This window comes from Brienomyrus brachyistius, chromosome 1 (genome assembly GCF_023856365.1).
Source record: "Brienomyrus brachyistius isolate T26 chromosome 1, BBRACH_0.4, whole genome shotgun sequence".
Classification (NCBI taxonomy): domain Eukaryota; kingdom Metazoa; phylum Chordata; class Actinopteri; order Osteoglossiformes; family Mormyridae; genus Brienomyrus; species Brienomyrus brachyistius.
The window spans coordinates 44,668,361-44,740,449 of NC_064533.1; the positions used below are offsets into that span (position 1 = coordinate 44,668,361).

A 72,089-nucleotide genomic window follows, 5' to 3' on the forward strand; every position below is an offset into this window, starting at 1 on the left:
CAATTTACTATTATATATCTATCATCTGTCAGGCGTCCAACCATTTTCCCACTACAGGATTACGGTGTAATTGCTATTTTAACTATTGAAATTAACACATTTTTTCAAGTTTAAGTGAACCGCAATAACAGGAGACAGAGTAAAGATTTAGGCATGAAATGAAATCCCTACCACTTCTTCTGAAAGGATTCCTCCAAATTCCCAGAGCTGAACTTTTCAGCGGCGCCGGTCGTTGACGGTTCGGAAGCGTTTCCGATGCCTCGCCACGCGCGCAGCTCCAGATCAATCGCAGCCGATACCCACAGCTCTTTACTGTAGCCCCGCGATCTGACACGTCCTCATTATACTACACTACTGTAGCTGCCACTAAAGGTCACCCTCCTCGAACACAATCACCCACAATCAAAACCACAAACTTCATACATCAAAGAGACAGTAAATAGCTTGAAGGTCTATTTCCTCCTGCCAGATAAGGGTGCCTGGTATGTGCTGAATCTTGGGATATGGCCACGTTATTTATAGCCATTATTTAAGATCTGAGTTGGTGTACCAGCCTCTCGATAAATTAATTTTGTAAGGATAGAAGAATGGATTGATATGTACTCATATTCATATGTACTGTATGTGCATTAACTGCACCTTCATACAGCATTCATAGAAAATTCATGTGAGTACTTTAATAACCTTGTTTGATTATAATGTTTGTTATTATCATATAATGTTTATTATTAATGTATAGTAAACCTGTTAAGGTGCCTTAGGTTAAGGTACACTTACATGCTGTTTATGAATGTCATGTGAATGCATTAAGTTCTGATCATAAAGTGTTACCACATGTCCATCCATCATCCATCCATCCATCCATCCATCCATTATCCATCCATCCATGTGTGTGTGGGTGGATGGATTAAGTTTATAAGTTTATATTACATTGTGATAAAAATGTCATTTGGACATTCTGGGGACCATTTTCAGGTCCCCACAAACAACTAAAAACGCAAAAGTGTCATTTTTTTTTTTGGTTACTTATGGTTAAGGTTGTCATAGTTGGGATTAAGCCCATAGAAATGAATGGTGAGTCCCCACAAAGACAGAAATACAGCGACTATGTACACGAATGGAAAAGCCTTTAAATGTAACCATAGTATTTGTATTAAAATTGTTAAATACTGTCTGTCCCCCCCGCCCCCCCCCCGCCATATTTAAAGAAAGAACCCATTTTTTTTATAACTTGATGGCAGGTTGACATGACGGGAGTATTAAAAGAAAGAAAAGTGCAAAACGTGTCTTTCTCCGGCATATTAACATAATGAGCAAAACACGCTTAGCGGGCCGCGACCCCGTGTCATGTGATTATCCTCATGATTGATGATATCCCTTAACCGTAACATGCCGATAGCACCCTATGCTTCCAACCATGTTCTTAAAAAAAATATCATTTATAAATATTTTTTATTTATTTAACATTTTCCTTCTGATGCCCAGTACTTGCGCTGTTTCCTCGGCTTGTGAAAAATTCAAACCACAGGTGGAAATGAAACATCAATGTTGTGGATGTTTTTTTTTTTGCATTATTTAGTTGACGGAAGGATATCGCATCTGTCTGCATCCGTGTTTTCCATCATTCTAATGGAGCAGCCGTTTCCAGGATGGTACCTCGTCATTAACGTCTTCTGGAGGAGAGACGGCTCAGAGTCTCCCGTCACCCGGGCCACTAAGAGACAGACCTAGATATGGAGATGGCTGACGATTGACCTTTAGTGGTTCCAGAATGATTTCAGTCCCAGGGTGAGTAATATCCACCTTTCCTGTTTAGATGCAAAGCTCAACGACAGCCTGAGCCATATGTGGGAAAATCAGTTGGAGAATCAGCTGTTACATCTTCGTCACTTGGCTATAAAGGCAACAGCACAAAACGTGCTATTCTCGACTTCAGAAAATGTACCACTCCAAATTACATCTGTTTAAACAATGAAACATGGGTTGCACCCTGAAGTTCCTAACAGCAGCACAGCGAAGCTTCTTGGGTCTCTGAGCAATGCGCTGTGTTCTGGCTTGTGCTTTACCTGAACCTTAAATAATCGACTTATTTAACACATCATCTCCATACTGAGGTCGGTCAGTAAAATGAAAAAATAAAGCATGTGGATGTTGTGGGACATCATGACTTCAGATTTCAGATCTCAAAACCAATCCTTTGACAAACATTTTTCGATTCTTTTCCCCCTCAGTCGTTCTTTCCGGCATTTTTCAGTAGTGATTTTCCTCGGCATTCGTCTGACGGTTCGAGTCCTGTGCCGTCAGCCAAGGTGACCTGAAAACAATGCTGAACCCAGTGACTCAGCTCAAAATACTTTCCCTCCTGCCACCACTGTCTCGCAGGCGCCCCTTGGCCCACAAAAGGCCTTAGTGTGGCCATGATATAGGACACAAAGGCCGCCTCTGTCGCCAGTTAGCAAGTGGGATGAGCAATAAAAATACAAGAGCAATCCTTCACTGCAGCATTTGTTATTTTTTTTGCAGGCCTGCAATTCATATTTATATTTGAGGGACAGTATTTTGGGCTCCTTAAAGGGACGGCGGGCAAAGACAGCCTGCATTCCTCCTCCTTCCCACAACATATTTATCTTTTGTCTTGGGTCATCTCTCTGTCTGGGCGCCCGGCTCAGTGCCTTCGTAAGCATGGCAGCGAGGCTGGGTGACCCGCTCTGTGAACTTCGGGATCCTGCATGCGAGGGAGCTCGTAAACACAGAGCAGAGAGATGCATGGGTGTTCCGACCGCATCCTCAGTCGTGTAAAATAGCCAAACACATTACAACTGGATTTATGTTTGCAGGACAGATGTGAAAACATGTGACTGAATGCGCCACAGAGGCATACAGTGAAATGTTTAGGTTTGTAGGTTTTTTGGTTTACTAGAAAATCAAGAATTATTCATAGGCAGCTTTTGCTCTGTGACATTTTTTTTTACACACACACAGACATGTATTCATATCTTTGTGGGGACCGTCCATTCATTTCTGTGGACACAACCCTAACCCCAACAACGACACCTTAATCCCTATCCAGCCCTAACCTTAACCATAAATAACCAAACAAAATACGAGTCTTTTGGCATTTTTAGTTTTTCGATTGCAGTCACAGATGTTAATAAAGCTGAATTTCCCCTTGTGGGGACTGCAAAAATGATCCCCATAACAGGGAGGACATTTGGTCCCCACAATGTGATGTATATCTAACACACACACACCTTGGCTGACCTCATTAGCCCTCTGTCATAACGCAGTAAAGAGATATGCATCACACTTGGGATCTATGTTCCTTATGGTCCTAAATCCAATGGCTTAGGTGGGCTCAGGACCACAGCCCTGTCGGTCACAGAGGCGGGGCTGTCTGTTGTCTGCCTGCCATACGATGAACTGTGATGAGGCTTTTAGACAAGTGTGGGGGAAGGAGGGGTCATTTTGTACCCTCGTTTGACCTTACCATGTAGCACCACGGCATGTGATAAATGGTTACCTTGAAAATCAGAAATGTCATGTGATTGGTGCCAAAGCACCATGCTAAAATGGACATTCATCTCCTGTATTATAGTATCATGTATTTCAGAAGTGAGAATATTAAGTTTTAGGCCTCCATTTTTGCCTTGTTAAGATCTGACCTGAGAATACAGAGAAGGAAAACGATTTATTGGACCATTCTAAAGAGAACCGTCGCACGTTCTGAAACTACATTCTCATTCACTAGTCTAATACTTGATATATCAGCAGAAAATTTTAATTTTTTTCATTAAAAAAAGGATATGTTTTATTCATAATCATGTAACTTGTTATTGGGGAGGTACCATGAAGCTCATGTTCACAGTGTTAAGTTTGCTCTGTGCATGAAAAGAATAGCATTGTTCAATTAAAGGGAATGTGAGCAGGGCCCTCCGGGAATTGTGCTCGGAATTCGCCGGAAAGGTTTCCTGTGCACCGTACATGTCCCCCCTCAAATTCACCGTGAATCTGCGTATTGGGCTGTCAAAAAATTAAATGGAAAAATCCTTCTAATGGGTGACCCTTGACGTGCCTCATATTTCCTGTCAATTATGAAGGTGTAAAGTAATGCATAATTATGAGGCTCAGCAGCTCATATTAAAATGCACAAATAATTTGTGTTTATATAGAGGTAACCATGGATCCCCTCACTTCTGTCATTGGGAGCCTTACATAATTACTGGTTCTATAACACAAAACTGGCCACTTCATTGTGTTGGCCATGAGAAAAGTCGGCTAGATGGTTATTATAAATAATTTCATAATTATTCAAACTTTTAAACAAGCAATAATATACTCAGAGTGTAATAGTAATTTATTTAAACTGTCACAGCATGCGGGACAAAGGACTCGCAGAAGGGCGTTCGGCGAAAAAGGGGTTTTATTAATTGAATGGGAGCAGGGAAAGAAATGAGACTGAGGGATCAAAAGAAGAAGGCGAGTGTGGGGAAGGACACAGGAACAGGAGGAGTGACATCACTGACATGACTGAGGCTGATGAGACAAACAGGTACAGGAACTTAAACAAAAACAACTAACAAGGGGTAACAAGTACCAGGTGTGGCTGGTCAGGGCCACATTAGGGGGGAGACAGGAGTGTCAGGCAGACATGACGGGCAGGATGTAACAATACCCCCCAAAAGCAGACAAGGAACTGGGGAGGGGACCAAGGGGACTGGCACCATGGACGATGGACCAGGGACCAGAAGGACAAAACCCAGGAGACAGTACAAGACACATGACATGACTAAAAGCATGGTACAGACTAAGGCAAAATGAAGGACAGTACAGAGGACACCCAACAAGACATACACTAGGACAGGGTGGACAGGTAGAGCACCCATGGTGACAGAGATGGACCCTGGGTAACTGGGCAGTGATCCTGGGACAGGCACCCTCCTGGGCCTGTTCATTGGCAATGCAGGGTCCATGAAAGGACCTAGGAGAACCAGCAGGACCAGAGAGCTCGGAGGGGCCAGCAGAGGCAGGGCAGGAGGGCGCCGTGGGATCTGCAGGGCAGGAGCAGGACAGTGCAGTGCATCCTCTTTTCTTAACTATGGCAGGACAGTTGCTCAGGCGGATAGACAAGTGAACAGGAGTCTGAACTGCTGGCACAGATATTGTGTCCCCACCTCCCCCTTCTGGGAGATGGCATCTTGGCCAGCACCCCTTCTAGGCCCCAGCTGACACTACTGAGTGTACCGGGACTTGGGAGCACCAGTCCAGACTTCAACCATGGAACGTGTTTTCGCGCAAGGCCCAAAGGATCCCACTCTAATTCCTCTGGTGGGGTATCTTCCAGGTTGATCCATCCTGGCCGAGCAGCGACCATGGAGTTGGACGGTGGCTGGGCGCTGACAATGGAGTTGGGTGTTGGCCCAATGGCAACCTGCAGAACATGAGGAGACCAATGATGGGGAGCCAGGTGACAATGTGGGCATTGGCAGGACACCAGGAGATGAGGCAGGAGCCAATGGGACACCTGAAAGTAAGAAGAGCACAACCAGGACACCTGGCACAACCACTGGGGTTCTCTGCGGGACAGCACAGCTGCTGTGTGACTGGGTGCAGTCAAAGTGGCCCCTCTTGGACCCGGAACCAGGCAATCGGGTGGAGTGGGCTTCTTTGGACCGAGAGCCTGGAATGCAGGTGCAGCAGCCCTCTCTGGGCCAGCCACAGGATGGGCTCTGGAGCTACAACAGAGATGAGGACTGACTCTGGAGGTGTAGCAGAGGTGAGGACAGTATGGACCGGAGACCCTGTGGACCGGACTCTGGAGTCAAAGTGGCAGCCATGGGCAGACACCTTCCTCCGTTTCTTCCTCCTGTGGCTGGAGATGGTGGGCGCAGCCCGGACTAGCTACAGGGAGCCGGTGGGCTGAGAGGCTTCACACTAAAGAGAGGTGGTGGACTGAGAGGTTTTATGGAGCAGAGAGGTGGCAGGTTGAGTGATCTCTTGCTCAACTATCCTCCGCACGTCGGTCAGTAAGCACCAAACCTTCTCCGCTTGCTGCGAATCCGTGTCCAGGGTGACTCTCGCTAGCACCTTCCCTACATCCTGGAAGAAAGCATCATCCTCAGGGGTCCTGCAGACCACGGAATTACTCTTCCACTTGAGATGAATATCCAGGAGGGAGAAGAAATCATCCGCTTGAAGGCAGTCATTCTGTAACGGCATGCGGGATGAAGGACTCGAAGGCAGACATTAAACAAAAAAGGGGTTTTATTTACTGGACAGGGGTAGCAAAATGGTGAGAGGTCAAAACAAGAATGCTAGTATGAGGAAGGACACGAACAGACAGGAGGAGTAACATCAATGATCAGACTGGGGCTGATAAGACAAACAGGAACTTAAATACAAAGTCTAATGAGGGGCAACAAGCAGCACACATGGCCTGTCAGAGCCACATTGGTGAAGAGACAGGAGGGTCAGGTGGACATGATGCACAAAGGGAAGGAGTGAGCGCTGATACATCACGTTGCCACACCCGCCACATGACAAGCCACCTCCGGGATGAGAACCCCATGCAGCAGGTGATACCTGAGCACCACACTAGAGTGAATGGAATATAAAAGTGTTAAGCCTTTTTCTGGTGGCTGAAAGCTTACAGGGCTGGATGTAGGTTAATATCATTCCCAGGATGAAGCAATGGCAGATTAAGCGCATTGCTCAAGGGCCCAATGGAGTAAAATCACTCCTGGCATTCATGGGATTCAAACTGACAACCTTCTGATTGCTATTATAGATCCCGAGTCTTGGAACCACCACTCTGCCCCTTATGGGTAGCACATAACATAAACTGTGTTCATTGGAATTAGCTAGTCGCAATCCATTGTTTGCAGTATTTCTCATAATGATGTTTCTTGTGAATTAAAAGCATTATTAAAAGTGCTTTTTTTTGTTAATGATCCTTCATTCATATAAACGTTTAGCAGTCCTCTTGGGCCCAGTGTGTAACTCAGGTGTGCATAATTATAATTTTTAAGGTCAAACTCTCAGCAGGATGAATTAGCAAAATTACATAGTTGACCACTCTGGGGCTTGGATGTAGCTGCAATTAGCTCTAGCTGGTAGGCTTGCGGAGGCGAGAACGAGACAGGAGCCGGAAGCTTGGGAAGTCCGTGACTCGACAAGCTGGGGAAGATTCCGGAATATCTCCAAGGTGAATAAGCATGCCGAATCTCAGCCGCTCTTCTTATAAAATTTTTTTCCATCCATCCATTTTCCAAACCGCTTATCCTACTGGGTCGCGGGGGGTCCGGAGCCTATCCCGGAAGCAATGGGCACGAGGCAGGGAACAGCCCAGGATGGGGGGCCAGCCCATCGCAGGGCACACTCACACACCACTCACTCACACATGCACACCTACGGGCAATTTCGCAACTCCAATTAGCCTCAGCATGTTTTTGGACTGTGGGGGGAAACTGGAGTACCCGGAGGAAACCCCACGACGACATGGGGAGAACATGCAAACTCCACACACATGTGACCCAGACGGAGACTCGAACCCGGGTCCTAGAGGTGTGAGGCAACAGTGCTAACCACTGCACCACCATGTCGCCCCTTTCATATTCATAGGAAGTTTATTTTCTTGAGCAGTAAAAGTTGGGCTTTTACTTAGTGGTCCCAGTTTCCATCACCTGACCATGCTAGACTGCTGTCTTCCTTCCTGCTTTGGCTGAAATACTTGGGTCCAGCCAAGAGACACTGAGGTGCTCCTGGATCAGAATTGGGTCCCCCACAGCCCACAAAACAGAGCAGTGCAAATTCATAATAAGCAGAGCATAATCTGGTGCGAGTCTTCCAATCACAGAGGAGCAATAGTTTAACCCTCCCGTCCATGCATTACCCAGCCGTAACACCCCAGGGATTCAGTGTCTCAATGACACAGAGATATTAGATAGGCATATGTAGATTCATAAGGTAAGCAGGTCCCCATTGTGCTCCAGTATAACCAAAATATAACCGAAATCCTACATTCTGTCTAAAATGCAACAGCTATGCTGTAAACTATTTTTTTTTGTACCGGGAATCGAAGGCTTGTTTAACATGCATGGACCTGTGTCCATTTTGTAAAATTGAGGCTGATGCCATCTGTGTGAAGCCTCTCTGCTAGCTGACGTGTCAACAGATAGGAGGTATTCCAAAAAAGCCCGTTTGTGACTGCCGGTGTGTGTTGGGAAGGGATAGGCCGAACCTTCTTTAAATAAGCCCAAGAACTCACCAGCGCAGTCAATGAAGGCAAGAATGGAAAAAGCTAAGCCTCCCTTGGTCTTATCAAATGCTAAATGTGTTCAATGATAATAGTCATTGTTGCCAATTTCTTTTTGCTGCATATGGAGCCAATATGGCGGGTTAACGGAAAATGGATAAATGCGTGGATTGTTCAGTAAGGGTTTCGCTAAATTTGTTGACAAACATGCTCTGTATACCTGTGCAGTGAAATACCTTTTCTACTTGCTTCATGGATTGTGCTCAAAGGGGAAAAACATAATAAAAGAAAGAAAAATAGTATTAAGAGATAAAATGAGATTTGCATAACAACAAAAATTAAATGGTAAAAAAGACAATAGCAGCAGTTGCAACAAAAACATAAATAAATAATAATAATAATAATAATAATAATAATAATAATAATAATAATAATAAACGGGAAGGGGGCGTCCTGACAGCAGTGTTCACCCATAATTCTCAGCGGGATCCTGGCGGACAGCAGGGGGCGGCCTGGGAGGGGGCCGGACGTGCCACTGCGGGCCATCTCCGCATACACCCGGTCAAATTAGACAAACGACAGGATGCGGCCGGTGACTGTGTGACACTGATATTCCAGCACGTCCATTATTCAAGACGGCATGGAGTGAAGGCAGAGTCGCGCGCACGGGATGGGGGGGGGGGGGCGGCCTCGTGTTTTTGTTTGTGGCAAATGTAGCAGAAACAGCCGCATGATCCACAGGAACGGGAGACGTGCCGCTTATACTCCATTACCGCCCTCATTTAAATCTTAAAAGGGAATTTTACGCTGAAAATATTCCGAATTAAAGCAAAATAATAGAATGGAATTTTTAAATGCTTTAAATTGGGCTTAAAATGCACATTGAGCTGGATCTCAGTACACGCATGCAAAAACCACGAGACAGAAAGGGGGATAAATAAAATACTACTAGAATCTTTTACAGTGCTAGGTGACCATAACGTGACGGATGGACACTTAAACCATAATCATTAAATTGATCGGACGGCACTAATTCACCGAGAACGCGACGAGTCCGTAGCAATGGAGCAACCTGTGCTTTCCAGATGCACGTCTCTAAACGGTGACATGAACCATCTAATCGTTTCCTGGCATCTGGGAATTCCCCTGCAAGGCAGGAATATTTGATTATGACATTAGGCATTCGAAAGCATCTGATGATCCTGCTCACCAAGTTAAAGGCAACGTTTAGGCTCGCAAACGAACGAAAGGGTAAGCTTGTTAAGCCGGCAGCCTGATTATTAACTTCCAGTTCATTTAGTCATCCTAATGCTAATTTCAACTTTGTAAATTAAAATAAATAAGGTCATTATCGTTTGTAATGCATTTACATATTTCACAGGTGTAATTCTCCAGGCTTTTTACAGTGAGCCTTGTTCCTTTAGAGTAATTCATTCAGTGCCATAACCAACAAAGATGGGAGTCGGGCTAATTTATCTCGGAATTTGCGCAAAGTATAAAATCATGCAAATGAACCCGGGTTGAAAGACATAGCATTTAGCTGACAGTAATCAAAGACAAAATATGCCCAGGAAAGTTGAGGGAACTTGCGCGGAAATGGCACTGTGGTCAGAGCGCTCATCCCGCGCGTGGCCTGAGAGTGACGTCGGCGAGAAGGGAGAGCGCGCTCAGGTCCCGTGTCGATATTTAAAGCAGAAAACACGTGCACGAACAGCCATGGATCAGCCACAGGGGCTCGCTGCTTTTCCCGGGATGCTGGTAATTAGTCACTCACATCATGACCATGCAGCTGGCGCTTTCAGCCTTTGCTGGGGCGGTGCCGTTATTCCTCGTGAATAAATTATTTTTTCCCCCCGCGTGCCGTGTTTGTGTAAAATACCTGGATCGATAAGTTTTGCGGAATATGCATGAAGCGGTAAGTCCGCCAAGGAAATCCTTCCGCGAATCAGAATACTAATGACAATTAAACGTTATCGCGAGGGTTAAATGAAGCTTATGAAAGAAATCCCCGCTATCGGAAGACGGCGGCCTGAATACAGAGATCAGATCAACCAGCAGCAAATATCACAGGGTCCATACTGGAGAATTGAATTCCCAGATAAAAGACCAGGGGTCAGACAGCACTGAGACCAGCATTCAACCTGTTCACTGATAGCAAGAAGAAAAAAAAAACACAGTTATATACAATTACAATACACAATTATATATTTATCAGTCCAAGCAGCGTTAGCTGCTGGGCTCCCATACTTTTTATGTTTTTTTCTGTCCAAAAATCTGAACTCAAAGTAAATGCAGAAGAAGTAAATTCATATTCAATTGAATGGAAAATTCAATTCCGGCCACTCTGTTGTAATGTGAAAATTAAACTGAATTGCATTTTTATATATAGCATAAAAACGATTATACACATTAAATTAATATATATAAATATGTACACACATAATATATTAATTTATTTGCTTACCTATCCATCTCTCTATCTGCACATGCATGTGTACTGCTCGTATGTACTTAGTTTTATAGTTATTTAGTTGATATATAACCTGTATTTTGTCTGTCTTCTTTTTTTCAAAAGTTCTGGCTTAAAGCAGAGAAACAGCCATCAGACAGGTAGCACAGTGCTTCCCCCCCCCGATAAACAGGACGCGGTTCCATCCTGCACCCCCTCGCCATCCCCCCAAAGGCGTGGTGAAGCCAGCCAGTAAACGGGCTGTGTTCTGTTACCTCCTCACAGCGTGGGCCAAGCCACCATCATAACAGAAGGTGTTCATACACATGTGTGTGTTTATGTATATATATATATATGGGTGTGTGTGTGTGTGAGTGTGTGTATGCTAAGGCAGCCATGCAGAAAGGCCAGAGCAGTGATCAGAGCCCCTTGCACCTTTCTTCTGTGCCATTCACATTGAAATGCAAATATCAAGGCAGGGTTTCCGCCCGTGTGCCACTCACAAATTGAAAAGCAGTTTTTATCTATGCAAATGTAAGCATGGTAATTGAAGTTAATCAATCAATGCTAGCTTTCACTAAAACCTTGAACATGATTGAATAAAGTAATTATCATTCAGCAGAAAATGATGAAGTTGTAGACAGCATGAACCTTATTAAAGGAGGATTTTGAGTCACAATGGCTTAATTTAGCCAGCAGCCTCTCTCTCTCTCTCTCTCTCTCTCTCTCTCTCTCTCTCTGCTCAGGCTGAGCGAGGCATCACCCGCACCTCAAACTGTATTACAGAAGCAGCCGGACTCGTGTTCCTGATTTGGCCCTTTTACATTACACACACACGCACACACACACACACACACACACACACATGTAGGGTATACCTATCCTTATGGGGCCTGCTCATTCACTTCTATGGGAAAAATGCTAACGCTAACTATGACATCCTTAACCCCCACCCTGCCCTAACCATAACCATAAGTAACCAAGCGAAATACAAGAGTTTTTGCATTTTTAGTTTTTTCATAACAGTCACCGATTTTTATAAAATAGAGTTTTCCCTTATGGGGACCAGGAAACCAGTCCCCATAAGGGAAAAAAAGGGATATTTATCACGTTATGGGGACATTGTGTCCCCATAAGGATAGGTATACCCGCTCGCACACACACACACACACACACACACACACACCTCAAACCCCCTGCTCTTTCATTAAGCATTTACAGTTTCTCATGTGCATGCTTAAGCTTTCCTTTGATGTCACCTAGTAGTTATAAGGTGACACGCTTGGTTCATGTGCCATTTAAGAACAAAAGCTAAGCCAAGTCGTAAAGTAATTAAGGATTCTCTATGGAAATTGCAATAACTTTGATCACCTGGAATGGATTAGGAACTAAATATTATCAACTAGAGAAACCGTTTGTGGTCATTTTGCCCTAAAAACCCACCCTAATGTCCATTTTCACAAAAAGTTATGCTAACCTCTTCATTGACTCCACCTCCAAAATTTAGTGGGCAGCCACACCCTCTGCCACTGCTGCAGCTACTGCAGGAAATGCACGGTTCCCTCAAGGTGCTAAAGAGGCTTTCAGTTAGAACATTCATGGAGACACAAGACTGTCTTTTTCCTCTAGGGCAGTGTCACGTCAAATTGTGGGGGGGGGGGGGGGGGGTTAAATCCACCAAATATTTATTTTGAGTGACTTTTAAGCAGCCAATATACCATGTTCACCCCTAGAATATGTAACTAACCCTTTACAATCCCCAAAGCTTATCAAGACTAAAGCTTCTTTAAATCTTACGTGATGTACTTGTACTTTAAGGGTAAAAGAACACTGTCACATGAGGTGGTGGAGAAAAGAGAAAAAAAAATCAGACATACATGTCAACCATTTTAGGATGAAGGGTTTTCCCAGCATGCACCTGCCAGCGGTGCCTCCCGTAATTGAGCCTTTCGATGTCCTGCAAGTAGGCTACCTGACTCCTGGTCTTAGGCTCATCTCTCCATTGCTGGAGTAGTTAAAGGCTTCTCCGGTTTGTCACAGAGTTTAATATGCACCCTACATAATTATGCAGGATTCACAGTGCTATCAAACTGCAATTCAAATTAGTTCAGGATTAAAGGCACAGAACAGTACTGGTTCCTTAATTGCATTGTACTGTGCTGATCACATTCAAATACCCATTACTCATTCCCTCTGTGGAGCAATAAGTCAGGGGGATTAATACTGAGGCAGGTGACAGGGCCAAGCCATTAAAAGGCCGTTATGCAGAAAGCATGGCTGGTTTTATTCACGTTAATGAAATCAGCGAAATGAAACTGTAATAGATTTATCAAAGCTCAGATGGATTTGCAGTAAATCAGTTTGATTCAGGCAATCAAACTGGACAATAGAGATAGTTTTCAGCGACACCAGTGGATGTCAGGACGCGCCATGTGAGCGGTGCTGATATTCTTCTTGCGAGGATTTGGTGAGCACCCAGCGCCGCGGCCGTATTCCCAGAACACCAACGCTAATTTCTGTCAGCTAAGCAGTGCCAGTGACTGATAAAACATACAGCCTTCTGTTTAAGCACCATATTCCTCTGTCTTCCCACTCTCTCGTCCTCCCTCGTCAATTTCCTCCTTCCGTCTCTCTCTCTCTCTCTCTCTCTCTCTCCATCTCTCGCCCCCCCCCCCCCCCCCCCCCCCCCCCCCATATCCTTTTGTGAGCTCACCCGAGTTTCAATTGCACACGAATTAGCGTCAAAGTAGCACCAAGTTACTATCGCTGGCATCAGCCCCTGGGATTACTGACATGCTTATACTCTCCTACCCCTGGCCTGAGCATGCAAGGAAGGCATTCTTTATGACCACATGGTGTCTCCAGCGCCCATTAGAGGGCGCTAATAGTACCAAACACGAAATATAGCTTAAAGATACCGGATGAAAGTTTACATACGTGACTGTTAAATGTCTATCTTATATTTTAGTAAATAGCATCAAATAATAAATAGAAAAGTATGGAAAGTACATCAGTTGCTATCCCTGTTTAAAACAAGCATCAGTAAATATTGAACATCATTAACTGGAAGCTGTACTGCATAAGTGGATGAAAGATGGATGGATGGATTAACTGGGGAAGCAGATTAGGGACTTACAACTCGAAGGCAGCTAGTTAGGCTTTAAGTGGAGGCTTTGCTATGGTACACATGCAAAATATTTCACACAAACTTCTATCAATAAAGGATCTGGCTGCAAAACTAAGGTTTGCTTTGGACAACTGCATCAGCAAAGCAAGTGGGAGCTCTGCCTCTACATCGCCTCGTTGTAACTTTGGGGACACCAGAGTGATTTTGAAAAACAACTGGAAAAGCATTGAACTGAGTACATAAACTTGCTAGATTCATTGTAGAATCGATTCCACTCCTCTTGCAGGGTAGAGTTCATTGTAATATTATGAATGTCATTACACACAACTAATTTAATGAGTAAATGTATACTGGTACACAGTATCTTTTATTCAAATGCTCAGATTGTAGAATCAATTCCAATTATGACCAGTTAACCTCAAAGAAAAGCACCATGTCCTGGTTTTTGTCTAACATTTAATGGTCCGTTGCCACGTCAGCCATTGACTGGGCTGGATGAACCTGGAACAGCCGCACGGAAAAGCATATGCATTGTTAGTGCTAATACAATAACCAGGCACATTATCCTGTGCAAAGCTTATTTTGATTTTATTAATGGGCTACATCGATTTCGCTCCTGGACTCCTACAAGGCTATCAACTTTATGGTTCATTGAGATTTTACCCCCATTTGAAAGGTATAACTAAAGGTATAAGTATCGAAATTGTCCCATTAATGAAGCCTCATTAGGCTCTCGTTTCAAAACATGTGGCTCACCGGGAATTAAAGATGGTCAGTGCACACAATCCTGCATGTTAGAGGCCTTGATTGACTCTTGGACCCATACAATACCTCTAACAGAAGCTTCAAGTCTCTGTGAAATGTAAGGTGGCGCGACTACAAATTATACGCAAGGTTTTTATTCTTTTTCAGAAAATGTAATTGCCTACTTTCTCCTCCAAGGATTCCCAAGAGTTTTGCAGCTGAGAAAAAATTCTTTTGCTCTGTATTAGTCAACCATTTAACACACATTTAAGTGAGATTTGTATCGCTGGGCTTTTCCATAAATCTGCCCAAGGCCCATTACAGAACCTTATGGTTAATACTAAGAAGACAACGTGTTCAGTTATTCACGAAGAATAAGTTGGTTTTGCACAAATCAAAGCTAGTATTCATTACACTTTTAGAAATTGTAAAACTTGCAGTTTTATTGACATGACAGATGCCCCTAATGAAAATTAAAATGCATGTAGCTCACGTGTAACACACCGAATAAAGTTTTATTTTGAACATGTCCAGCAATACGATTTTGTAACTCTTGCTACAATTCCAGGCCACTCGAAGTAGAACTGCAGTACATTTAGTATGTGTGAAGCTTTTATACATTTTAAAAATGAAATTATCTACGCTACTTCAGCACCAAGTGTGTGCATTTCCTACTGCCGCCTTTCAGTGTGGTTTGGTGCAGCGTTCACATAGGAAATGAGTGACTCGGCTGATTGATTCGCCCAAGAGTTGAGTTCAGCTGCAATATCCCAAACGACTCTCCCCTAATCAACCTTTAAATTCAATATGTCTTGTGTGAAGGCCGACAACTGCAGTCTTCTCACAATTGCATTTAAATGAAGATGAATGACGCAAAACAGCAGACAAAGAATTACACACGGACGCATTTTGAACACACAACACGATTTTTTTCATTCATAATCATTCCAGGAACAAACATATGAAATCTTAGCTTTGAAAGAGTGCAAGACAATAATTAAGTTATTTATAGGTACTGTGAAATTAAGCATGCTTAAAAGCTGGGGCCTGTATAGTTTAATCAGTCATATTGATTCATGTTTTCAATTCATACTAGATCTGAAAGCAAGGCACATTAAATACATTCTCTTATTACTCTATAAATGCAAGCGACCCACCCGGCAAACCAGAAGCAATAAATTAATAGTAATAAAAATACCAACCGCACAGACAGATCCAGAAATTAAAAGCCTGCTTCAAATACAATAGTTAATCCCATTCTGCATAATAAAATCAGCTAGCACAATAACACTTCCAAGAACCAATCACGTAACACTTTCTATGCGAGTCTTTGGAATATTTAAGCATGCTTATTATAGGGCTGTATTTCGTTTGACATTTAAGCACACTAACTGGATAAATATCTTGCATATATAGAAACCAGTATGTATAAACAATAAAATAGAAATACAAAATTGGCAGAAAATAAAAAACCATCATTTGCTAATTCATCCTGACATTGAATGAACAGAGCAACAATACTGTGCATTATTAATATTTTTTCTGAAAGTTCGACAGACAATATGCACATTAAAATATGGAACAGTACAAAATCGAATAAATTCTACATTGTGTTGTATATTGTCAGACACATTCCTGTGCTATAATACTCGTTGCAAGCAGCTGCTTTAAACGAAATGGGTAAAAATACTTGCTTTCATTTTACAAAAGTAGCTGGAGTATAAAATGGCACAGGAGTACAGTACACTGGTTTACAGGGGGAAAAAAAATAAGTATGCTTTAGAAACATTGAAATGCATTCCTTTTAAAGCAACATTGGATTGTTAACACTACACTCACATTTATTTAGGCACGAGAACCGCATCAAAGAAACATAATTGCCAAAAAACAATGCACATACAAAAGTACAAAACAAATTCCGGTGCAAGGCACTCAGATCACATTAGGACGGAAACTCGTTTAGTATAAAAGTACACAGTGTTAGACAGTCGTTAGACGCGAGTGGAGCAGGTGACTGAGGGACTGGCTTGGGGACCGAGGAAGGCTGTTACACAGCAGAAGCTTGTGTTGCTCAGCCGCCCGGGACTCACACACCTCCGCCGCTCCTGTCCACGGAGACGGGCTCCCTCTGTTCCAGGCTCTCCTCCACGGTCTTCATAAGGATGGCCAGCCGGCTGTCGGAGACCTGGCCCTTCTGCACAGCGCTCATCAGCTGGAAGAGTAACAGCACAGCCGAATGTGCCAGCCGCGGCGTATAATGATCATAGACATGCCAAGGGATAACTTGGAACAAAAAATAACATTTTTAGAATGGGACTGTCCCCTGCTTCATCGCATGTGGTGGACTGGCATCCCACCCAGATTCTCCCCCTGCCTCATGGCCTGTGGTGAACTAAACAACACTGTATTTCCAGGCTGACCCCAACACTCCCCCTCCCCCATATAATCCACACCCACACCCCTTTACACATTCTTCACCTCTACAAAAAATCTTAATTAAAAGCATCTGTAAAGTATTATGTAATCAGGTTTGCCAGATCTGTCCTTTCATGTGCCATTCCTTAGTGGCACTGCTTTAATATTGGTGAACTGCCTCAAAATTAAATCACTTACAAACCTTCTCATATACAAAATTACTGTGAAATATGAAAAATATCTGACAAATACTATTTGAGGTATCACGCTAATGAGATCAAATGTCTGAGGCTGACCTTCTCTTTGATACCAGTTTGTGGTGCTGTTTTAATTTCGTTGTGGTTTGTCTCAGAGTTTGATCTTTTCCAGTTTGTCTCCCATATGATGTGTCTGCAGTCTGAAGAAGATCTATCAAATACTTTTTGAGGTATCACACCAATGAGCTCAAGTGTCTGAGGCTGACCTTCTCTTTGATACCACTATGTGCTTCAATTTTAGTGCGATTTGTCTCAAAATTTGATGAGTTGCAGATCTTCATCCTACAACGTGACTGCAATTTTTAAAAAAGATATTTTGTGAGTTATCACTCTAATGAAATCAAGCAACCAACCCCGAAACCATAAGCATTTTCCAAACAGCCAAAGAAAAACGTAAAAAAATAGACAATTTACATCCATGTTACTTTATATAAGTAGTAATGGTTACGGGAATATTTTATTTTACCACTTTAAAGACATATCCATTTCTTCTTTGAGCCAGCTCACTAAAACCCACATTCTCCAATGTTATTTCAGGTCTCTCCATGCTAATGGAGCTTTCCTGTAATCTTCAGCTCGACCCCGTACGTGTGTTAAAAGTGTGCAGGTGAGCATGGGGGTGGGGGTGGGGGTGGGGGTGGTGGTTGTCATTATCATGCCTGAGCACATCCAGCTTCCCAGCCGCTCCGGGTCGAAGTCTGCCACTGTCCTCGGCGAGGAAGTCCTTGTCCGTCCATAATGCAACCTGCTCACCCTGCCAGTAGAGGAATTCCATTTGCCTTCCCCTTAAAATCTACACTAATGAAGATTAAATTATGTGGTCTCATTAAACCCCAGATTACCGGTAATCTAGTCCCTGCCGTAACATTGTAATTCCTCCACTCCTCTACTAATTATACTGCTGCACGATAGTGACTAATTTACTGCATGAAAGAAGCCCCGGACTCATTATTGAAGCTCATTGGAAAGATTTCCTCTCACTCCCCTAATTGGTTTCATCTCGTGAACTCGAGCCAGGAAGGAGCATGCCTGAGTCTTGGACACCAGCGGCAGACACACGCACAGGCGTGCCCCCAGTGGAGAGACCCGAACCGTAATCCAGATATGCAGGCAAATGTGGGAGCACTGAAGATTTACACAAAACAGTGAAACTGGGAGGTGTGTTGGTCAGATGGTGGCCGATTGATGGTGAGAAAGGCCAAGATCACCGGCAGGCAAAGTCATCAACGTGCAACTAACGGTCCTGGACATGAGTAAGTGGCCCCGGTGGCCACACGTGACATCGGCCGGTGTGGAGACTCGTGCCTGGCATGGGGCTTGTCTCAGAAGGAGAGACCGCCATTTCCGTCGGTCCCATCTTGTTTGTTTAACTTGACGCGGTGAAGAAAGGGCCGAAATCCCCGGCATTAATGGGACTCATGTTCTGCATTTATCATTGTCACCTCATAGGAGCGAGCTGGCAGAGCAGACGGGGATGCAGGCTGGACTGGGCTGGGGGCTTCTACACCCCCCCCCCCACCAGCCACTGCCAGATAGCATCTCACATCTGAAGAGGCCTGTCAAAGGACCCCCACTTGACAAAAAAGGTTCAAGTACAGCCCCTCCCCCCCCCCCCCACCCCTACCCCCCCCCCCCCCCCAAGTGCCGACGAAGAGCCAACAATAACTAATAAGCACAGAGTAGCACATGGCAGAAGCAGGACGTCTAATCATTTTTTAATCATCTCTATTTAAAAAAATCCAACAACAAAAACAAATTATAAGCTTAGAAAAGGATCTGAGGTTAAAAGATAATGACCATCTAATTTCTGGATGGAAAAATCAGCAATTTAACCATTAATCTGGAGCAGGATTGCTTAGAAGCCTGAAGCCCATCACAGACAGCATTACTGGGGACATCCTGGATGCGATTCCAGTCCACTGCAGAGCACATACCCACATACAGTCATGGAGAACAGGCAACTGAGATGCACAAATTCAACTACAAGTCTTTGGACCAAGGATGGAGACCAGTGTACTCTGAGGACGCAACAGGCAGGAATTCAAACCCCCATCACAGGGGGTGTGAGGTAACAGTGCTACCCACTGAGCCACTGGAAAATGAAGCTATTTATATAATATATTTGTCTTATGAAAATGTGTACATGAGACACTATTCTTCACCCTGACAGGCGACACATACCTGCAAGAATTCGTTCAATTCGATCTGTCCGTTTTTGTTCAGATCGACTTCGTTGAGGATTTCATGGAGTGTGTTCTCATCAATCTGGATGCTGATGCTCTAAAGCAGAAACATGGACAGGCAGGTTAACGGGGAACATCTTGGGATCTCCGGTTGCCAAGGGAAACCACACGCAACCCGCTAAAATGGCATGACATGCCACAGTGGCAACTCTCCTAAGACTCATAGTCCATCTGGATTTGTTGGGTTCTGTACTCCAAACCGTATTTTATTCAACGTCATACTAAATTTCTACCTCTACGGAACAAAGTCAGCATCTTCTCCGTTATCCCGGAAGGGAATCGCAAGATCATATTACTTCCCCTGAGTTTGGCTTTCGCTGCTTGAGACAATGGTACAAGTGCAAATTCAGATGATTCTCCTACGGACTCTGTGATTGGGCGAGTGTATAAACTCATAAGTTGGCGATTATAATTAGCAAAACTAGGTCCCGGATGGGGAATACACTGGAAGCCTATAATATTTGCTGGCTGAAAGGCTCAATGTCATTTTTACAGAGCTAAAAGAAGATCCCTGAAACAGAGCAGCAATATTAAAGAACAGAGAGTGAGAAGCATATCCCTCCCCGGGTGTTCTAAAGATATACAGACGAACGCCCACTGCTAATCACACACTCTCCAGTGGGAAGAACAAAGAAAAACTAGAAAATTAAACTGGAGATCCTTACCTCTAAAACCTGCTGAACATCCACGGTGGTGATAAACCCCTTATTTTCTTTGTCGAACTTGTGGAATCTCTTCTTATACCTATTGACAGAGGAATTAGACGTGAACGGCTGACCATGTACCCTTCCCACAGGAGAGCAGGTAGAGGCTTCTTGCAGCGAGACGGAGCAAAGGTACAGTCCGTTTACCTGTCAACCTCGGCAGACGTCAGGGCGATTTCCGACATGTTGGTCAACTGCTCAGACTTAGCCTTGTAGCCCATCTCGTGATGCAGGAACTGCTTGGCAGCAGCCAGCTCCTCCTATTAGATAGAGTAGAAACTCTTACTGAAGATTCTCCAGGCAAGAACATTAACCAAATAACCAGCCAATTGACTGGACAACATTCTTCTTACTATATGTACAGGTGGTGGTGATAAACTCATTCAAAGGGAGAGGATATAGGCCAGGGCAATTCAAATCTGGGTCCTCAAGGGCGGAGCCTTGTCGATTTTCCAGCCTTCTTTCACCTATGAGCCAGGTGTGAAGCCTCTGGCCAATCAGAATCAGTAATTATTAAAGTTATGCAGATAAACTATACAGAAGAACTGAAAACAAGGCCAGGATTTGTAATTGAGGTCCATATTTGAAGATCCCTGATAGAGACCATCTAGGAGTGTCTCTGATAAGGCTTTCAAGTCTTCAAGTGCCCATAATTTTCTTTGTTGCTCTATTGGAGCTGTCCTGCAGTGACTTTTACAGATCTAGGATGGTTAAAAATGCAATAATTTTGAGGTGGGGGGCAGCAAGAGAGTCATGGGCTGCTGTATTGCTTTATAATTACTTGACTGAACTCATGTGAACATAGTGGCATCAAAGTAATGCCAGTTGACCCACTGGTGTATTTAGTCGTCAATATTTAGCTGACATAAATCGATGTCTACATACAGCCCAGCTATGAATAAACGTGCTGCAAGGGGCGGGCTGAAGCAATTCATGTCCTTTTGAGGCAAACCTCAAAGGAATAAGCTCATAAAACAAACAGTGCTGGATTTTAACAACCTGCCAAGGCTTTTGGTGAAAGAAACACAGGAGAGTGGTACGAGGAATCCTGCCTGGTGTATAGGAATTTTCATGACTATTGCTAAGCTTTGCTATGCGAAAAGAAACTTTGAAAGAGTTAGTAAATAACATAGGATGACATTGTGGACATAGACGAAGGCGACTGATAACGAACAAATGAGGGTCGTAAGGTTTCAAGAAAGGTAGCTACCCTCTTCTTCTGCTCGCTCCACCTCAGCTGCTTCCCCATAATCTCCACGATGCGCGGTAAGGCCTCGTCGGCTGCCTGCACGTTCAGGAAGCCCAGCCGTGTGCGTCGGGCGATGACATCAATGGCCGTGCAGGCATACTCCTTGATGGCATACTGGACCTGAGGAAGGACCAGCTTGTCTGAGATATCCTTCATATGAGCATATGCTAAAGAAGTATTTTAAACAGAATTTGCAGTAGCATAAACTCATGGCGAAATTCATAGTAGGCGCCTACCTCACTCTCAGTGTAAGGGAATTCAGACACAAGTCGTTTGCCCACGATTGGCCACCGTTTCCCGGTCACTTGAGCCATTTTAGCCACCTCAAAAGCTCGTCCCCCATAGGTTGCAGTCAGGTGTTTGGCCACCTGCAGGGTGAAACCACTCACCGTTGATCAAGAGAGCCATCGGCGAGTTTTTAAAAATTAAAAAATTAAATTAAATCATTTACAGGAGATGGCTCTGTGCCTCAATTGCATGCCACGACTAAACAAAGAGGAAGTTATTTCAATTCCGATGGTTTTGTTACTTTTTCCACCAAAGGTCAAGTGCTGTCAAAAATATCAGCATACTGACCTTTTTAAACATTCCGGAAACATCAGGATCATAGATTATGCTTTCTTCACATCTCACATCTAACGAGGGGTTAAAAGTCTCTCACATGCGGTAACAGAGGGACCCCCCGCCCCCCCTTTCTTATTGTTATTTGCAGGTCGGTCGAGCGGCTCGTTGGGCGTCTAACATGCTGCTGATTGTCCTGGAGAGCTGACAGGAGTGATGACGTGTGCCCAGACAGGAAGAGCTCCCCGATAAGGCCTCCGGATGCATCCTGTATTGCGGCTGTCGTTTCATTCAGCCGGCATCGATCTGACATACATAACCTCTTTCTTTGGACACCACGATTACACATTCTTATTCTAAAATACAGCTTAAAATTAAACCTGAACCTACAGAAATAATAACATGTAATTTCTGAATTACTTTAATACGCTGCACTGTACTATTTCTGGGACAAAGTCAGTGTGTGGCTTAATTTATTGGGTAGCTAGATGAATTTCTTTATTAAACAAGAACCTTAAATGCATTGTCTAGCCGAGTGCTAAAAAACGTAAGCAGCAGCAATGACCTGGGAGACCCCCAGATTGTGGGGTACCATGGAGGTACCAAGACGAGGAACGTGTGGTGAATAAAGGAATCTTTTAAAATGAAATTTTACTGCCCCACGAGATTGTGTGCTGCATTGTGTTCTGTGCATGCTAATCAGCTGTTCCACTTGACCTTATTATGTAGGAGTGCATGTTTTCAGCTTTTTATCTACAATGTATTTTTAATTGATATTTTTACTTTAATAAGAAGAGGTAAAATCAAAACGAGTAACGTGACATGTTTTTATCAATGGTCTGTAAATTAGTACTACTACTACTACTACTACTACTACTACTAATAATAATAATAATAATAATAATAATAATAATAATTACTACAATATACCAAGTTTACTTTGTGTGAAAGTTGCTCAGTTGCTGCACAAACTTAGCCTGCTTCAGCCATGTTCAGGGTCACCTGAAAACTCATGAGGCATCACGTTACATTTCAAAATCACCCGAAACATTAAACAGGTGCAGCACTGAACTCACCTCCACCTCCAGCCCATAGTCTTGCACAAGACGGATGTACATAGTCGGGGTCCAGTCTTTGGCTCCCTCCAGCATCAGGCCCACGGTCTGGCTCGGCCCTCCTCCCAGGTCGTGGGCCTTGACCGCGGCATCAAGCGTCTCCACAGCCATGGAGCGATAGGTGGTCCACTTCCCACCTTAGATAAGATTTTCAGGTTATTCAAGGTGGAAGCCTTTCAGGCAGAAGCAATCAATCGGTTCCATTGTGATCGTTACATAAACAAATTCAGCTGGATCAAATTCTGATTGAATCTGAAAAGCCTGAAACCAACCATAATGTTATCATTTACATATATATGAGATGTTAGGAGAATACTCATCAAAACAATTGGAATAATTATAATTTCACAAATCTACTGTTGCAAAGGTAAAAAAAAAAGAAGAAAATATACATAAATACCAGCAATCGTGACCAGCCCGCTGTCACTGATATTCACAACATGGTTGCGGCAGATCGACTGGGTATCCTTGGAGTTGGGGTCCGTGACCAGAGGGCGGATTCCACTCCAGGCAGCCAAAACGTCTCCTCGTCTGACTGAGCGTAGACAAAGCAGAAACGGGGGGGTGACTGGTGCTCGGCAGTGGTCCCCAGGTTCTGGCCTTCCTGTCCTCTCTCTCAGGTTTGGAGAATTGACAGGAAATGAGCCTGTATCGCTAGTGGATCACAGCACCTGCTTGCTGCACCTGAATACCATGCCAAGGTGATGCCAGACGTTTAATCGAAAACAGTCCTCTGCATGAACAAATGAACAGGTGTTTTTTATTAAAGAAATGAATAACAAATAATGAATAAAAAGTCGCTCTGATTTGGCCCGTGCAGTTCTGTATTACAGTGCATCAGGTTAACATGCAAACAACCACCATGAATTTGTCAGGCTCTTAAGAAAGACCAACCACCATGATTCTGACAGGTCTACAGGAGAGATCAACCACCATGATTTTGACAGACCTACAGGAGAGGAGACCAACCACCATGACTATGACAGGCCTACAGGAGAGGAGACCAACCACCATGACTATGACAGGCCTACAGGAGAGGAGACCAACCACCATGATTCTGACAGGTCTACAGGAGAGATCAACCACCATGATTCTGACAGGTCTACAGGAGAGATCAACCACCATGATTCTGACAGACCTACTGGAGAGGAGACCAACCACCATGACTATGACAGGTCTACAGGAGAGAACAAACATCATGAAACTGACATCCCTACAGGAAAGACCAACCACCATGTTTATCAGAGGCCTACAGGAGAGACCAAACATCATGAATCAGATTATAAGAGACTATCCATCATGAATTGGACAGCCCTGCAGGAGAGACCGACCACAATAAATCCAACAGGCTCACAGAAGAGACCAACCATGATGAACTTGACAGAAGAGACCATCCATTTGGGTGCCAAACAGGGCTAAGTACTGGCAGAGGAACGCTAATGATATTCTGCTGTTTAGCTCTGCTCCTGGTCTGGCCGGGCTTTGGTGCCTCTGCTGGCCAAGCCACTTAGGACCTCAATAAATGAGCTTTCAATACTGCTCCACTACCTGCGCTGGAGACTTTTCGTACTGCGGTGACATATAAGGAATTAATAATTAATAAGATGTTGTGTATTGATTGGAAAAATACCTGCTGCAGTAATGGGCCGGGTGATATTTCTGAATAAAACAATGACAAACTCATTATCAAAGGGCATTTTTAAAACATTTATGACAGGCAGAGTAGCTCTGGAACCTCCAAGCTGGCTCGGGCAATAAACAACTCTCCGACGAAGACAACGCGTGTTTGTTTCCGCGACACGCGGGAAGCCATGCATTATACAAAACATCGCCCTCGCAGACACAATTTATATTAACCCTGGGACAAGTGGGTCAATGGCAAACATATTCTGGAATTCTGAAACATTAAACTCCAATAACCCAGTGTGAGGGATTTGAGCCAGACTTGTCGAGGTACTCAATATTTCCTAGCGAAACAAGACTTCAGCCCTTAGCTCTCTGAAGCCACGTCTGAATTTAAAATTCTTCCAGATTTAAATGTTACTTTAGTGACTGAACACAAAGAAATAGAGTGATAAATACGATTCTGACCGTCTCCCAGGAATTGTGCCATTGGGCACCGAGGTCTAACATCGGCTCATGGAAAGCGTAGGCTGGGCTGGCGTCTGGCGGGTGACTTACTCGCTGGGGGAGCACTGGGGTCTGTTCCGAGTGCAGGGAGTTTCCGGAGGAGGGAGAACAAAAACTGCTCAGTGGCATGCCAGAAGAGGGGGGGGGGCTAGATATGCCCTCACCGTGGGAGGGCCGTCATGGTGCGATACAGAGCCATGTCTTAATGCAGAGGCAGGGGGGCAGCATTCCAGGGGGGTGGGGAAATAAAAATGGGCCACTCTGGGTCCACCAGGAGAGTGTCTCCAACGCCATGTGAGGAATCATCTCAGGAACCATCCCCCATGATCCCCTGTTCCATCTTCATCACCCGAGCAGCATCTGGGGCCTGATGCAGCTCCGCTCCCCAAACTTCCACAGCCAAGGTCACGGTATGGGGGGGGGGGTGATGACAGAGGCATGGGGAATTTACTCTCCATCCCCCCGCTCAACCGGCCCTTCCAGTTCTCTCACCTCCTATCCCCACCCAGAAATCAAGAGCACAGAGTTTCATGAGGGCCTCTTCCAAACATACGTCAGACATCACGCCGCTGTCTGGATGGGCTCCTGCCCAGTGCCGGACGCTGGGCACTGTCACGACAAACACCTAAAGAACAACGAATCCTCTTTGATCTTTCTTTTTTGTTTTATACAGACACGGAAACCACAGGAGGGGGGGCGGTGATAAGGGGGAGGTGAGCCGATATCAAGTTAATCGATCAAATAATCAAGTTCGTGCCATTGCGAACTGAAAACAATTAGGCGGCGTCTGCGAAGAAATCGATAGCTCCGCGTCCTGTTGAGACACGCGGCTGTCATTCATTTAATAAAGTCTCTCTATGCCGCCCTGCAGCCAGCCGTCTGCCTGCCTTGGAGGATTGCCGAGCTCTCTGCCAATGGGCGCCCACACCAGCGCCAGCGAGGTCTCGCATGGAAGGCTAATATACAACAATAGTCGATGCGGCATTCGTTATTATGATAATTATTTATTTGATTCCCCGCCAATTTATAAACACTTATTCCCACAAGGTGGACCCAGACAAGAAAGAAATCCATTTCTGACTATGAGTTGGGGTGGCGGAGAAAACAAACTGGAATGATATCCGGGGGAAATGTAGGATAACTACCGACAGGAAAGAACTCATAAAGTCGCTCTCAGAAATAACGGAACAGCCAGGCTGATGGCTCTTGTTTTAAGTCTGGCTCCCATACATAATTAAAGCAGAGATTTGTATCTGTCCACATTCTAGGGCCTGCAGATGGATTAATATCAGCGAGTAAGTCAACACAGGCATCAGATTAACTCATTTATTTCTGTCAGCTGCTTGCTCTATCAGCTATTTGTAGATCGGAGAAAAAATATATATGTGAAACCAAAAGACGTATTTACTATCACAAACAGGTGCTATAAATTAGGCAACATTCACGTGTCAGTGTTATACCGCCTTTAGTAAGCTAAAGTGTTCAAGAAAAATACATATTCTTTAGGTCATACCGATAATATTACTGTCAGGGTTCCCTCAGCTATGCACAGAAATCCAGGTAATGTTCATTTCTTTGAAATATTCGAGGTCATCAATAATTATATGTTTTTTTATGGCATATAAAATGCAAAATTAGCCAGAATACCACTCATTAACAGGGATGGTAATTACACCGATTCGTGAATGCTGCAGACATAAAATTAGCGATTAATGCAAAGGCTAATTGCTCTTTATTGCCGAAATGAATGGATCATTTAAGACATCCGTAAAACAACATATGTTTTTATCAGATTTGCATTCCTGTCAGCTGCACCGCCATTCATTCACGGTGCGAGACTGCGGAGACACTTTTAAATCATTTTAAAGGATAAAAAATATTTGCAGGTTCTTCAAGTTGCTTCTGAACTATATTCTTTTGCCAGGTCTCCCTTTTGACAAGACCAGCTCCTACGTAATCAGTGGTACAAACAGGATGAGACAGAAATATTATATAAATATATGTAAAGTTTCAATAGTACAATTCCCCCAAAATTCATTAAATATCATGTTATGGCCTTTTTATTTGTTTAGCAGTGGTTTCCTCTTTGTTGTCATTTATGGTTTATAAGCCAAATCATAAAACATAACGTTAAAAATATATCCATTCTAATTAATTTGCCATGTGGAATTCACTTATTTCTATTAACATTAACATCCTATTCCATCCAGTATTGTTACGATATGGTATTATACTAAAGATGCAAAGCACACGTTAAGCAAAAATGTATAGTTTAGCCTCAAAACGATATTAGTAAATGATTTTTTTTCTTCTTCGATACTTCATTTAATTCTGTTATGAATGTTTTATTTTCCCTGGCATTTCACGCCGATGGCCTTTTCCACGTTTACCTTCCACATCGGGGCTCAGATAGTTGCGGACCTCAGTGAGAATGAAGTTGATGTCCTCCTCCCTGGGAATGGGGTGGGGCGGTGACGTTGGTGGGCGTGTCCGTCGTCCCTGCGATGGTCATCTTCTCCCAGGGCAGGAAGAAGATGACCCGGCCGTCGCTGGTGGCGGGGTCTAGGAGTCCCATGTTGTCTGGACTTGAAGGGGTGGGGAGGTGTGTGTGGGGGTGAGGGTGGTAGTGATGGAGGTTGAGGTGCGGGGGGGGGGAGGGGGGGGGTGACAAGAGCAAACAAGATGACTGGACTGCATTAACCTTTCCTCCGCTGGTGGGTGGGACTGGGGCGACTGGTACATTCTCCATAATCAGGCACCTGTCGCGCTCCGAGTGGGAGATTAATTCTGCGCCCTGTCCTGCGGCTCCCGCCATTACGTACAAATGGGCCCGGGTTTGAAACACACAGTCACAGAGTCGTTTAACATTTAATTCCAAGTCACATGACGGAAAGGGGGCGGTACCTATCCTATACTCAAAAATAACATGCATCAAAATGAAATCTGAACACGCAGCAAAAAATCCCTTACTTGAGCAGGCTCACCCATTAAGAAAAAGAACATACACAGGGGTTCCTTCACATTAAAAAGCACAGAATGAGCCCATGCATGGAAAAACTGGCGGTTCATACCATCCTTTCCACCCACTCCCTTAATTGGCTCACTGATTGCATTATTTGCTTCAATGAAGCGACTTAGCCGTACTCTGGCTCTCATAGAGCCAGAAAAGCAAAACAAAACAGAAATAAATAAATAAAAAATATTCCCAGAACATGGCGCTCTCAACATTAATTGCACGTGCTCATTCTCACCTCCACTTTTAGGGTAAATTAGTGGAGCAGATTATTATGGAGCTGTGTGTATGTGTGCGTGCGTTTTTTTGGTGGTGTTGTGTTCTGTTTCGGGCGGAGGTGCTAATGAGAGTCTTGCCCCGCGCCGAACCCACGCCGGCGAGGGTTGCTCCCTACCTGTAATAGCCGGGGATGACGATGTGCACCCCAGCACTGGCCTGACAGATGTTGGGGTTCTTCTGATCATCCATTTTCCTCACCGAGTCAGTAAAAGGCCCCGTGGCATTGATAACACATTTGGCTTTGACATCAAATTCCTGCCCTATGAAAGAAAACAGCATCAATCATGAGGCCCCATTCATCTGCGTCCACTGACAAGCCGGATTATTAATTTATCAGTGAACACATCCCCCCCCCCTCCATAATAGAGTGGCTCTCCCATCTGTGGGAGACTTCAGAGGAATGTAATTAATAGCAGGTGGATGCACCCTGTTTCTCCACTTCTCCTGCCTGTGTCAAAGAGCGCCCTGTGCCCCCCCCGGGTGGGGAAGCAGGGAGGGGCAGGGGCCTCATTTTAACGTCATGGGGACAGCAGTCGCTAATCTTCTGTGTGACGGTCGCTGCTGGAGGAGGGTCTGATCCATCCTCTTTCCTTCATTCCTTGTTATTTTCTTCTTAAGGCAAACTATGGTAAAGAGGGACGCAACAGTAATCCTTATGGGGACAGATGATGGCGGGGGGGTCGCAAGACAGAATCTGGGGGGGGGGGGGCTGTGGGGATGTCTCAGCACAGACAGTGGGGGGGCTGAGGGGGTCGCAAGACAGACTCTGCGGGGGTTTGTGGGGGTGTCTCAGCACAGACTATGGGGGACTGTGGGGGTGTCTCAGCACAGACTATGGGGGACTGTGGGGGTGTCTCAGCACAGACTATGGGGGACTGTGGGGGTGTCTCAGCACAGACTGTAGGGGACTGAGGGGTGTCTCAGCACAGACTATGGTGGACTGTGGGGGTGTCTCAGCACAGACTGTAGGGGACTGTGGGGGTGTCTCAGCGCAGACTATGGTGGACTGTGGGGGTGTCTCAGCACAGACTGTAGGGGACTGAGGGGTGTCTCAGCACAGACTATGGTGGACTGTGGGGGTGTCTCAGCACAGACTGTAGGGGACTGTGGGGGTGTCTCAGCGCAGACTATGGTGGACTGTGGGGGTGTCTCAGCACAGACTGTAGGGGACTGAGGGGTGTCTCAGCACAGACTATGGTGGACTGTGGGGGTGTCTCAGCGCAGACTATGGTGGACTGTGGGGGTGTCTCAGCACAGACTGTAGGGGACTGAGGGGTGTCTCAGCACAGACTATGGTGGACTGTGGGGGTGTCTCAGCACAGACTGTAGGGGACTGTGGGGGTGTCTCAGCACAGACTGTAGGGGACTGTGGGGGTGTCTCAGCGCAGACTGTAGGGGACTGTGGGGGTGTCTCAGCACAGACTGTAGGGGACTATGGGGGTGTCTCAGCACAGACTATGGGGGACTGTGGGAGTGTCTCAGCACAGACTATGGGGGACTGTGGGAGTGTCTCAGCACAGACTATGGCGTACTGTGGGGGTGTCTCAGCACAGACTATGGCGGACTGTGGGGGTGTCTCAGCACAGACTATGGCAGAATGTGGGGGTGTCTCAGCACAGACTATGGCGGACTGTGGGGGTGTCTCAGCACAGACTATGGCGGACTGTGGGGGTGTCTCAGCACAGACTATGGCGGACTGTGGGGGTGTCTCAGCGCAGACTATGGGGGACTGGAGTGGGGTCTCATTTCTACATCGACATTCCAACCACAAAATATTTGAAAAACGCAGAATAACATCAGGGGTCAGTCATTTACGGGGAAGCAGCGCCCATCCACAACAGGTGGGGAACTCCGGGGCTGATCTCACTGATGACATTTAAAAAGGTAAGCGGGGGCCAAAAAAATAAATAAAAAAATACCCACCCCCATTACACTGCATCCAAACCCTAAGGACCTTGACCACCATAAAAAAGGTTATTGAATATTTAAGTTTAACATTGAAAATTGTGTGCGTGAGTGCATGATTAACAGGGATTTTGTTGTGGAAAAAAAGAGCATGAAACAGTGTTTAGTTGGGGGGGGGGTCAGCTTCCTGTTACCTGTGATCACGTCCCGGCACCGTGCTCCGCAAACCCTCTGCTTCCCGGTGCAGACGTCCGGCGTCTTCAGGAGCCGCACGACCTCCGTGTAATTCGCAATGGCAGCGCCATACCTGGCAGCGGTGAGGGCGATGGCGAGATTCATCCGAGCATCATTGTGCTGTCCTGGGGGGTGGGGGGCAGGAGCCGAGGAGAGCACGACGTGAGTCGCCCCCCAGCCAGTGACTGGTGGCTCGGAAGTACGTCGGAACCGATATGTCACATCTGTCCCTGTCACTTCGCATCGCTGGGGGAGGGCTGAGAGCCACAGCAGCCCTTTGCATGCCCCCCCCCAACCCCCCCACCCCTCTAAGTCTGCGCACCCCGATCCACGCCGACAAGCACCTCCAAAGAGGAGCATTAAAAGTGTTAAAACTACAAACTGCAAAACACCCCACGGGTATCACTTACATGCGTGATCCACGAGATCCATCCCTGTGACAAGAACACGTGTGTAAGACCAGGATGACCAGGCCTACCCGTGACGGGATCCTCAAATATTACACTGAGCAAATATAATTACTAACATCTCAATTTCGTCCCCTGTCAAGGGACACCAGAGGTCAAAGATGGGTCAATAGATCTTTTCATATTATTGCTGGTTTCGAGGCTTTGGAAATGCACAGCAGTACCTACCAGTAACACATTACATGTAATGTCATATATATACCAGCTAGAGCAGAAGAAGTAGAAGTGTTGTATCTGTTTTACAACTTTGCGGAGACCTGTTTTAATGAAAAGAAGGGGATTCTTGTATCCAGATTCATGGATTAATCCTCACGCAGTTTTAAAATACAGGAAAATCTATATTCGGAGTCACAAGGTCGGACGTTTTGTAATTTAAATTAAAGGGTTTTAAAAGGTGACAAATGGACAAAGCCGGGTTCCATTAGAGTCATTGTTATGTACATCATTAAAGATTTATTGCTGGGAAACCCTTAGCTAAAGAAAAGAGTGAAGAGAGATGATTAATTGCTTTTAATGTTGGTGTCTTGAGAAGTACTCTTTCTATTTATTACTGGTGAGGAGGTTCTGGTCCCGGCCGATGGGTCAGGACGGAAACGTCCCCGCTTTTCAAAGCAAGGGCAGCCCGGAGCTGGGGAAGCGGCAGGGTTCTGGTTAATGCTGCGCCATGCTTCGAGTGATTCTACGATGCAGAACCCAAACACAAAGGCCACATTTTAAATGAATTATACACCGGCGTGAGACCCCTGCAGCGTCACACTTTAGCAGATCCCCAGACGGCTCCCGATTATATTCCCCGGTAAAGTGCTGTTTATGACGGCCGCAGCTTCATGTTTATCGAAAGAGATACGTCCGATATCTAGCTGGAAGTCCCCCTCCATAACGGCAACCATTGTCATAAAGAAAAAAATTAAATTCTCTATTAAGACAGCCAAAAGCACCCACTTGTAATAGTAATCTGTATTGTAATCTGTAAAGCCTAATATTTTAAATGATCTAATACAAGTAAAACATTACCTTACACATTTAACAGTAATACAGCAACAATTACTATCTATTATTATGATTATTATCATTACAGTTACTATTGTTATTATTATTGGTCAGTTAAAAATGGCCACACAGTGTATTGTTGTTATTATTAATATTAATATTAATAGTAGCATTAATAGGCAGAGCACCCATACACAGGATGCAACTCCAGCAGAGAAGCCAATTTAATATCAGGATTCCCAAGAGGAGCATGCAGTTCAGCGGTGCCCCCACCCGCGCCTCCACCATAATCTGCGCCACCCGGAGGTAGAATACTCACTGGAGTGAGAGGAAGACCGCAGCATGGACAAAACACTGCAAAAATGACAGGGACAATAATGACAATGAATTTCATGTCTCCTAGTCATGGGCCAGGAACACTCAGCTGGCCTGACTTGTCCAATTAAAACGTCGCAGGTACAGCGGGAGATGCGGTCATTATCCCGGATACCTCTGGGAATTGCTCATCTGGTGGAAAACAAAAAACACGCACGCACACACACACACAAAAGGGGCCCCATTCCATCTCAGCACGACGGGATTAACAAAAAAACACGGAACCGTAAAGACAAATGAATCGCCAGCGAAAGTATGAACCGAGAAGAAAGTTCTCGTTTTGCAGTAAACTGTAGGATTGACACGACGCGGCTCGAGGAACAGGCCCCGGACACGCGTGGAAACCGAAATCGCGGATGGAAAAATCCTGGGAGAAATGAAGTCATGCAGCGTGCGACCGAACTGATACAGAAGGTCAGGCTGTAAAATGTCACTGTCAGGACGGCTCCTGATTGAATAATTGGAGATAAATGTAACGACGGCTTGAGGGGGGAAATAACTACGGACTGGATTTGTACATCAGCTACAGTTTTTTATTTGGTTGTAATTAAGCTGTGTGTTTATCTTATGAATAAAATAATTAATAAAATAATAAGTCGGATGACACCCACACAACATCTATTCTTTACAAATAATTAAATTAGTAAAACTGACGGATCACCGCTCAAATGGTAGTCATATTTCCGATAGATAGATAGATAGATAGATAGATAGATAGATAGATAGATAGATAGATAGATAGATAGATAGATAGATAAAACAAACGCTGTGTTTTGGCTGTGCGCTGGAATTCACGTATCAGCGATCGCCAAATGAATCCTGACAGATCGCCTTAAGAGACGGACTTAGCGCTCGCCCCCTACACAATGGCTCTAAATAGCCGGGACAGCGCTGTACACACACAAGGTAACAAGGAGCATATGGTTTGTTTTCCGACGCCAACTCGGGTACACGCATGCGCGCACGGCCCGTGGGAGTCAAACGCAGCTCCAAACCCCAAAGAAATGACCGCACTTCTATATACACGTTTCCTAAGTGCACTACTGCGTAGCGCGACTAACAATTACAGAGTATTCAGATGGAGGCGTCGCGAAAGTATGTTTTAGGATGACGAAAGCGGAGATTTCCGGAGTTTTATTTTCAGTGGACTTCAGTATCATGTTAACAGATAAAAAATAAAGAAAAAGGTGTCCCAGGTAAATAAATGATAAAGTAGTATAATATAGTCTTATTTAAACGAGAGAACTCGCTTTATAATTTTTATCCTGCTGTAGTTTCCTACAAATGCATGCACAAATAAATATGTAAATCACCTTGACACGCAGACCATGACATTTCCAAACACATAAAATCCTAGAAAGAACATTGTAAGTCGCTCCGCCAATTACTCTGAATCACCCTGATTACAGAGGAATCGTATTGAAACTTTTTCTTTAAAACAGAAGTTGTGGAGTTATTTTAGTGAACACACGCCATTTTCTAGATTCATCAGAATTTCTGTACGATACATTTTAATCCAGAATTATTTTAGAAAACATAATAATGTATATATAATAAAACTAACTGACAAACACACCTTTTCGGAGCAAATGAGTTTCATCGCATAAATACAACTAATACCCAGGGCGGTGGCTGGTCACAGTACGGTGAATTATGCTCTGTTTATGTAGATTTATTCTTCTGAAGTTGTCTTTTCCAGAGTGATTTTAATATTCTAATAAACACTGACCTTCTGTTATTGACTGATAGGATATTTTAGGATTTTGGACTATTTTGAGCTGGAGGAGATCTTTCTCCACCGAGATGCTGTCCAGGCGTCACGTGACTCACATGGCTCCGCCCATCACTGACGGCTTAATTCAGCCTGACATCCATCTCACACAACCGAGCACTATTGGGTCACTTGAAACACTGATATTTGTACACAGGAATTAGGGCCAGCTATAGGCAGAATAGGTAGGAAGTTGCCTAGGGTCCCTGAATTACCTGCGTTGTGGCGGAACTTGGGGGAAAAAGTTGCTTTGCCTAGAAAAAGTACTGCAAAAGTCGATCTCACCGGACAGGAATGCATTTCATGTGAACCTATGTATAATGTTTATAAAAACGTATTTGCCATATTGTGATTAACACCATTTTTGTGATAACCTTAAAGTGACGGTACTCAATAACATAGCTACATATATCCACCCATTGCTCCCACAGCCACATCCCGTCACCAGCTTCAGCTACTCACCATTTCACTGAATCCTGTTCATTCTGTACTGATGAGTGGGGGGGGGGAGGGTTAGGGTTGGGGGGGGGGGGGAGATTCATATCATCATTTACACCAAATTGTCTCCGTGCAAACCTACCGTCATAATAGACGATGGCTCCCACCAGCTTATCCCTCTTGAGCATGGGGAAGTGCTCCAGCGCCTTGGTCTTGCTGAGAACGTAGCTGCCCTTCAGACACTGAGTTCCAGCCACCAGGTCGTACAACTTAATCCCCAGCCAATAATAAGGAAGCTGCCACCACCTTAAAATGAACAGATGAGTCATACACGCCCACCACCCCCCTCCCCAGGAGACCAGTTGGTACCTGCTGCTGACATCCTCAACAAAACTGGGTGATGGGACTGAATCAAATCTGAACGTCTCACATCACACAGTCTCGAGTAAGTTCACCTTCTTCTAATGAAGTGCTATTAAACATGTTTTGCACATGGATTCTGTTGAATCGAATTAAAACATCCAGGTGACAAGACACCAGATACTCTACTGACGTAGTAACCGTTTGGTACAGATCATCTTTAGTCTTATGCCTGCCAAAACGTGGCCAAAAATAATAATTAATAAAGCACATGGGACAATACTCCGAATGTTACTTGGGAAATTAACTGTTGGGTGTCGCACGCACCTGGTCGGCCTATGTATGTGCGTTTCCTGATGGGGGAGGGGGAACCCACAGTAAGCCATGCAAGCCTTACCCCAGCCTTCATTAATGAGACACACCTGTACACGCTTTTAAATACCAGGGAGGATCGTAAATGTCAGGTGCAATTAAAGCTCATGATATACGGTGGAGTGTCTGAAATCAAGCCCCGCGGTTTTGCCGGAGATGGGAAAAGCAGGCTGAAACCTTTCCCGCAGCAGCTTCACACGGGTATTCAGAGGGCCTGATAGGGGGACGGGGTAAGTCTTTTGAGTCGTGGTGAGTGTCTGATGTGTCAACATCTTTCGGGAGACGTGAGGACAGACGTCGAAGTGGTAGGCGGCCAGCGCAGCCGGGGTTCAGCCGGGGGTGCACTTACTTATACACAGGGAGCATGATGGGGAGTGGTGCAGACAGGTGCGGAGCAATTTCCAGAAGGTTGGAGCGCTCATGGAGGGCCTCCTTCACCATCATGTACTGCGAGAGACACGGAAGGAGAACAGCTGATCAAAAAAGATCTTGATGAAGAAGACGAACATGTCGTTGATCCTTCATTTTTGACAAGGACGGTCCTGCTACAGCACAAAAACCTTCATGGAAAGCAAAAACATCATTACAAACACAATCACAATGCTGAAATCTGACGAGCTAGGAGTTACACTACATTAAAATCTGATTATGATCTTAGCATTCGGCTGATCAGAGCTGAACCTTATTTTCCGTTAAACCCTTAAATACAGGACTTGGCCTGGGAGTGAATTCTCCGATTACCGTGTTTGTTTATTTACTAGCGCTGAGAGCAATTACCACGGTGCCGGGCCTGTCTGTCGCATGTCTCACATCCTCTCAGGTCTCTGCCAATTTCAGCACCAAGCTGGGCCGGCTGGGCAGTTATGCTCCCCGCAATCACACTAATTGGTCCCTCTACATCTCACCTTTTAGACCCGAGTGTGTTCATACACATCGGAAAATGAAAAAGAAAAGGAAAACACGGTCCTAAAATAATGAGATTCAGGGGGAACCCTGAAATGTAACATAAAATGATGACATTTCAGCTTGAACCTACGTGACTCCTCCATAGCTATATGCGGGCAAAGGGAGAGGATCCTAATCCTTTATTCCCCTATTACCTGCATATAATTCCCTGGTTTAATTTGAAACTCGATAACGATGCTGACTCGCTCCCGTTCTTGGCCGAAGTTTGGGAAACACTTCCGAATCTCTTTTAAAAGTCTCAAACACCCTTCCCAACAGTTCATGTCAACGAATGAAATGTGAACGCAAAGAGAAAATAAAGCACTCGGACTGAACGAACAAGGAATTCCACTGACGTATGTCAGTCATACCGAAGGAACAAAATAAAGCATTTACCTGTTCATAATCTAATTTCAGGATGGCCTTCTGCAGATATCGTACGCCGCCGTGAATGAGCTTTGTGCTTCGGCTGCTGGTCCCAGAAGAGAAATCATTGCACTCCACAAGGGCCGTTTTAAGATCTGTTCGGGGGGGGGGGGGGAATCAAGGCAGCAACAGGCTGATATTTCCATCCCAGTAGGTTTCAATCACATAACGAAACTGCAAGAACTGGATAATGAAAAACACATCATGTCAAACATTCCATCACAAAAATCACAAAAAAATGGCATAAAATTATTTTAATATTTAACAACTATTAAATCCTATTTAAAATACATATAGCTAACTGAACAATTATGAAGCATGCAGACTATTACAAATAATAGAAAGATTCACATTTATTCCGAAGCTTATTGTTAGTCCAACTAGGATTTGTTTTTTTTGCAAACATAAAGCTTGCAAATCAGTTTTGACGGGAACTTATGATTTTTTTTTCCTCGCTGCAAAACTAAGTAAATAAAATAAATAAAACTCTCATGTGCCCCAGAAAGACTGGAACACTGTTTCGCTGCTTTCCACTTATCCTTCAGCCATTAGAAGCTTCTGTGTTGCCCCTGATGGATAGAGACCACAAATCCCAATTTTGAAAAGGATAAAGAAAAAATAAAGGAGGATTAGGAAGTTGGGGGGGGGGGGATGCAAGGGGGTGTCCAAGTCCCCGCTGTTTCAACATTAGACAGTTGAACTGGATAAAAGGAAAAACAGATTAAAGAACTCTCTAACCAGCAGCATGCATAATTGATTTAGGATGTAATGGAGGCAGCGGGAAGTAAACTGTCTTTACGGGGAACAACTCTGTGAGTTGGAGACCGGGTTCTACTCCGGCTCGCTCTTCCGCCGGATAAATCCTCCAAGTCCGATGCCTCCCTCTCCGGCTCTCCAGAACTCCCTTCTGCCTCTTCCTGCCAGCGAGGCCCCCCAGGGGTGGGAGGGAGTATACGCGTCTTGGAAGCTGATGAAGTTACGCAACGTAGAGGCGAGGGATGGGCCATCAGAATCCGCGACAGGGACATGGAACAAAAGGCATGCCGCTGGAAAATCCCGCCGAAGGGCTCGTGAGCTAGTGGGCCACCGCGCCAGCGGGATAAGTGGGATCTGCGCGCGAGGGGTGTCTTGGAAAACCGCGCCGCAACATGATCTGCTGACGGGCACGTTTCCGCCCGTTTATCCGACTTGTGTGAGAAGCTTTGCAGGCTCTCTGTGAACCATAAAGAGGCTTTCTGAGCTACTCTGCAAAGGCACGCTCATTTATTTACAGTACTCCAGTACAGAAACACTTATTTAGAAGTTAATTAACAGTGTCCATTAAACTGGAAAACAGTAAAACATACAAGACCATCTGCAGGTGCGAAACGTCAAGAATAACTGCAGGTAAAGTTCAGTGCAAAAGTCTTAGGCAGTCAGAGGAAATGTTAGAAGCTATTTATCTGGGTTGTAAGTGTGTACAAAAACACAGTTTAACATTAGAATGTATGCAACTTAACAGTAACACAACATAAACTAACAAGAACTTCTTCAGTTCACCTAAAAGTCACTGATATCTTGTTGGATGGCTAGATGAACACCGCTTTGGTTCCCAAACCTCTCCTCGGGGGCACCTCAACCATTCTTTGTGTTCATTAAATTTCACCACCAGCTCACTTGATTTGATTTAATTAGTTTAAAAAGTCACTGAGGTATTGATTGGTCATATGAGGTGTGCTAGTGGCTGAGTCAAGTTGCTCACTGGGGTGACTTTAGGAGAGGTTTTGATGTAGTTATGATAACACACTTTATAGACAATATCATAGTTTTACACCAACATGAAGAACATCATGTTCTTTGACTGCCTAAAATTTGTGTATAGTACTGTAGGTCGACCTAAAGAAAGAAATATATATATATATATTTTTTGTCATACACACTATTGTGCCATGTGACTAATCAATGTTCTGCAGTGTTAACAGAGCTCTTCATAATTTTGTCACAGACAAAAAAATAAGCATTTGGAAACCATCTGATTAGATAAAATGTACAGAAAGAAAAATGGTATGTGTTATGTGCAGAATACATTTTTTTAAAACTCAGAAAAGGAGAATTTAAGCGTTCTAACCAAAGGGGAGCCAGAGCAGATGCTAAGCTATGCATGATCCATGAGTAAATGGAGAAGGAAGTGTGCAGAAGCCAGCAGGGCAAATGAGCTGTTCCAGAGTTCAACTTCAGTGGGCTTGACAGATATTCCCTACCAGCTGCAGGTGCTCACTACAAGTTAGGGACCCTACAATGCTCACTACAAGCTAGGGACCCAACAATGCTCTTTACAAACTACAGACCCTACAATGCTCACTACAAGCTAGGGACCCTACAATGCTCACTACAAGTTAGGGACCCTACAATGCTCTTTACAAACTACAGACCCTACAATGCTCACTACAAGCTAGGGACCCTACAATGCTCACTACAAGCTAGGGACCCTACAATGCTCACTACAAGTTAGGGACCCTACAATGCTCACTAAAAGCTAGGGACCCTACAATGCTCACTACAAGTTAGGGACCCTACAATGCTCACTACAAGCTAGGGACCCAACAATGCTCTTTACAAACTACAGACCCTACAATGCTCACTACAAGCTAGGGACCCTACAATGCTCACTACAAGCTAGGGACCCTACAATGCTCACTACAAGCTAGGGACCCTACAATGCTCACTACAAGCTAGGGACCCTACAATGCTCACTACAAGCTAGGGACCCTGCAATGCTCACTACAAGCTAGGGACCCTACAATGCTCACTACAAGCTAGGGACCCTGCAATGCTCACTACAAGCTAGGGACCCTACAATGCTCACTACAAGTTAGGGACCCTACAATGCTCACTACATGCTAGGGACCCTACAATGCTCACTACAAGCTAGGGACCCTACAATGCTCACTACAAGTTAGGGACCCTACAATGCTCTTTACAAACTACAGACCCTACAATGCTCACTACAAGCTAGGGACCCTACAATGCTCACTACAAGCTAGGGACCCTACAATGCTCACTACAAGTTAGGGACCCTACAATGCTCACTAAAAGCTAGGGACCCTACAATGCTCACTACAAGTTAGGGACCCTACAATGCTCACTACAAGCTAGGGACCCAACAATGCTCTTTACAAACTACAGACCCTACAATGCTCACTACAAGCTAGGGACCCTACAATGCTCACTACAAGCTAGGGACCCTACAATGCTCACTACAAGCTAGGGACCCTACAATGCTCACTACAAGCTAGGGACCCTACAATGCTCACTACAAGCTAGGGACCCTGCAATGCTCACTACAAGCTAGGGACCCTACAATGCTCACTACAAGCTAGGGACCCTGCAATGCTCACTACAAGCTAGGGACCCTACAATGCTCACTACAAGTTAGGGACCCTACAATGCTCACTACATGCTAGGGACCCTACAATGCTCACTACAAGCTAGGGACCCTACAACAATGAGATAAAACCGCTTACCCAGAAAACTTTGACATAAGGAATGGAATTATATATAAAGATGTTTTGTTGAGTGGGGGCGGCATGGTGGTGCAGTGGTTAGCACTGTTGCCTCACACCTCTGGGACCCGGGTTCGAATCTCCGCCTGGGTCACATGTGTGTGGAGTTTGCATGTTCTCCCCATGTCGTCATGGGGTTTCCTCCGGGTACTCCGGTTTCCCCCCACAGTCCAAAAACATGTTGAGGCTAATTGGACTTGCTAAATTGCCCATAGGAATGCATTTGAGAGTGAGTGGTGTGTGAGTGTGCCCTGCGATGGGCTGGCCCCCCATCCTGGGTTGTTCCCAGCCTCGTGCCCATTGCTTCCGGGATAGGCTCCGGACCCCCCGCAACCCAATAGGATAAGCGGTTTGGAAAATGGATGGATGGATGGATGTTTTGTTGAGTGTGGTTTTAATAACAGACAATGACTTACTCCGTGTGACAGCATCTAAGGCACATCCCGACCCTGTGGCCCCTCCCCCGATGACAAGCACGTCAAACTCGTCGGTGTTCTTTAACGTGCTGAGCTGGGCCTGTCGTGATGGCAGCTCGTCCTGGAAGGCCATCTGCACTTGTTCTGCTGCCTCCACCTGTGCCAGGCGGGCCTGTGGTGCCCATGCAAACATGCCAGTTACCCATTCTGTCATCGTACATGTCATGGGGGGCGGACAGGCTCGTGTGGTAAGCATGTGCTAGAACGCAAACACCATGTCCACAGATTTTTATCTAGTGGATTTTGAAATCCTGCGTTTTTTTGTGGGCATATAGTGCAAATAAGAAAACAGCAACGAAAGACCACATGCCATTGTATTCTTATTTTATGTTAATCAAAAAAAGTACACATGTATTTAATAAAAAAAAATGTAGTAAAATTCATGCAATGCATCACACATTCTGGCAAGGTTACAAGCCTTATCAACAGGAATTATCAATCTTACCAATCAGTGTTTTGGGGGCTTTTGGTGGGTCATAAATTATGTTATAAAATCTCTGGATTTTTGTATCAGGGTGTAACTGGATGTTGAAATGTATCCCTTCTTACCTACACAGGGGCTGCATACTAGTTAAAACCATTTCTAATGACACCACCTGTCTGGCGATAAACTTCATTTATATAGCAGACCCTTTTATCCAAATCAAAGACCAACTCAGACAGCTGGGTCAGACAGTCCCTGGAGCCACTGGGATTAAGAGCCTCACTGAAGGACCCAATAGTGACATCGCTCCACTGGCCGGCGGGATTTGACCCAGCGACCTTCCAGTCACAAGCGCAGCATTCTAACCCACTGAGCCACGCACTGCCCTAATAACAGCCTTACCCAGGATATGGGCAATGACCAGATGGATGATGCACAGTAACTTGGAGGGGAAAATAAATAAATAAAACACCAGAACTACAGCTGAAAAAATCAACCAAGATAAAATATAAAGATCACCCGCAAATTAGACAAGACGGTGGGGGAAAAAACTCCTTAAGAATTTCAAAAATAATGAAACGCTTTATTCATTCTGCATTTAGCACCCCCCCCCCCCCCCCCCACCCCCCCATAAATGATTACATCCATCTTCTCCAAGCCTGCGCTCCATTAGACTTGCAAATCTGTGAATGAACCTAGACATTTGCAATTTTGACAGTAACAGCAAACAAGATCTAATAATTAGGGTCTATTTCTAAGAACGTGCATATCTAAACACGACAGACAATTAAGAGCCAGGTTTGTCCTGCAATCAAGTAAGGCGCGCGAGAGAGGCGCTGAATTTCATGCAAATGACGACTCCGCCACAAAACTTTGCCGCGCCTCCACCTCGCTGGGGCCATAGGGATCCACACATGAGATTATGGGCGGATTGTTTTTGCGAAGGCCGCTGTCCGTTTGTTTAGCCATTTAGGCTGGCATAGGGAGGGGCATAGGGAACCGGGGGTGGGAGGCACAGACACAAACATTGCAAAAAAAACTAAAGCAGAGCTAACATGATTCAGAAACTGTCTGGTTCACTAGTGTCTGTAAACTGGCAGTATTTAAAGGGATCTTCAGCACAAGCCTTTTCAATCTGTTTATTTGACCAACCTCCCTGTAACAAAAGGGGGACAGCAGGCTACCTCGTAAAATGCTTCATACTACTTTGCCTTCACTGGGTATTAAGTCATAGAAATGGCATCTATGGTTGTCAAGTTCTAGGATAAAGGCTTATATTAATGAATTTTATGCTTTTAATGTGATTGCAGATTTCCTCCAGTTTCGGCCAATAGCTGACAGATTTAAGGGTTTAACACTGTTTCTCTGTCTGCTGCCAGTGCTGGGAAAGAACCGGTCATCCAGTGCAGCCTGGAGCCTGTCTCAGGAAGAAGAGGGCAGGAACTCCCTGGACCTGTGTTTCCTTAAGCTGGTCCTCGGGGAACCCCAGACACACATTTCTCACAGTTCCCAGCCATTGAAGAACACCGAAGGCCTGGTACATGTGTGTTGGGAGCTGGGAGAGAGCAAAACATGGACGGTCTGAGGGTCCCCTAGGACTGGTTTGAGAAACACTGCTGTGGACGGAATGCCAGTTCATCGCAGGGTACCGGCACATTCATTTGGCCACTGGCTTAAAGCGCGTGGTTTTGGAGTGTTGAAAGACACTCGTACAGATACAGTTAGATCATGCAAACTCCACACACAAGGCTGGGGTTTGGATATCGAACAACTTCAGAGGTGTGAGTGTTAACCACTGAGCCTCTGTACCACCCACGACAGCTGATAATGCAGTGATAAAGCAGTTATAGGCATCACTTAGTGGACTGCACAGTCTGCACTGCATGCAGTTTGCATGTTCTCCATGTGTCACACAGCTTTCCAAACTCTGCTTCCCTGCTGCAGTTCAAAGACATGCAGTTAAGATAAACAGAATCAGAAAGTGAATCACAGTCTCTGTATATATGTGCCCTACAATGGACTGGCGTCCCACCCAGGGTGTACCTCAGCCCCGTGGACCCTGGAATAAGGCCCTGTGCCGTTCACCAGGATAAGATGTTAGAGGATGGAAGGATGCTTACTAGGGATGTCCCAATCCACTATTTTGGTACCCTGATCTATTTAATATTTATATACTGTATTACCATTACAAGTCATGATCCAATGTTTAAATGATTAGTTAAATGTTCTTACACATGTGGTACGGATTGCTGCATTATTCATCTGAGTAAGTCTCATGATTTCACGGTATTCTTACTTAATATGTTTCTTTAAGTGCCTAATGTATTAAATGACGCTCTGTTGCTACCCGTTCTCGAAAGGGTGGCATTGCAAACACGGTAGCAGGTAGCTGTTAGGCTACTCAGAGTTTCCAATTTAAAGAATTTCCACATGGCTGACATCTTGATAGTTTGTAGTTTCGAGCCATGTGCCTCGGGCTCACTGCAGCGTGCGACGGAACGTTAAAATCTGCGCAACTGGCGTAAATCGAGTGGATGTGGAAAATTAAATAGATCAGGCTTTGGATGGGCTGCAGTAGCCGATACAATCAACTAAAAATTGCCTGGATCGGACCAGATTCTGCTCTTTGATATCAGCTCGGGACATTGCTGATGCTGACACGATGCAAGGCCACAACGAGTATGGAACCTACCCAGACACAAGTTCTAGATCTAGATTCAGTCATCACATTGTACACATTCACACGCTTAGAGACACTAGTCCAATTAACCTTCTGTTCATTGACTTTGTTAGGAACTCATACAGTGATACCAAACGAGCCATTCAGAGAAACCTGAAAATCATTAAATACTTGAAAATGAATGTGCCGATTTCAAATGCGCAGTCTCAGGTTCCCCCTGGCAGGAAATGACACCAAACAAAACGTTTGCTTCTGCAAGCAATGAAATGTGGATTTCTGCACTTTGTTTCCTGAAACATGGATCACTGCCCGTAGTCACAGCTTAAACAATGCACCAGGAGCATAATCATAATCGACAATGTAAGAATGTTCTTTCCAAAGCTGAAGACACTGATTAAAAGAAGGCAATCAGCAATCTGTGCTTTGAGCCTGAGACGAGGGGGAAAAAAAAAGATTTTTAGAGCACATTCCATTTTACTCTCCATTGACTCTCAATGAAAATGTTACCTGGTGTTAGAAGATGAAATTTTTCAGAAGAATAATTTGATCCCTGTTCAGGATGCATGTAACAGTATTTTTCGTGATACTATTGGGCAGTGAATACATATCCAAACACACACACGCGCACATACACACACACACACACACACACACGCATACAGGTTTATGATTATATCTTTGTGGGGACTCTCCATTCATTTCTATGGGGAAAACTCTAATCCCAACATAACGACCTTAACCCCTACCCAGCCCTAACCTTAACCATAAGTAACCAAACTAAATAGAAGACTTTTGTCATTTTTTGTTTATTGATGTTTTATAAAATTTCCCTTTGTGGGGACCAAAAAATAACAGGTTTTTATCACACACACACATCCACACATTCACATACATTTTGATACTTTTCTCTTTTAAGTTGATGCTGATTGGTGCCCCTTTGTCCAAATAGCTCTGATTCTGAAGTAGCTGCGATACGGGACCTAAGTACAGACCCACCCAAGCAGTTACAGTGTAGCTGCGACACGGGACCTAAGTACAGACCCACCCAAGCAGTTACAGTGTAGCTGCGACACGGGACCTAAGTACAGACCCACCCAAGCAGTTACAGTGTAGCTGTGACACAGTATTTAAGTACAGACCCACCCAAGTAGTTACGGTGTGGCTGTAAAACGGAACCTAAGTAAAGACCCATTTAAGCACTTACAGTGCAGCTGTGATGTGGCGCTAAGTACAGACCCATTAGGCAGTTACAGGGCAGCTGTGACATGGGACTGAGTACAGAACCACACAAGCAATTACAGACCTGAGTACAGACCCGTCTGAGGAGTTATGATGCAACATTAACACAGAGTACCAACCTAATTTTACCTCTTGTTATTTAATTTATTCAAAGTTTCACTGAAAATATCCATCCATCCCATCCATCCATTCATCCATCCATTCATCCATCCATCCATTTACAACCACTTATTTTTGTCAGGTCCATGGGGTTATAATTGCTTTAACAAAACAAAAAAAAACTTACATTAAAATTTAAAACTACGGCAAAACACTGATGGAAAATACTAATGCAGCCGTTACATTCACAACAGTTTCAATTAACCAATTAGCATTTCGAATTGCTTCCAGCCTCCTAAACACGCCGTCAATACTACCAGAAGTAATCACCTAATGCAAGCCATTAAATATACACCATAGGTGTGAGTAATAGCTAATATCTAAATGTAATTCCTTGTTCGGCCAGTTTCTTAAAGTGGCAGTGTTTAAAAAATTAATTATTAGCATGCTCGGTCAGATTAAGTAACGCGACTCTCTCATAAGGAAGATGAACACCTTAAACGGCCCAGGAACGACAGCTAAAAAGCCTGTGTGAATTTATCAGCTGGACGTTTCTGCTTTAAACCAGAGCCCCCAAGAATTGACAGAACTCCAGTTAAAATGGTGAAAGGCCACCTGTCCGCAAATTGTAGATGCAGGTAAATATGTAAATCGCCTGACGGTTAGATGTATTTCTTACCATATTCCATTTTTTTTTTACATTTACTCTGCAGTTAAACATACCCTGATTGTAGAAGCCTTTAACACAGAAACGCTACGTCTGTGGGCGAAACTCACCAACATTAAATTAGAAACTATATCAAAGCTCAATGAGGCCGAATCAGAAATTATGTTAATGAGAGTGTTCTTAATCACAATAGCTTGCCTCACTGAATCAAAGTCCCACGTACTCTACCTTGAATGGCCCGTAGGAAAAAATGTAGGAAACTTGAATTTCTTCAAAGAAGGCCAATGTGGTACAAACCCATATTTTTCTACCACTCTGCAGCAAAATGCACCCATAAATAATATCTCACCTCTGTGAGTTTTAGGAAGCCTGGGGCGCAGAATGGGTGCAGTAATGTAACACGGTCTCCGGTATATATGTGTATTCATCAACCTGCCAGGCACAAAGGGTGACAGAATGTTCTTTTGGGAAAACCTACCTGCTTTTTCCTGTATTCCGAAAGCTGTGAGTAACCATAGAGAGCGGCGAGAACCCCTCCGCCAACGACGGCAGTCCCCTTGGCGGCCTTCCGGAAGGCCATGACTGTCTGCAACACAAGAAAGAGCAGAGAGTGAAGCGATGGCTTACAGCCTTAGGAGGGATCCTGCGGAACCCTTGAGCAAAGGCACTTAACCCGAATTAGATTTAAAGCTGTGCAAAGCACTACTGCAGAGCCGGTTCTGAACAGAGACACCAAACAGCTGACTGAAAAATTACACCTCTGCTTTCTGGCCCTCAAAGGCAACAGCTAAACTTTTACAAATTGATAGCAAGTACTACCTTGGAAAACGTGGAAAAGTACAAACATATAATCTGTGGTCTATGAACCATACAAACAGAGAATCATTTATAATATTTTTCTACTGGATTTTTGACAACTGAAATTATACATAATCACCTATATCTTTTTCCTGCTCATACATAATAGAATCTAAACTGGATAATTCCCTAGGGAATATTTCTATTTCCCTTTCCCATAAAAAGAAAAAGCACAAATAATCCTCTCTATGAATAAAACTTACTGGTTTGCCTGATTTCCAATCTGTAAAACATTCTAATGGGCAATTGATTGCATCTACGTGGCAATGGGCCACCTGCAGCTTTTGAATACATTTCCACGAAAAACGAGGGAGATGAAACAACTTTGAAATATCCCCTTTCCTACATGAATATGCAGGCACCCTGAGATGCCCGTGGAATTATTACTAATGTTGGTGCCAATTACGAACCATGTCATGACACTATGATTCATGAATATTCACTGCTGACTGATATACAGCCGCCCCCCCCCCCCCTCCATTCCATGAAGGCCCACGTGCCCCTTTTACTGTCTTGCCGTGAGCCCATGACGACGTATCTCCATCATCCCGTGCGAGCGCGGCTAAGCCATGGACCAGCCGTCCCATAAGGGGCACCTAGTTAACTGTGCCTTATATAAAGGTGCATTAAAGTGATGAAGTGCTCCTTGCCTCAGAAGAGTGAGCATTAAAGCATATTAAGTAGACATTTAAGCTTGTAAAGTAGAAACCTAGAAATGGAGAAAAAGACAAGAGGCAAAGCCTTGAGGGGAAGAGTGTTTTTAGGGTTCCAAGAATTAAAATTCAAGTAGTAATGTATTCAGCTGTAATGCAGTCTAAGCTTCTATCAGATCGTAATAATTCTGCCTGTTCCTGTCAATCAATCATAAAATGAGCAAAATGTAACGTTTTTGCTGTTATTTTCTGTTCAGGTGCAGGGACACAGAATAACTTGAAGACCTGCTGAGGTATTTGCTTGCATTTTCCTTTTAATTCAGCACTGTCAGGTGGGAAATATACCCTGGAGCTTATAGCTAAAATGGAAAGAGTGATCCTTGTGATCAGGATAAGTGCTTGAAGATGGATGGATGGATGGATGGATGGATGGATGGATGGAAAGAATGGTGTTTGTACATCAGACTCCTAAAATGTAGTACATATACAGCAATAATATGTTACTGACAGCAAGAAGCAATTTTGAATGTTGTTTTTTTCCCCCCAAAAGAAAATTCCTAGTAAGAATTTTGAACTGTTACACTTTGAAGAACAGTTTAAGCTCTGGTGAAGGGCAATAGGCTATTAAGTAACCTTACATTGTGCAGTGATTGACATTCATTCATCCCGGATATATTAATTCGGCAAGATGTTTAATGATTAACTTTAAGTTTGCACTGTGTGTTCAAAGACAGATACTGAGGCACATGGTAAATGAAAATTATAATTGCTTGAAATACTGGGAAAGTCATTGGCAATGTACAGATACACAGCTAAGAAATCAGAGAAAGTCAAAAGGACTCTTGACGGTGATGTATCTCCATAGAGTCTATAGCTGTGCTGTGAATCAGCTTCTTTCAATATATTCTAATAACGTTCGCATTAATATTTCTTATAAAATCGAGATGTGACGTGCTTTGCTAATGTTGCACATACCAGGCTGAACGAGTTAGAATACCGTTTTAATGGTTTTTAAATAAAAAGCTATTGCTTAACACATGGTGATATATGCTAGTTATTAAATAACTATTTACCCCACAGAAAATTCATTTCAAATGTTGCTCAATGTATAGTAACTGCATGCCAAAACTTATATTATATATAAATAAAATCATATAATTCAACCCTGATATCTGCTGTTATTATTAAGCACCGCCAGCTAGCTTGGCAAGCACAGCTAATCAGCTGTCATCTTCATTCTTTCAAATGCAAAAAAAAATAATAAAAGAAATAAAATCGGTATTTCTGTTAACTTACAGCTGTTGCAGGTGTTTTGGCGAGCACTCAAATAGGTATGCCGTAAGGATGCCCCTACGTATTCACAGCTCTTACAACCAGGTAGTTAGCTAATATCGTTACGGAAGAGAACCAGGAAACATTCCTCTTGATTGACAACACGGCGATCCAATCTATTTGAAGAACTACGAGTCTCGGCCAATGAAGTAAATGGGGCGTTCTTTTAGTATTTCTAAGGAAGCATTCAATGGAGTGCATGAAAGTTGATATAAATAATATCTTTCGTTTGAACCTTGACCAGGATACTTGGTTAGACGACGAGTGTCTAGATGGAAAATCATAATGTGGATCCGAGAATTCATCAAGTAAATAACACCGTACCCGATGTCAGACCTGCAATATTAGGTCAATCAATGAAATAAGCTTGCTGTAGGCTCCGTGTTATTAGTCCACAGTACGTGCGCAGGATTTTATATAAAGTTTGATTTATACATATGTTAAGAATTCAAGCAAGATGCAATCTATAATTTCCCAAGTGGTGCTACACAGTCGTAAAGCGAAACATATTGTACTTGTTGCTGCCTGTAAGCAATTATTATTGTACATAAGGTCCACAAAATGACCAGACTTCTCTTATTCACTGAATATATGCACTTACGAAACTCTGTTTACTGCACTTCTAAATTATGTTTACTGTAATACAACAGTTTACACGAGCTCACACACGGCCTCCTGTTTGTTGAAATGACTTGCCGTATTTTCAATTTAGGTTTCATTCTAGTTCATTTTCGTTCAATATACAATGCCCAGTATATAGTATAAAAAGAAACTTTTTATAATCGCAGACCAGCAAACCATATCAATATTGTGTAGAATGATTTTGAAGCGCTTCGATGTGTCCTGGGGATGTAGCTCAGTGGTAGAGCGCACGCTTCGCATGTGTGAGGTCCCGGGTTCAATCCCCGGCATCTCCACGAGGGCGTTCTGTTTTCTTAAAATGAACTTCATGAAAGCCCACGCAAATTGTTGCAACAAACAGAAACACTGTAAATATCTTTAATTATGAAGATAATGTTAGCTTTCCAAAAGTAATATATGCATCGCACGCTAAAAATACGACAAAAATAAAGCTGCTTTATTAGAAACTGTTAGATATTAGGAAATATTTAAATGTGGCCGTACATTATGCACTCTGCGGTGTAAATGCTATCTCGAAGAAATAGCTCAGAGTCCGCACGGAGTCTGACGTACATATAAACGTATATTTCGGACTGAGGGACTGACGCACTATGCTGTTGCACTTGTTCTTCTGCAGGCACTGGACCTTGTCCTTAAGCATGATTTGTGGCGTGTCTGTTTTTCGTGAAATGAAAGAAAGTATCTCATCTTTTAAAAATGAAGAAAAAATTATTTATTGTTCTCTGAAAAAAATATATTTATATATTATGCCATACAGGATAATAGATTACCTGACTGACCTTTTTCCAGGGGATCCAAATATGTAATGTAAGTATTTTATTTGGAGGAAAGGCTTATAACGGTGTAATTCTATTTATGTCTTACATGAAAACAAAATTTAAATTGACAAATACGTATAAATGAATTACTCCTGAGTAATTCATTTATAAGCTGGAAATGTAACGTCTCATTTAATCGATCTGCGGTTGTCATTTAGGTACAGTTAATAGTAGTTTAGTGAGTGTTGTCATTATGTTTATAATAATGTAACATGTAACCGGCATATTGCTAGCTTCATTGGATTATTAGCCTGCATTTTCAGACTACACGAGGGTTTGTCTCCATCATAGTTTGGTAAGTGATGGGCAAACGGCGTAATATAAACGATCTTATCAAACAAATGAATTAATAAACAGGCAATCTACACTGAAATGGTACTGGGAATTATTATTTCAAACTCCGGGTGCAAAGAAAGTTATATTTTAAAGGGGAGATTAATCAGTATTTTATGCTACACATAACGTATTGTATTAAGTATTATCCTGAGTTTTAATCATATATTAATCATATATTGTGTTCTTTACCTTTGGTGGTCTGTTTAGCTATAATTGAGCCCCATTTTTAAGGGGATGACAAAGTAATTTCTCTGTCGTCATCATCACGATGTAAAATCTTACATTTAAGAAGCACAGGTATCCTGTGACGGTAGGTAGATTTTCTCACTCTCTAATTACCTGTGTCTGTACACTCATATGTTGCCTAGTAGATCCAGCATGTCTTTCTTGTGAAATCACTGCTCTGATTTGATTGCACTTGATTAGCTCCCACCCCAAAGATGATTGGCAATTAAAATATGCATATAAATAAGGTACTTAGTATTTCAACTCTGCAATGGACAATTAAAAAGCTTAATTATATTTTAAACTCTTAACTGTAATTAGTAAATGAATAACAGTAGATTAAGGATATTATATAAATACCTTAATAAATTGCACATTCAGAATTAATCAATTAATATGGCTGATCATTGAGGAAGGAAGTGTAAAAACAGAGAGTTAATGGCTCTGTATAATTACAGGGATGGTGATTCAATGTTCTGGAAACCATAGCAGGTCTCAGTGGGATTAGGCAGAAGTATAATGAGTAAACTGCTCTGTACAGCACATGGTATAATATACATTACTAAGATCATTTTTACAGAGGTCAAGCAATGCAAGTGGGAAATGTTTACATATAGCCTATCTTAATATATAACTGATTGCTTAAGAATTATATATCACTCATGATTAGTATCCGTGTAGTCTAGAAACTTCCTATAATTCCGTCCTTCAAGGACTGATGCGACAGAATTACGTTCCCTAAATAACAAAGGGCTTAATTTGAGTAATATTTCTAAAATGTTATGACGTGTCTATAAGTTCATAAAATTGATCAGTCTGCAAGTTAGTAATGCAATGGAGTTAAACCTATGGGTTAATGATATAGTGTTGGCATTACATTATAAGAGTTTGACACCTGACACTCTTTCCCAGTAGTTCAACATTCAAGAGGGTTAGTCGTCACATACATAGTTGCTAGCTTCAACTAACATACAACATGTAGTGGAATGCACCCTGTAATGTGTAATGTAGCCTCGTGTAGTTGCAATGGATGATGGGAAATTCTTTATTAATGAACCTTTTCTTTCCTGGATTTACAATTTTCACTTTTGTGATCAAGTATTGGTTATAACTTTTATAAAGGAATGGAGTTGGGCCACGACAACAGTTTATTAATATACAACATACATACACACCAAAGACAACAACATTATGGAAATATAAGAATGCTACAACACGAGAGCTCTGGAAGTTAAAAATCACACAATCTCCAGATAATGTCGGCTATAGTGAAGTTTTCACTTTTAGTTAGGTACGGCACGTTTTGCCTGACAAATTTAAGCATGCCTCGCCACGCTACAAAGAATATTGCACTTCACTCTCTCCAGTATGTGTGTATGTCCCAGAGGAGAGCGAGATGTGATTGGACAAAAGGAGCATTGCAATTGATCTGTACTCATATATGCACAAATGGCAAGTTTTGATCTTTGTTGGCTGTCAGCATCTTGAATGGCAATCCAGCATTCATACAGCGATCATCTATGTGTATGTAGTAAATGTTTTCATGTTAACATAGACAGGCTTGGGCATACATAACATCCATGGTATAGATATTATATCCCAGACCATATGCCAGTCAATCAAGGGGTGCTAACGTGAATGATCACACACAAACAATCCAGTTAGCCTGATTGCAACTTACTGGACTATACAAGGAAAGCTGACAGTACTGGTTTATAACATGCAAACTCCAAACACAGTGAATAAGAGCAGAATTCAAACCCCTAACCCTGCAGATTGAGATGCAGTGCCACCCACTGCACCTCTGTGCCACCCACTGCACCTCTGTGCCACCCACTGCATATGCTAATAAGTGTTATATATGATTCAATAAGCAATTACCCAAAACTATGTAGTATATATGAATAAATGTTATAATAACTAATTAGTACCACAGCAGCATGTATACTGTGTATCAGTTTCCTAGTTTTGTTGTGTTAAGTTATTACATTTGGATATAAAATTCTATATGATAAAGCCAAATATATATAGCTAAACATACAGATAGTAACATTGTCCTCTTGGGTATTACTATAAACATAGTTTTTTTTCACTTGCTTGTGATACATTTCAGTTTAAACTTTACTTCAAAATGTGGTCTATTTAATAAGATGTGCATGATCTTGAACAATAAATAAACGTTTCTTTTAAAGACGTGTGTGTTTAATACTTATTTAATGTATCACCTTACACCTGCAATGGCTGGCACCTGAAAACACAATGGCTTAGACATGACTGATACATTCCTTTTGTCACATAACTGAAATGACAGCTTTGGGAATGGCGCTAATCTGCTGTCAACAGTGATCAAACGTATACACAGTACTTAGGGCTGCATACCATGTAGCTGTAAAGCAGAGTTGTTTTCAAAATGTTTTCAGTTTTTAAGTTATTGTTGGAGACACCAAGGTATTTCGTTTGGCTATCGTAACCGGAATGGGCTTGATTTTTGAATTATCCTTTGATTCTGTGATAAATATAATACTAAATATAGTAAGTGAACAGGGTAATTAACTAATATTTGCGCTTTATCAGCAGATGCGTGAGTGTGAGGGGGCGGGAGGCAGGACCTGACAGTCAGTATCGACTAGTAATTGGCACAGTACACTACAAATAAAGTTCTGGGTAAAAATAAAAGAAAGCTTTGTAAAACAAAAGAAAGGACTCCAATAGTTATTTTTGGCAGGTTCTGTTGGTTGCGTCAAAGCCCGTGTGCCTTGCGTCACGCGCAGTCAGTCTATCGCTCATTCTTTCTTCCTCGCCCACGACAATCGACGCTGCTCCACAGTAAATGGGCGCTCGGGATTTGCGCTTACTGCACAGACGCCTAGAAAAATTGCGATTCTCACGCAAAGAACACACCCACCTGCTTCCGACACCTGATTTTGGTAACTGATAAATCGGTGCCCCGTTGGCGCATAGGCTACTACACGCAAAGACACAGGTTCCGTGGTGTTTTCACTACAATTTCGTACTCAGCACCATTCATTCGTGCAGCCTACGTTCACTTAAGTTATCAGCTTCATAGGTGAATCTAGATGCTGACCATTAATGCACTGGAAGAATAAAACACGTCCAGATGATTTGAGTTTATTTGGAAATTCGCCCAGAAATAATTTGAATATTCAGCACAACATACTATTAGCTACTTCCTTATAAATTATGGACAATCCCTAGTTTTAAATACATCTCAACTGATTTCGCAGAGCTGAGAACTGAATGCATAAATTACTTTCCACAACACCTCTCTCTAAATAGGTAAACGGAGGTGACCACACACATAACAAGTGCATCGGCGTAACTAGAAAGTGAGTCAGTCTTCAGTCGCGCTTTGTAAAGTCAACGTCGGTAGAGAATGTGAATGTTCTGTTAACCAGTAGTCCTGTTGCTGTGATTTTAAGTATGAAGCTTTCCCGTCCGCGACAGCCGGCTACCTGAAAGCATTGCTCAGCTCCAGCCATGCACCAACAGCGCAGAGAAGGTCGGCCCCCGCGACGCAGGGATTGGTGCTTATCAGTGACGCTGCGCATGACGTACAGGTTTTAGACACGTGGGCTTTGGTATTCGAAGCTCACATAAACAAAGGCACATTGAGGAGAAGGGTCAGTCTGTGCTGTTATCCCTGCAGTGCTGAATGAAAGCCGCACTCCTTTACAACTGAAACGTCGCCTGTGGTTTTTGGCTTTATTCTTCATCTAAATTACAGAAAACTGCATGCGCTCCATCTGCATGGATAAGCAGCATCATCCTTGATGAAGGTGTAAGGTACGGCATAAATTTATTTTAATTATTTTTATCTGATTGACCAATTTGTTAATGTATGACTACAACTCAGAAAGTTCACCTAAGGCTTTAATACATCATTTTTTTATTTATTTTGTTTCATTGGACATCACTGATGTGCGGTAGAATTGTAAACATCTTGCATAACATTGTAATAATAGCCGTTGTTGTCCGTACGGAATATAAGAAAATTTGGCAAACTTATCTTAAATACTGATGGAAATGACTTATTTAAATTGGGATTGTCTGCGACTGCTATTCACATTTTCGTGGGAAAGTGATTATGCATTTAGGGACTTTAAATATGCTTATCACTACCAAAAACTGGGATTTTTAAAAAATACGTCTTTGTTTAAGAATTTGGACCCAGCGAAAACTCACGAAATACTCGAAGCAGGTGTACTCCTAGAGATTTTTTGTACACTGTCTGCTTGCTAACTATATATAGTCGTGTCTTTATACATGTCAGAACTTTCAACGTTTCATTTGATCAGATCTGTTAAGTACATCATGTGTTCTATTTGTGTTTACTGTAATGATTTCACAAAAAAATAACACATCAAACACGATGGCATGTTCATCACTGCCTAAAAGAGGCCGGTACAACTATTTACTTGTTGTCGTAAAACCGAATAATACTACTGAGTGTAGTAAATTCTCAGTGTATTTTTTTTAAATATGCAGTTCGAAATAAAAATAGTAATAATATTTTAAAATCGAGACACACAATTTAATGAGTCTATTTTGGTCTTTATTTTCTAGGGGAGGATTCCAGAAGAAAGCTGCTTTCTTGAAAATTGCTCATCAGAACAAGAAATAGTATTGCTATTTTAAGTGTCGCAGAAAAACAGTCACTCGACTGAAGGTATGGCAAACTAATCTCGTAGTCTATGTCTTCTGTGAGCGTTACCAAACGAAACTTGGTGATCGGTAAATCAAACCATTGCCCAGAAAACTTTGGCACTGTCCAAACAAGCGCCACTGAGTAAAAAATGCATTTTTTTCGCAGTGACCCAAATCATAACATGACGAAGATTGTTAGTTATTAGAACACACAAAAATTTACATCACATTTATTTGTGAATATATCTGATTGTATGAGTATGTTAATTGATGTGTGTTCTGCCCAGAAACAGCTACCGTATTGCTCTGTGTGACTTCCTAACTTTGTGGGCAGATCACTTTATTTAATATGAGTATGTGAGCATTTTGACACTTTTGTTTACAGCCATGCCCTGCGTTCAGGCTCAGTATGGGACATCGCCTCAAGGAGCCAGTCCCGCATCCCAGAGTTACAGCTACCACGCCGCTGGAGAGTACAGCTGCGATTTCCTAACACCCGAGTTCGTTAAGTTTAGCATGGACCTGACCAACACCGAGATCACGGCCACCACTTCTCTCCCCAGCTTCAGCACATTCATGGACAACTACAACACCACTTACGACGTCAAGCCGCCCTGTATATACCAAATGCCCCATTCTGGAGACCAGTCCTCCATCAAGGTGGAGGACATCCAGATGCACGGCTACCATCAACAGAGCCACATTCCACCTCAATCTGAAGAGATGATGCCCCATTCCGGGTCTATGTATTACAAGCCCTCCTCTCCTCACACACCGAGCACACCAAACTTCCCGGTGCAACCTAATCATATGTGGGATGAGCCTGGATCGCTGCACAGTTTTCACCAGAACTATGTGGCGACCACTCACATGATAGATCAGCGCAAGAACCCGGTGTCGAGGCTATCCTTGTTTTCGTTCAAACAGTCCCCACCCGGTACTCCCGTGTCCAGCTGCCAAATGAGATTCGACGGCCCCCTTCACGTGCCCATGAACCCCGATACCCCTGGAGCTCATCGTGCGTTAGAGAGCCAGAGCTTCGCCGTTCCCAGTGCTATCAGGAAGCAGGCAGCCATAGGCTTCCCCCATTCGCTTCAGCTTGGCCATGCGCACCAGCTGATGGATAGCCAAGTCCCGTCGCCGCCGTCGAGGGGATCTCCGTCTAACGAAGGTCTGTGCGCCGTTTGCGGGGACAACGCCGCCTGTCAGCATTACGGAGTGCGCACTTGCGAAGGCTGCAAAGGATTCTTTAAGGTAGGCCTGGAAACTGCCTGTAATTTCTAACACATGTCCCCAACTACTGTTAAATAAGTGTAACACAAGTTTTTACCAGTTTGAACAGATGGATGTATAAGCATAATGACCGGACCTAACTTTTTCTATTAGGCCTATCCACATGACATTGCCTCGTTAACGGTCACTCGGTGCGTATTGTGTTTCTGAAGCAACAAAACAAAATGGACTTTAGTTAATATAACGATTACATAAATATTTTTCCGACTCTCTTAAATTGGATTATTAAAATTGAACTGAACTTATATATGTGTGTAAGTATATGTGTGTGTGTGTGCGTAGGTGTGTGTGTGTATATATATATTTTTGTATTATTATATATTTTTTTTTCAATCTTACTCGACAATTAGAAATCACTGTGTGAGTGTATGCTCCGGTGCCTTTTAAGTCAGCCCTTTCCCCCAGAATTAAATTGGTTTGGACAGAGAACCGTGTCTGGGGTAACCAAGTGGAACAGAATTCCCAGTGGTAAAATTAAGTGGTCTCCTTATTTCACCATCCTGATTGAATAATCTTATCACTTTCAATGGAGAGGGTCTCGAAGGGACGTAAAAATATGAATGCCCACGGATTTGTGTTTACCGAAAGTCTCCTCCTGCTCCTTGCATATAAAACGTAGCTATATAAAGCGATGGGGTCGCGCTGATAGTTTCCAACTGTGTCAGTTCGACTTCCATTAATTTCGCCAAAAAATGTCAGTCGAATGTCACTTTTGTCCGGGACCAAATGTGTGACACGCTCGTCATCGTGTGCCGAACAAAAATTGAATTTCTTTTCTTTTTTTTTTCCTTTTCAGCGCACAGTTCAGAAAAATGCGAAATATGTGTGTTTAGCGAACAAAAATTGCCCGGTAGATAAGCGTCGCAGAAACAGATGCCAATACTGTCGTTTTCAGAAGTGCCTTGTTGTCGGCATGGTCAAAGAAGGTAAGACGCTTTGCTTTTTCTGTCATTTTTTTATGTTCATATTTTAATAACCGGTGATATTTAAAATTAACTGTGACTAACGTTTCTGAGCCTATTTGATATGGAAAGCGATGCATTTAGTATTGGGTTCGTAAAAGGGTTGCATAGTGAACATCGCTGCTTCATTAAATCTTGAGTACGACACAAAACAATAATATTCAGCTTTGAAATTCAGTTTTTTTTTTTTTTTTTTTTTAGTTGTTCGGACTGCTAGTCTGAAGGGTCGCAGGGGGCGTCTGCCGTCCAAACCCAAAAGTCCACAGGATCCGTCACCACCCTCGCCCCCAGTGAGTCTCATAAGTGCCCTAGTACGGGCTCATGTGGACTCAAACCCGTCCATGTCCAGCTTGGACTACTCAAGAGTAAGTCCGATTACTAACACGCTTTTAATTTCCAGTCAGGCAAGCGCTATAATGAGGAGATGAACGAGTGGGTATGGCGCTAATCGAAATGACTCTGATCGTTTAAGACTCAGCGAAAGTCTCTGGACTTAATAAAGTATACGAGAACCATGAAAAACACATTAATATCTAATCTCATTGGAACAACGTATTACCATGCCTAACCAATACTTAGGGAACTACCTCTGCTATCGGTTACCTCGTTGCAAAACAGATTGTCCTGTGTCGTTTAAAAAACTACGTTCTCTTTTGCTCTAAATGTCTGTATCGTTGCGTATTTAATTTAACATACCTTACTTGAGTGAATTGCTTTGAAACATAGAACCCAATAATGGCCAGAGAGAGGTTTAATTGTTATGAAAACCCAACTGTCCTGCTTGGAATGGGCTTTGCAATTTCACGGGTTATATATTTTAAACGACCTCATTAAGCACTTTCTAAATTAAATTCCAGTTTCAGGCTAACCCTGACTACCAAATGACCGGAGACGACACGCAGCACATCCAGCAATTCTATGATCTCCTGACCGGCTCCATGGAGATCATCAGAGGCTGGGCGGAGAAGATCCCGGGGTTCGCTGATCTCCCCAAACAGGATCAAGATCTCCTCTTTGAATCTGCCTTCCTGGAACTTTTTGTCTTGCGACTGGCTTACAGGTAACTTCTTGCAGTTAAGATCTCCTGAGCTCCCCGTTTGCACATTCGGCTGTCCTGCGTTTTATCATCTAATTATTAGCAGACTGATAATTCCTCCCCCCTCCCATTTTTAACTGCAGGTCTAATCCGATGGAGGGAAAGCTGATTTTTTGCAACGGGGTGGTCTTGCACAGACTACAGTGTGTTCGCGGATTCGGAGAATGGATTGACTCTATTGTGGAGTTTTCTTCCAACCTCCAGAGCATGAATATCGATATATCAGCCTTCTCCTGCATAGCTGCGCTTGCCATGGTGACAGGTGCGTGAAACTAGACTCGTGAAATGTTCGCTTTTATGTCCAGTTATTTATTTTCCGGTTGCACTTCACATGGCAGTGACTTAATTTAATCCGCAATATACTTTGATAATAACCTTTGTAAATGTTCTTATTACAGAGCGACATGGACTAAAAGAACCCAAGAGAGTGGAGGAACTTCAAAACAAGATTGTAAATTGTCTTAAAGACCAAGTGACATTTAATGGCGGCGGTTTAAATCGTCCCAACTACTTATCAAAACTTTTGGGAAAACTACCGGAACTTCGCACACTTTGTACACAAGGTCTGCAACGCATCTTCTACTTAAAACTTGAAGACTTGGTTCCTCCGCCAGCAATAATTGACAAATTGTTTCTAGACACTCTACCTTTTTAAAACACCCGGCCTTCCCGTCGACGTCAACTTCCAGAGACTCTGTGCGCGACAAGGACATTTTTAGATCAGCGCAGTTTTTTTCCATGACACATTTTCAGGCGCGGTTCTTTTAAAATGTCCAAAATAAATGGCCAAGGATCCCTTAGAAACTATCAAAGCAAAGTAAAACGAAGAACGTAAAGGAAATGAACTGGCGTTTTCGTTTTAGTTTCCCTTGCATTATTATGAGAAAATAAACGACCTCTTTTCGGGAGAAACTGTTCGCCAAGGCTATACCCATCTGGGACTTTTCATCACCCAGTTAACCATCTCCCCACCAACTATATTCTTTGCTGTCAATGAAAGTATCTGTTGTATGGAGAACACGCCCTATAATGTAATATATTCAATTTATATATACATATATAATAAATTATTGTGATGCGTCCAAATGCGTCAGTTTATAAGAGATATATGAAGCTCGATTCCGTTACGCTTTTTATATTTTCTGCCTATGTGTTTCTGTCAGAATTACAGGAGGGTGAGAGTATTTCAACAAAGGAACGCATGTTGTAGGATTTCTATAGGCCCTTGCTATCGAGGTCATGTCTATATTATACATTATAATCTGGACACTATGTAGTCTGATAGATTTTATAAAGATTCGTAGTTCTGGGATAACTTTTATGTATGAAACATGTGTGGACAACGACGTATCTCATCTGTATAGGTAAAAGGGACCCATGGTGTTTGTAAAACTGTCCAATATTCCTTGTTTGTAAGTGTTGTATGTACCGTTGTTGTTGAATATAAAAGTTTCTATATTTATTATTATTTTTTGTTGTCAAAAAACTACATTTTGCATGCCGCAGTTTAAACATCCTAGGATATCACAATCCATTCAGAGGTTTCGAACACTATGTCTGTTTTATGTTATAAAATACTGAGTAGTTATAATATAATAATTACACATTTAATTTGTTTGGTTTATTTTTTGAAATCACGTCTTAAATGTATATTTCAAATAGATGTGTGCGCCCAACGCGATCCACTGCCTTTTTCTATGGTGTATTTCAGTATTGCAATGCATTCCGTGCCGATTCCGAAATATCTCTCCTTGAGAAAAACATATTTAATGTTTTCAAATAAAATTGTTAACTTAATTTTGATTTGTTTTCTCCTCGCGGATACTTTTTAACGAAATTAATGAATAGACAAAGTATCAGCAATAGACCACGAGCGATAGGCTATAGCGTTTCCTGACTTATTACCTTCAAAACAATGTGCTTCAGTTCTCTAACGTTAGATAAGTAAATCGAACGTGTTCAGATATTTAAACCACATGATTCAGTCGATTTTTAAAACCAAAAATAGCCAGTCCTACGTAAGAAATTTTAATAAACGTTATAATAAATAAATGTTGATGGGATCTAAATGAAGGTGAGGATTCAAACGACCTAAAGTTATCACTACTTTATAACAAAAACTGAATTTGCATATTGCTTTTACATGCACTTATGGTATCAAATAATTAGTATACTGTCTGGATAGCGGTTTCAGCACTAAACAACATAAAACGGCAACATCATTTAATTAAACCTCTGAAGTTAGATGTTTAAACAGCCGTATCTTAAAGTTGTACCTTTTCTACTTGGCTTTTCACGTAGGTTTCGTAATTCGTTGCATTATTTTAGACAAACGGTAATACTCGGGGCGCTAACAGCATTAAATCACTGAAGTGTAACAGATTAAATATATGCCTTAATATAATACATATACTAGATTTATTACTGGTATTTTGTAACTTATTGGGTTATTTTACTATAAGTTAAATAATGATGTGCACCTAACGGAAATCTAACGTTACAACAGCAATAATAAAGACATTGGTACATTTTTGTATAAAAAGGAACAAAACGTATAACGATAACCACAGAGCATTACTAAAATAACCAATTCTATTTATCTTGATCGAACGATATCGATGCTGGTAGTTGCTTAATATTATAATATGATTATCTCGTGACGAATCATTATTTAACTACATATTTGTCAATGACATTCAAGACCCACTTTTAAACTACAGCTAGGGCTACAGTCACAATTCATAACCAATAAGAAAGTTCATAGCTACAATGCAATATTCAGTTTTTGAGGAAAAAGCGTCATTTGTCCTGCTTTCCGTCTGTATAACGCAAGAAAATCACAGCCGCATATTAATGAAATGGCAGACGGCATATTTTCGTCCATTGATTGCAAACTTAAAACTAAACAAATGTCTTTCTTGCGGGGGTGACTGCAAGGTCAAATGTGAGGCATCATAACGGACAAGAGTCAAAATTTTAAAATGTATAATTATTTCCGTTGTAATAATGGGCTATTTTTTTCATACCGTGATGTCGGTTATAATTTAGCCCATTATAAAAAAAAATCACTAAGAACAACTACCGACCTTTATTTCTTGTCTTTGCACAAGCCAGATACTTTCAGAAACCTAATTGCGAATCATTTTTGATAGCAAAGACATGAGTAAACCTGAAACACAGCAAGAGAAAAATGTTCTGGTTTAAAAATGAGCATCAAATGACACCGTTAGAAAAAAAGATTAGTGACTTAAGCTATAACACGACAACGAGATGAAGAAGAGACGAAATCTAAAGCGAGAACGCAAAATTAGTCCACACTGAGCTGTCCTTCCACCGGTTATATGGCCTATAATCTGAAGTATTAGAAATAAAAGAAGGAAAAACCTCGATTAAGAAGTATACGTGGTTTTTCGGGTAAATCTTCGCTTTTATCTAGTGCTAGCAGTGAGTGCCTTAAATCGCACTGGAAAACACTGCAGGACTGAGGGATCACTTTTGGAAAAACTTTTTGTGCCAAGTTTTATTTAAATAATGTAATAAATACACGACTATTAAAAGATTGTTATTAAGAACCTTAATTTTCATTAAATTGGGCATTATACTGCTTGCAAAAAAACATTGGCTACCTTTATAAACAGTGATCGAAATAATGTCATATTTCTAATACTGTTTAAAAACTGTACATAAAATGATTAAGTATTACGCTGCAGTTCACAACGAAGTTCTCTTGGTCAACTACCATGTATATTACACATTTTCCATATACATTGTTATTTTCCTGTTGTGGTTCCCTCTTATTCAGTTTATCAGTTAAAACATTTTTTTAAAATTTAATAACAGTATTATGCAAGTCAGCCTATAGTTGTATTGCAGCGCGTTGCATCTAAAATTGGTATCACGATATCGACTTTACCAATTGATATCGGCTTTGAAGCAACACAAAGCATAGAAAATTCTGTTAAAAAGAAGCAGAAGACGTTCGTAACGTATGCAAGACGAGCAAATTATATCAGGAAGATGCTACAGAGTAAATTTATTTATAGCCGTTTCTGGATAAAACACGGTCTCCTATATTTTCAAAGTCGTAGTCACTTTAAAAGTTTCTTTTAATTTGATATGAAATACGTCATTAAATAAAACGTCTTTTAAATAAAAAATGAAATATTTAGAACATATAAATAACAATAAATGTCATTTTTATAAGATGACCTGTCCTATGTTCCGTTGCAGTTATTTGCAGAAATGTGTGTTACTAATTCATCGGAAAATCGAGGAAGGTACAGAACTACGTTTTTTAGCGAAGGTGGGAGGTGCGCTGGACACTTGAAAAATACAGATATCAAGCAACTACATTTTCATATGCGCGTATTTACATACATCTGCGACGCTGCGATGCATGCCCACAAAAACGTCTTTATATTCCGATAAATCTCATCAAATTCCCTCCTGCCTGATGTTCCTCTCGCTTGAAGCTATGGCCCTAAGATCTGTAAGCAAAGTGTCCATTGAAGTGTTACCGATTATGAATAGGATAGCCTACTCCTGTTTGGTCCTGGCTGTGTAAGGAGCTGAGCTTTCAAGTCGGCCCTTGAATTAAATGTTTCCACATCAGAACATTCTCACTTTGCTACACTTGAAACGAGACTTCCTTTGAATGCACCCACCCCTGCTCCATAGACGATGCTGGTCTTTGACAGTTACTAAGAAAAGTCCCAGAAAAGCATTTCACACAACAGAAAAAAAACTTCGTTAATTGGGCTTGTATTTTAATTAGGCATTTATATGTGTAGCATAGATATTTTATGTTGTTGTTACCTATTGATATAGTGAACTGATGTAAAAAAAAAAAAAAAAAAAAAAAAAAAAAAATTTTTCTGAAATATACTTATTTATGAATTCGTGACAAAACATGCTCTGGCTTAGAGAGGAGAAACAGCTTGTCTAAAGTTCAGTCAAGCTAAGGGGGGGCTAGGGAACAGAACAGAGAATTTAGCATTGGAACGTCACCTTGGGATCTAGTAGCAATTCCAGGGAGACTTTCTGGAAAAGATGGCCGAGCCAAAACCCTCCCTACGTCAACATTTAGCGTTTCCCACAACTACTGTCTTGACATGGTGGCCTTGCTTAGGTGATACAAGCTGGACCATTGAAACAATGCAGAGCAAGCAGAACAAGAAAATCCAGAAAGAAAAACTCGTGCCATAAATATCAAAAATCCTGGGATAAATTTCCTAGCAATCACGACAACAACGGCGACGAAGGAAAACCACAGTTAGAACACCGGCAACAAATGAATTTTCCTTCTTAATTAGTAAATAATATGGACTACAGATTATTATCTAGTCCCCGTAGATAATTTAGCGGTTAACCCCATCTAACCTTTCAATTGCTATGAGAGGTGAAGTCTGAGCAGCTGCAGTTACGCCCTTATGGAAAAACACGTCACTCCATCGCCATGGGCTGATTTTTCTAAAGATTCAATAAATATGTATTGAACCATCATGTCCGTTTTAATGTCTTTTAAATAATTCAGAGTGTGGGAGCCAAACTTCAAGGGAAAGTCAAATTTATCATAAAACGGAAAAAAAAAACACAAGGGCATGTTCATTGCAACTGTCTAATAACACTTGGAATCAATTGAGTCCATGTTTTCCGATTATTTCCCCCCGCTTGTAATGTCCCACGGTGAGTTATCTGGTATTCAGAGAATTATTTTCCTCATACGTGAAATGATTCTTACTGCATGTCATGTTCCCTGGGGGGCTGTCCATGCTCTGTCCCAAAGCAGCTTGTTGGCTATAAGCCCCAAGTCTGTCTATAAAACCCCCTTTTAGAAGGTGGGGGCTTCTGTATGATATACTGGATGTGGATTTAAACACATCATGTTAAGTGTATGATACATGGAATTCACACATTTTTCATTCCCCAGTTGTGCTGTGTGCATGTATTTCTCTCTATATAATCAGATCTCGGCGAATAGGCTTCGATGTGGGAGGCAGTGAGCCAGGAAGTAGGGCGCCGGCAGCAGACAGGCACACGTGCACCACTGCGGAGTGGCTAACGTTTTGTTTGTGGAGATACAGACACGGATCTTAACAAGACGTCGGCTAATCTCGCGCGATTAGCGGCAATGCCTGAAGTAGCTGTTTTCCACAACATTGTCGCACGGTGCTGGTTGCTCGGACTTGTCCATGTGCTGCTCAGTCTCCTCTCATAAACCTCCACCCCAAAACGAGGAACGGCGTCGCTCTCTGAGGCTACACCTGGGTCTCATCCGCAAGGATAACTCCCTCCGTCGTTTAACGTCGGTCGCAAAAGCTGCCATGATGAATCTATACGGTGTGTCTGGACAATCAGATTGTTGCCAGGACTCCTTCATTCCGGATCAGTGGAGAAACTCATTCAGAAGTGATTTGCTAGCCTTTAGCAGATCAGCCACCAGAAAGTTGGACTGCGTCGCGCGGGAGATCGCGCCAACCGACGCTAAAGGCTCGTTCGGGTATCGGAGTCGATTTGGCATTTGCAGAGGAAGGATGTTCAAGATCATAGGGCTCAGTATCTTGTACACATTTTTGACATGGGTTATGGATGTTACAGCATTTGTGAGCAGTGCCGCATTTAGCTCTGGCAGCATAATTGTCCCTCTCACGTCAATGCAAATTCAACGTTACACAGGGCAATGAGGAAAAGGAATCATTTAGGATTTAGGGTACTCTATCCAATGGCAATTTTCCCTGGGATAGATTCAACCCGTACGATAAACCATTCCGGTCCTCCCCAGCGATACATGATGGCCAGTCTCACAGCTATAGAATGGGGGGGGGGGGGTTGTATGGCATTAAACAGCACAGGACTTAATGCAGCAGCTGTCTCTCATAAGTGCTTCGGCCGATGAGGGGGGTGGGGGGGGGGAAGACTCATAAATATAAGGTTGCCAAGCCATCGGCGGGGGGGGGGGGGGGGGGGGGGGGGCACAGCGTCCCCAGGAGAATGGGAGCGGGCGTGAGGCCTTCCACCCGGCAAGCCAGGCTTTTATCACTCAGAGGTGCACCAGCGCACCCTTCAATAACAATATACCAAAAAAAGCACAAGAAGTGAAATGTTAATACACTGAAAGTTGGGGGAAAACCATAGAAAACCAGGGGAGAGGGAGAAATATCACCAATGCTAGATGCAGTCGCGTCTATAACAAGTGAATATCCACAAAGGTGGACATCAACTCTCCATTCATATATAGGTTTAATAGCTATGTATGCAAAGGATGCTCCCTGTCAATGTCTGCAGAAAGTAAGATTAATGAAGATACCAGGACAATTTCAAGAGCCACTGAGGGACGTAAAAAAATTAGAACATAATTGGATTGGGGGCCCATTATGACATGCATAGATGGGGCCCAAGATCTCTAGCAGCGACCCTGCGATATACTAGCAGAAGAAGGGGAATCGCTTTATGCTTTTCAGTAGGCACTTCTGGTCTCCTTCATGCGCTAGTTGGCATGGTCTTTACTGTGACCCCTGACCTTCATGACCGATGCACAAAAATCAAGGCCCCGCACTTGACTGTCAGACGTGGACCCTGTATGAAAACACAGAACACCTCTGCTATGATTCTGTGGGTCTGGTGGGGGTATCAAACCTTTGCCCTTATTAATAAGCCTGCCCCCCCCCCAAGAGAATTACATACACAATAGAGGGAGTTAATAAATTGGTTACAGTGGTCCCACCCTTTTTTATGTGCTTGAGGAGACAGTGGCACACAGGCATGTCTGACCACTTCTGTAAGCCTATTGCCTGATTCCTATGACCATATACATGCATATACTATGAATAAACTGCGATTACAAACATTACGGGAAAAATATTAATCAGCATTTCACAGACACTTTGTTTTCACACATATCAGGGACTGATGGAAATTAAAGTTTACATGTAGCAAAAACTTCCCAAGCATAATTATATTTTTTTTATATAAAGGCAGTAATTGTAATCTAGGATATAATATATTTATCTGGCAGAAATATGGAACCGGATTACAATGGCGTGCATTACAAATGCATTGCAAAACAATTAAATTGTTTGCACGAGCAAGCGACTGTAATTTATAAACAAACTGCAATATTCACACATCGGTCCGGTAAATGCTTGTCCGTTGCCGAGTGGACAAACGACAAAATGGGTTTTTTTTTGTGAAAGACAGCATGACAGTATAGATTCAGTTACATAGGTTATACATACATGAAGGGCAGCAAAATCTTTGAAAAACTTGTTCTACAATAGCTGGTCAAATTTCCAGGAAAGTTCTTCATTTGTGCTGGTCAAAGTTACGGGGAAATGCAATGTTTATCGAATATGAGAGTTGCTTAAAAGGATTCTGATGATTTTTCTTCACTAGCTACCGCCGTCTAACCCCGTTTGCAAAATAGGTGTAAATGCAGGTATCGAGTGATTTGATACGACAGGCAACTTACCCTTAATTGGCTTACCGAGTTTTGACAAATACGCTCTTTTCTGTTGTATTTCATGCACAGATTTTGTCCAGGAGACGAGTAAACAGGCTTTTAATTAGCTCTAAAGCCACGACTGCGAATGGAGCCCTTGAGACGGCGGCATCGTTATCACCGTCTCATTATTGCTTAAGCTCACGAGGGGAATAATTTCAAAACTGGAAGGAGATGTGGTAAGAAGTTGCATGAAAAGTGGGAGGAAAAAAACCTGCAATCATCGGTGCCATGCACTCACCTCAGTTTTATTACTTTTAAAATATGCATTAATATTTATATTAATATAATTAATAAAATATGAATATATCTTTTATACTCTTGACCTTATTCATAACGTCTTATAATCAGCCTTAACATTTAATTAGTATTCCAACTATTTGGACTCGTGTATTTACACATGCACATATACACATTTTTCGCACGGATAGAGTGAAAACTGCTTCTGCAGGAAGCCAAACTTGCACAGGTATATACAGCAACTTTGTATTTAGGATGCGGCTCGGTTTTAAGAAGCCTGCTGACGTCATTGAAAACGACTGGCTGCTTTCAAAGCAATGGGCAACACCAGTCAGCCGTTCGTGTCAACAAACAGTCAAAAGTCAGGTAGCAGAGTGGAGGAAGCGGGGAAAATTAGCCCCAAGAACTGAATACGCAATCCTTCCCTGGTCCATTAGCGATTACCATCTGGGACCGAACTGCAGAGGAAGGTTAATGATTTGTTTTAAGGGCCAATCGACTGGTATGGAAGTCCAGTGAAATCAGTCTTAAAAATACAGTGTATACTTAGAGCAGCTGCAGGGCGCATGCGGACGTGTGGAAATCTGATGGATACTTCAAAGTCATTATTTAATCCTGCAGTTTATGGCTCTTATCCTATTTCAGGCGAAGGGTTTAATTTTGTTGCTAAGGCGAAATTATACTTACTATCCCATTCAATCACCGTAATGCTGGGAATAGATTAAGAGGAATTTCTGCGCTGCACAGATTCATGACAGATAGGCCAAAAGCTGAAGACATATCCTTTAGGAGAATTATTTCAATTAAGTCCGAAGCATACCACAGTTACTCCTTTCGGCGTTGTCATGTACTTACTGTATGAATTAATATTCAATATTTAAGAAAGTAACAGAACATGTGAAGGACCATTAGACATCTTATTGCTTCAAAGTCAGCTTTAAAGAGGATCGTCTCAGTTTGAGGTGGGACGTGACCCTGTGCCGCGTATATTAGCTTTGTACTTTGACCTTATCTCCGACACAAAGGCGAGCTTTCGCCTTTTGCCAAGACAAACAAAGAGTTAACATTTCCCAAGGCAGACATGTTTCCGATTCAATTAGTTTTAATGAAGCCTCTGCTCTCTGGTTGCCGAACTAGAAGGAGCGCCGATGAATGGCCAGCGCTTGAAGAGGAGACATTAAAGAACAAGGGGCTTAGGATCCAGAGTGTTTATTGCTAAGTGTTTGGAAAATGCTTTTATTGGGCCAGTCAGGGCAGTTTCCAAATACGCACTGCGTTACATAACGATTCGAAAAGGTTAAAACCCAAAGGATGGGGCTTTTCTGAAGAAGCATTCGAAATAGTATGACTTGTGCAAAATGCAACACAAATGCAATAAGTAAATCTTAACTTGTAAAACATGTGTCTAACGCATACAGTTGAAACACATGTTTTGTATAAGCCAGACTAAAGCGTGTTCTTTGTGGAATGTCAATCAGCAAACACTATAACGCTCTTTCAAAAAAGCAAGGAAGAACGATGACCGGCATGTATGAAAAGGGCGTTTTGTTAGTTTGTTTTCTTAGATCAAAGGGTTTCGATGTGTGGAAGGATGGCAGACTGGAATTTGTTGCAGTTCCTGCTTTTCTTCCTAAACGAGATGACAACGAGATGGGCACGCAAGCAGAGTCTTTTCATGTCATCACACTCACCGCGGCGTGTGGACACACTCCTGCCTCATCCCCATTCAGTCGTATCTCATCAGTCCGGTTCTCAGTGACGTTTTCTGAAAGGTTCCTACGAAGACATTCTTGAAGAATGCTTATGTTTGTATAGAGCAGGAGTTTTCAGCATGAAACATACCAGAGCTCGGGATCCCCTACTACTACGTGATTAGGTAATCAATTGTCGAATCAGGACCAGGCCCTGCTTTTTGAGGGATGGGGGGGGGGGGGGGGGTCTCCACATGATAATATTAACTATTAATCAATTTGACACTGAACCGGTTTAAGAAACATTTAGTACAGCTGAAGTTCTAGAAAACTGGGCTGACATTGACCAGAATCCATGTTATTAGATTTGCTACAACTGTTTCAAATGAATTAACTTTCTAACACTTCAAGTTTCAAGTGACATCACACTTGAATCATATTCTTTATAGACATTCCATTCCGTATGTGGCGTATAGATACTCCATTATGTATACAATGTACATGCATTCCATTATGTATACAATGTATATACATTCCATTATGTTAATAGTGCACAAGCATTCCATTCTTTATATAGTGTATGATCAATCCATTCTGTATATCGTGTTTGCATATTCTGTTCTTTATATAGTGCAATCTATGTAATGATTATATTCTGTATTTCTTGTTATACCTTTGTCCTCTATACCTATACCTTTACCTATACCTGTACCTATACCTTTGGCTGTATGCCCTTAGTACGTACTGCATGGAAAAGTGCCAAAACAAAAGCAGGAAAGGATTCAGGTGCTTATCAGCCAGCAACCTGTGTGTTTTGTAGAATTTTCTACCAGAATAGACCTCATGGACAGCATACCCCTGTAGGGTGACACGTCTATCTTAAAGTCAGGACCTTAGCGAAAAAACAACAACAAAAACAAAACAAAAAACAGAACAGAAAAGGAAAAGAAACGGCTGATTTCTGACGTGACAGTTTTGGAAAGTTCAAGCAGAAAACCAATTATAATGATCAGCGCATGGCTTCCAGCCTGTCTGCTGGAAATGCAGAGAAAAATACAAGAAGGCTGGGCTTACGGGCACAGAGAGACCACCTGTCCCACACCGCGAACCGAGATTATATAAATATTTGTCTTTATTTGCTGGTGAGTTTCCTAGCAGCTGTATTCGAGTATAAATCAAATCAAGTTCGGATTATAAAGTAAAAGAGCATGGTTTAAGGTAATCTATCCCACAGGAACTGTGCTCAGGTTAATCAAATAGAGCTTAAAACTACAGTATATGTTATACCCATGTGGGCAGAGGTCTGGTCGATATTTTTATGCTTAATGAATCATGCCTGTAGAGAGAATGCGAGTGTCTGTTTATATAAAGAGAGAAAAAGACACTGGAAAAAATAGTGTGGGAGAGTTACAGTATTCAAACAGTTTTTTCTATTCTTGCATTAAAATGAAAATATTCTACACTAACTATTTTAATGTAGTTATATTGGCATATATGTAATTGGTTATATCCCATAACCTTTATGACAGAAATATGCAAAATAATTTGCATGAGGTAACCATCTTCCTGTTGTGATGTTACTTCCTGTTTTTGTTGCCGTCTGGAATCACGCTCGGGCCTGCGTCTGGGGAAGACGGGGAACTGAACCAACTTACTCCTGCCCACAGAAGGCGTTGCATAAGAGGGAAGTCAGCTCAGCATTTTCTGAAAAACCTGTTCTACTGCCTTCATACCAGTTCTTTGGGTGTCAGACAGCCAGTAGCAGATCTAAGGGCTTCCAGTGGACCTCATAGCAAACATGTGGCCAGTCCTGTTGCCAACCCACATAAAAATAGTAAAAGTTTATTTAGAAAACACATGCTGTGGTGTTGCCATCCCCTTAAATATACACTATATGGACAAAACTTTTGGGACGCACCTCTTAATCATTGAATTCAGGTGTTTCATTCAGACCCATTGCCACAGGTGTATCAAGCGCCTGGACATACAGTCAGGTTTACAAACGTTTGTGAAAGAATCGGTTGTTCTGAAGAACTGAGGAAGCATGGAACTGTCGTAGGATGCCACCTCGGCAATAAGTCAGCTTGTGAAATTTCCTCCCTGCTAGATATTCCACCATCAAGTGATATTATTGCAATGTGGAAGCGTTTAGGAATAACAGAAATCAGAAAACTAGCAAAGTAACAGAGTGAGATTGCTAAGTGCTGAGGCGCAAAGTACGTAAAAGTCACTAACGCTCTGTCGAGTTAATAATTGCAGAGTTCCAGACTTCCTCTGGCATTAGCCCCAGCACAATGGACTTCGATGGCCAAGCAGCTGCATGCAAACCTCACATCATAAAGTGTAGTGCCAAGTATTGGACGCAGTGGTGTAAAGCACGCCACCAGTGGACACTGGAGCAGTGGAAACATGTTCTGTGGAGTGACAATTCATGCTTCAGTCTGGCAGTCTTATGGATGAATCGGGGTTTGGCAGATGCCAGGAGAGTGTCAGGTGTCTGACTGCATTGTGCCAACTGTAAAGTTTGGTGGAGGAGGGATAATGGGAGGGGTTGTTTTCAGGGGTTTGGTTAGGCGCCTTAGTTCCATTGAAGGGACTCTTAATGCTTCAGTGAGACATTTTGGACGATTGCAAGCTTCCAGCATTGTGGGGACAGTTTGAAGGGAAGGACCATTTCTGTTCCAGAATGACTGTTCCCAGTGCACAAAGCAAGGTCCATAAAGACATGATTTGGTAAGTTTGGTGTGGAAGAACTTGACTTACACCTGCAAAGAGGGGGGCGACTGTATATTGATGCCTATGGATTTAGAATGTGATGTCATAAAAGTTCCTGT

The 72,089-nt window shown here is 42.8% G+C and overlaps 2 protein-coding genes and 1 non-coding gene across 3 annotated transcripts; 2 read left to right on the forward strand and 1 right to left on the reverse strand.

The window, feature by feature from the left end:
- Positions 1-15,478: 15,478 nt before the first annotated feature.
- LOC125744968 (glycerol-3-phosphate dehydrogenase, mitochondrial-like) lies at positions 15,479-48,891 on the reverse strand. The gene is given in 18 exon segments (XM_049017313.1): positions 15,479-16,783; positions 19,425-19,523; positions 20,152-20,230; positions 20,338-20,450; positions 21,401-21,559; positions 21,676-21,807; positions 23,077-23,252; positions 23,516-23,650; positions 27,636-27,714; positions 27,716-27,830; positions 28,653-28,797; positions 30,637-30,801; positions 34,860-35,023; positions 35,799-35,896; positions 36,791-36,915; positions 40,779-40,950; positions 46,426-46,533; positions 48,755-48,891. Coding segments are annotated over 17 exon segments (2,184 nt in total). The 5' UTR covers positions 46,528-46,533; positions 48,755-48,891; the 3' UTR covers positions 15,479-16,657.
- Positions 48,892-49,635: 744 nt separating this feature from the next.
- trnaa-cgc (transfer RNA alanine (anticodon CGC)) lies at positions 49,636-49,707 on the forward strand. The gene has a single exon. It is a non-coding gene; the product is annotated as a tRNA-Ala (tRNA).
- Positions 49,708-54,347: 4,640 nt separating this feature from the next.
- Positions 54,348-60,624, forward strand: nr4a2a (nuclear receptor subfamily 4, group A, member 2a). Its single transcript, XM_049017327.1, has 8 exons — positions 54,348-54,615; positions 55,396-55,498; positions 55,862-56,730; positions 57,566-57,695; positions 57,933-58,096; positions 58,589-58,791; positions 58,911-59,089; positions 59,226-60,624. Exons 3-8 carry the CDS (start codon positions 55,864-55,866, stop codon positions 59,480-59,482), a joined length of 1,800 nt encoding a protein of 599 aa, XP_048873284.1. The 5' UTR covers positions 54,348-54,615; positions 55,396-55,498; positions 55,862-55,863; the 3' UTR covers positions 59,483-60,624.
- Positions 60,625-72,089: the final 11,465 nt, after the last annotated feature.

Excerpts from the sequence above, each read along its gene's own strand:
- nr4a2a (XM_049017327.1), top strand. The coding sequence starts at position 55,864 with ATGCCCTGCGTTCAGGCTCAGTATGGGACATCGCCTCAAGGAGCCAGT. Across the intron at positions 57,696-57,932 it reads TGTCGGCATGGTCAAAGAAG|TTGTTCGGACTGCTAGTCTG; the intron begins GTAAGACGCTTT and ends TTTTTTTTTTAG. Across the intron at positions 59,090-59,225 it reads TGCGCTTGCCATGGTGACAG|AGCGACATGGACTAAAAGAA; the intron begins GTGCGTGAAACT and ends TTCTTATTACAG.